The 72,089-nt window shown below is 36.6% G+C and overlaps 2 pseudogenes; one reads left to right on the plus strand and one right to left on the minus strand.

Annotated features, from left to right (window-relative positions):
- Positions 1-27,359: 27,359 nt before the first annotated feature.
- On the minus strand, positions 27,360-34,967 carry LOC140673872 (fatty acyl-CoA reductase 1-like; annotated as a pseudogene).
- A 16,897-nt stretch (positions 34,968-51,864) lies between these two features.
- Positions 51,865-52,795, plus strand: LOC140674235 (uncharacterized; annotated as a pseudogene).
- Positions 52,796-72,089: the final 19,294 nt, after the last annotated feature.

The following is a 72,089-nucleotide window of genomic DNA, read 5'->3' on the forward strand; positions in this document are numbered from 1 at the left end:
TAGAGAAGATATTTATTTAGAGTCTTCTTGCGCACGAATAACTACAAAATTTATAACAAAAAAACATTTAACGTCAAATAAAAATTTAGAAGCACAAAGCAAGTCATTTATCGAAAATGTGAAATATTTTATTATACAATATGGAATTGAAAATGTATATAATTCGGACCAAAGTGGATTTCAATTAGAATTTCATTCCGGTCGTTCAGTGTCACCTATTGGCACTAAAAAAATAGAACGCATAGTACAATCCATATCAGCAACTACACATAGTTATACTATACAACCTATTGTTTCAGCTGATGGTAAATTATTATCGCCTTTTTTTATTGTTTTAAAAGAACCTATTGGAACATTTAGTCCAACGGTAAAAGAAACAATAAAATGTTTAAAAAAGATAATATCTTTGTCATGGCATCAAAATCTGGAAAATTAACATTGCATCATTTTGAGATCTGGATAAAAGAAGTGTTTTTCCAAATATTGGATCAAAATCAGCTTTATTATTAGATTCTTGGCCTGGCCAGTGTCCTGATATAATTCAAAGAAACAAACCAGATTTTATAAAAAATATCAATTTGTTAACTATACCAGCTGGAACAACGAGAAAAATACAACCTTTAGATGTATTCGGTTTTCGTTTATGGAAAAATTTTGTAAAACATTTTTTGAATACCGTCATGCTTTTAGATCTTGAAGTCAAGCTTCATTCAAGAAACAATATTTTAAAATTACAATCATTAACACATAATCAATTTTCATCACCGATTTAAAAATTTATTCAAATATGCATGATATAAAAGTGATTATTTAGAAAAAAGACCAGAAGAATTTGATACACCAGTAGATTTTTGTTTCAAAAATAATTTACACCCACCATGCGATATTTGTGGTAAAGTTGCTGTAATTGCCTGTGCATGGTGTAAAAAGTTCCTTTGTATAAATCATTTCTTTCACGATTATCATCTTTGTAACCGATATGAACCATGAATATTTGTTATTCTTCTATGCAATAATTATGTACGCTATTTTATGTATACTTATGTAATATTTCCATATGATTTATTAAGGCAATGTGTATGACATTTTTCTTTATACTTTAAGAAATTAAATATTATAAAACAGAATATCTGATTAGTAAAATAATCTATTTGTTTTTCATGTATGTAATGTATATGAGCAAAAATGGTATCTTGCTATTTACATTTTCGACACAATAAAGCATATATGTTTTGCTGCACGCAATTGTAAATAAAACTATATTGCACCAACTTATCTCGCAGTTGCGTAAATGCATCTGTTTATTCATAGAACTGAATCATTTAATCTATTAACCTCCGCATCCTATCAAAGGCTTTCGTTGTGCGACTAGTTCTATTTTTAATGTATAAAAACATTATTTTTCTTATGCAAATTATGTATTTATTGTCACATAACATATATATTAATTATTTATATATATATATATATATATATATATATATATATTATATAAATATAATTGCTATAATTTATAAATGTATATTCTCATAAATTATTTATTGATAATTTATGGTTGCCTCTGTGAGTTTGCGAAGAAAAAACCGTCGCTGTGAATAGCGAGTGTCATGAGGCGGATAAAGCGTGCGTATAATGATATATAGAGATATTTTTAGCTTATTTCTGAAAAATGCGACTTCGAAATACAACTTTATCATATATGGTTGAATTTGTCTTTAAATGAGCTATAAGTTTTGCTATAAGACTAATTTTTAAATTTTCAAAAATTGAAAGGGAGGGAGAGAGATTTCGAAAAATATAACATTTTTGAAAAATCTGAATGCACGGTTTTACATGAAAAACCATAAAACTTTTATTTGAAACATTTTTTTTATATTTTATTGTTTCGACAGTATTCGCTCAGAAATGTAAAAATCGATTTTTCTCAAGAGGGTGTTTCACTCCCTTAACAGGCGTATGGGCACTTATAAAAAAATACGTGTCTCCTATTTTGACCTAGACTACAACATAGTCAAAACTCATTAAAATCGAAAGGGAACACTTCCAACCCTTTCCTTGTAAGTCTTAAATAAAAATTTTAGGAAACTCCACCTATAATTAACTGCAGAATATAATTGTTAATCTTTTAATTCTACAGTTTGGTTTACAAAAAACCCGTCTTTTTCAATTGCTTATAACTGGAAAATTATTGATCCCTCGACATTTTTGCTGAAGAAAAAGTTGCTTCTTTTGACACAAACAATCAGCTGTGTACTCCGTGTCCGCGAATTCTGAGACTCCCTGTATATATATATATGCATTATAATACGGAATATATGCATATACATTCCGTAGAATAATTTGTGTATTTTTTAAACTTCTATTTTTCTTTTTATACATATAAAGAATACGAACTAAAGCTATCAATTAAGCCTAATCCTTTTATGTATTAATAAGATTTAATAACTCAAATAAGATACTTTTAATTAAGCGGTTTGTGTATAAATATTACAAAAAAAAAGTAATAAAACTTCTTAAAAATTATAATTAAGAAAAAAACGGAAAAAGTACTAACACGTGCTTGATCGAAAAATTATTATACAAAAAAATGTTAGTTTAATTAAAATAGTTAATTTAATACATTAAAAAAGACCTTATACAAAGAAGCGTTATTTTCTTATGTATTCTTTAAATTTATTTTTAGAAAAAATTATAATATAAAAGGAAATGAACTAAAAAGCTATTTAAACTTATATATCGTCTTCGCAAAAATTATAATATCAAAAAATATGTAAAAATGTAAAAGTTACAAAAATTTTGTACAAAAAACTTGACATTGCTATATTAATTGTATCAAAGTAATATAAATAATGTAATTTTTATTAATAATAAAGTATTTTATTAAATTTTATGAAAATATCTAATATAATATGTGACAATTGTTACAAGTTATACAGTCATTTTATATGGCCATTAAATATATTTTCATTATAAGAAGTTTTTAGGGGAGGGGGTAAAGATGGCGGATGGAGAGGATGGGCGAGGTTTGAGTTCGAGTATTTTTGAGGTTTTTGGAAGGATAGGGAAAGTGTAAAGTGAAAAGTAAGGGCAGATGGAAAAGCAGAAGGGCAGTGAAGTGAGAGAAAGTGGAGTGGAGGAGAAGGTCAAGCAGGGAAGAGAAATGTAAGGACGGGAAAACTGGAACGAGAGAATAGAGAAGGATGAGGTGGAAGAATTGGGAGGCGAAGGAGCGAGAAAAGGAGTAGACGCTAGAAGACGAAGGAAGTTGGTAGGGGAGTAGAGGACGAATTTTTGGGGAGAGGTGAGACAAAGGGAAAAGATAGAAGAAGGAAAAAATGGTCAAGAGTACGAATGGTGGCAAGAGGTGAAGAGGAGAAGAAGGGGATAGCAGAGGCAAATGGAGAGGAGAGAGGAGGGGAAAGGAGAGGATGGTGATGTGGCATGATCGCGGTGATGGTGAGCAGGTGCAAGGCAACGGAGAGAAGGAGTTACAAGGAGACAACGGTTGATAGCAGGAGGAATGTGTCGGAGTGCAAGCACGAGGAGGAAAGATCGAGAGATCAATAGGATGGCAGAAGGCAAGGCGTGATTGATTCGAGACGGGAAGGCAGGCAGATCGAGGTATCGATGTCGAGAGGTGTAAGCGGACGGGATAAGGCACACACGTGGTGACAGATTGAGAGGAGAGTAGAAAGGATAAGGGTGCGAGAGTGGAGTGAAGGAAGAAGAGTGAGAAAGAAAAGAGAAAAAAGTGAAAGGAGAGATGGAGGAGATGAGAGGGATAAGAAGTGATGTAAGAGAGATGAAGGAGAGCATGACGAAGATCCACAGTGAGTGGGAGAGTAGGAAGGAGGGCAAGGGGAGAAAGGCGGAAGATAGAAAGGAGGGAGATAAAGGAGGCTATGATGGAGAGAAGCGTGGGTGATGACAGGTGGAGGTTATGTGCGGACAATGAATGGGCAGGGAGAAGGGAAACGAGTGAGGAGGAATGCGGAGAAAGAGAGAAGGGAAGAGGAGGATAGAGAAAGAAAAGGAAAGAAGAACGGGGGAATGGCAAGAGGGAAGAGGGAAGAGAAAAGAAGGAAAAGGAAAAGAGGAGAGAAGCAGAGGACGGTTAGGAGAGGGATGGGACGAGAGAGAAGGTTATGACAAAGTGAAAGGGTTGAGAAGAGGGTCAAAGGAGGAAGAGGAGAACAGCCCAGCTTGGAGGAGAGGAAAACCGGAAGAGAAAAGAGGAGACAATTAAGGGAGAAGAGAGACAGAGAGAGCAGAGAGAGAGAGGGGGAGAAGAGGCGAGAGAGGAGAGGAAAGGGGGAGCGAGAGTAGCGGAAGAGAGGGAGAGGAGAAAGGGTAGAGAGAACGGGTCGTGAGGGAGAATAAGGGGAAAGAGAGAGAGAGAAAGGGGGAGAGAGAGAGGAAAAGAACGGGTTATGAGAGAGAGAGACGGTTCTTTGAGATGTGGGAAATGAAGGGAGAAGGGGAGGATAGAGGGTAGAAAGGGCGAGAGGAGAGAGAGGGGCGTAGGGGTAGAGAGTGGGATTTTTTAAAATGTGAGGTCGCTCAAGGCCAGGATCGCGTTGGGGGATTTAAAAAATGTATTTGTGTATATGTGAGAGTGACAATGCGAGGAGGAATGAGGTCTGATTAGGTATCTAGGAATTTGTGAACATGTAGAGAAGTTATGGTGTGCGAACCTCGGGGAACGAGGTGGCTGAGGATAGCCACGGGGGCCCCCGGGAGGGGGAGGAGTGATGTAGGAGAATGGTTAAATAAGGAGATAATGTAAAAATTGTAACCCTAAGGGGATCAATTGAATAAATATCTATCTATCTATCTATAGGAAGTTGTTATTAATGACAGAAGTAAATAAAATAAGTACTAAATATAATACGAATAAATCGTTATATACATAGCAGCATAAAGTTTTTTTGCATTAAATTTTTATGATTTTTACGTTTCTTCCCATATTTCTGATATTGTAATTTTTTTAAAAAAAGTATAAATTTAAATAAGTGTATATAAGTTTTTTATTTCTAATTGGCACGCGTCTTTTACATCATAATTTTTTGTAAGAAAGGCAGATTAGAACAATAAAGAATAAAATAATGCTTCTTTATATCTAATATCTCTTTTGATATATTAAACTGATATTTTTAATAAAATAATTAATTTTTAATAAGCGTGCTTAAATTCGGTACCTTTTTTCATGTTTTTTTGAAAAGGAAAATTTCCATTTATATGTATTGACACTTTCATACTATAACCTTGCAGAACTTGTGATTACAACTAATTCAAATGAAATAAATATAATTTTATTGTTAAATTATTGTCATTACATAACTTTATACTGTTTGAAATTTTATACTTTTTTAAGTCAACAGCATTGGTTTTTTATAAGCTTAATGAAATGTTTGAATTTGTTTTATATTACGAAAACATGTCTATTCTTGCTCTACATATATCCTATAGACATAGACGATGTAAAGTTTCAATATGAAAATTTATATTTAAGAAACATTCACGTTATCATCAACCATAATTATTTTAATGCAGAACGATTGAGACATTCGACATAAAATTGAACTAGCGGCTCTGAGAAATTTAACCAAAGAGTGATGGCAAAAGAGGGTGTTAAAAAAGGCCGATTTTTGGCTCCCCTGCGGAACTTTAGTTCACCAAAAAAAAATTGTTGTTTGGGATCTGCATAAATAGGAAAAAATAGTCCTACATCCCAGAAATGCAGGGAACATTGACTTTTTTGAGTTTATACCGAATTTCCTTCTAAAGGCCAAATATTCGGATATTACACTAAAATTATGAATCAAATGTATTGCAAAGGGTTTTTTATTTATAATTAATATCTAAAATACACTGCCAAAATAGGAAAAATTCAAATTGAAAAATAATTGATACAAGATAGCTAGTAAAAATTGTTTCAACCGATGAAATTGAAACCATATTTGACCACCTGTATGAAGTTAACACTCCATTTGTCAAATTTTCAATTTCTAAAAGTTGTTCCAGATTGTTCTAGACTTGTTTTAAATTGTTCCAGAAGTGCGTCTCCGAGAGCGCTTTCTGGTCTCGCGTTCGCGCTCGGTCTCGGGCGCGCGTGGCTCGCTGTGTCAGCGGCTCGCACGATTATCGCTTCCGTCGCGATGCATTCCTACATCATTTCTAGTCGCTTTATATTATCAATAAATAAATAAATAAATATATATATATATATTTAAATAAGAAATGACAAAATTCTGCACACGCTCGTAATTCTAACAACAAATAATCAATAAGAAAGACGGCCAATAATCGAGCAAATTTCAATATATGTCGAAAAATTAAATAAAATTTATTGTTCAAACCTTTGAAAACATATTAAAGTAAACGTTTGTAAACGGCTGTACGCAACCTTTATCAATACTATGTAACCTGTATAAATTGAAACGCAAAAAGCCAAAGTAAAGATAGTTAGCATGTCAACTGGGTCACATTAATATAAAAATTCCGTCAATGTACCAAAAAAGATAAAACACATTACAAATTCAACGCAAATCAAAGTCCATCGCAAAACCGCAAGTCTCACACCAATAATTTTTTGGCCAATACGCAACGATCATCATAACTTTTTTTCTTTTTTTCGTGAGACAATCATTACTTCTTCGGTAGAGGGCGAGAAACAATAATCGTCCACTGTTGACAAATCATGCGTTTTTTCAATAAAGGGCGAGGCTATGCTTTCTATGAAAAAGAGAAAAGGAAGAGTCTCACAATAATGATCGCTCGAAATAGTTGTATTGCAAATGTGGAACTGAATTAAAAAAATTTTTTTTGAGCTTACTCTTCCTGTCCATAATGATTTTCACAAAAACTTAACTTCACACAAAACGCTCTTACAAAAGATAGAGAAACAAACTCATCTCCAGCAAATTCACCAGTAGACTAATAATGTTGATCTAAAGGTCGAGGAGCAACCTTTCTGTTTTTCAGACAAACATCCTGCTCATTCGAAATTATCATCATCTAACAAACAAGTTGTTATGTACTTTTTTAGTTCCTGTAATATGTCAAAATATGATTCATTTAACAAATCTGTATCATTATGTGAATTTAAACCGTTATTCTGATCCCTGATGTGTAACATTTCCGAAATAAGTCTCTTGTGATAGATTCATAATCCAAAATTTTCACATCGTCCCAATTAAATGTATGTTTTTCTTTTAGTATATGTTCCGAAATAACCGAATGTCTGTCCGAACTTAGTTTTATGTTATTAATATGTTCTTTTATGCGTGTCTGTAGTTGTCTTTTTGTTTGTCCCACATATGACGCATTACAACCATTACAATTAATTTTATATATGACATTTGAATTCGTCATGAAAAGATTTTTGTCTTTTTGTACTTTTATAAATTTATCCAATTTATTCAAACATCGATATCCTATTAGATATTCTTTTTCAATCTTTGAAACTATCGTTTCCGAAAGGTTTTTAACATATGGAACAACAAAAATCTTTTTCTTTACCCTGTCATTACAATTATCAGAACAAGTTGTTGGTTCTATTTGGTTGTTTTTGACTAAAATTCTCTTAGAGATGAGGTTGTTGATTCTTCTGTTCACAAATTTGAAAATCATTTCAAGAGGATAACCGTTGTCTATTAATATATTGATAGTTAATATAATGTTCTTTTTATGAAATTGTGGGTGTGACAACAATAATGCTCTATCAATCATATTGTAAATAATTCCGATTTTTTGGCTGAATGAATGATTGGAAAAGAACGATAATAATCTCCCCGAAAAAGTTGTTTTACGAAACCAGTCAATGTAAATAGTACCATTGTTAATCTTAATCAACAAATCCAAAAAACTCAAACAAGGGTCAACCTCGCACTCTAATGTGAATTTCAATCTGTCATGATAACTATTAAATGCGCTCACAATTGCCGATACTAAATTCTTGGATGCAGCCAACACGATATCGTCGACATATCTGTAATATAACGATGGCTTAAAATCCAATGAACTTAGTACAGATGTTTCCAAATCCTGCATGACTAAGTTGGCAATTATGGGTGATAATGGAGATCCCATAGGACACCCATAAGTCTGTTTATAAATTTTATTATTGAATGTAAAATACGTCGACGTCAGTACAAAATTTAATTTTTCAACATATATTGAAATTTGCTCGATTATTGGCCGTCTTTCTTATTGATTATTTGTTATATATATTTATTTATTTATTTATTTATCTAGTATATAGCCTTTTCTGGGGCTTTAACAACTGTCAAATTTAATATTCAATTGATAATCTTCAAGTCTCAATCTCGCGTTTTTCCACTCAAGAGTATTTCAATACCATGTCTAGAATTGTGTGAGACACTTTTACTCGGCCAATTAATTGACAAACTATAGAAATGTTTAGTGCTATAAATTAACGCTACATATTATTGGACTAACTCTAGCATAGTACTTCATTGGTTAAATGGATCTAGTCGGAGTTAGACATTTGTTGCCAATCGCGTAAGTGAAATACAATCATTAACAGTAATTGAAAATTGGCATCACATATCAAGTGAGGACAATCCAGCAGATTCACTTTTGAGAAACGTTATGCCTGAAGCATTATTGCAATTAGAGTCTTGATGGCATGGGCCTGGTTTGAAAATATAGAATCCTACTCCCTATCCTACCCCCCCCCCCCCCCCGCTGTAAGCTTTTTAAACGATGTACCAGAAAGAAGTCCCAATTAAACATGTTCTTATGTTGCATTTTCGGGACTAGAATTTAATATTAAGAGATATTCTAGCTATGAAAAATCTTATTTGAGTTATGGCACTGTGTTTGCGCTTTATCAATGCACTTAAGCATGAACAAGAGAATTTCGATCGTCATCTGCTAAAGGATTAATTGATCAAATCAATTTCATCATGTTTGAATAATGAATTAGAGAATGCAAATTGACTCTCGTTAAAATTCTACAAGGAAAATTTTTCGAAAAGGAAATCTATGATATTTTTAACTTTGATGTTGTAGATAAGAAAAATTTAATATTGAAATTAAATCCTTTTTTAGACACGAATGGTATTCTGAGGATTGATGGTCGATTAAGACATGCGAACATACTACATAATGTGAAACATCCTATATTGTTACCGAGACGTCATATCTTTACTCGATTAATTGTAATGCACGAACATAATCGACTGTTACATGCTAGAAATCAAATGACTCTATCATCAGTTCAACAAAATTTTTAGCCATACGTAGGACGTTGTATGTGATAAGTCATAAGTAAATGTGTAATTTGCTATCGTAATGCTCCAAACTCAACTAATACTTTAATAAGAAATTTATTTGACCTCCCCGAGGGTGCGCCACCTTGTTGTGGTGGGGAGACTCCGCTCTGAAGCCGATCGGGTCCTAGGACCCATGATTGGTGGAAGAGTGGCTAAGAGCGCACCAAAAAACGCTGGCATGAACATGGACAAGGATAAGGAAATCGAACATACCAGCGCAGAGGGACTTCGGAACCCTCAGGGCCGGCATGGCGGAGATATCGTCCTAGTCTCTGCTTCGTCGTTATCGAACGATGGGCTACCTGAAGTGTGCACCGCAGGCACAACAGGCGAAGTTACAACTGCGAAAAGGCAGATGGATTCACCTGATCACACGGCTGGTGCTGACACGGCACATGAAGATGATGGAAAACATCACAGTGATAGTGGTGGCACTGAGAACGAGAACAGGGTGGCTTTTGATATCGCCGCGTTGGAACTTCCGTCTACGTCCGGGTCGGAAATCGGTCGCGCAAGGGCCGATCCCGAGTTATCGCGAGCGAAGACTATGAGTGATGTGCTGGACTCTGTGGTGAACAGTGATTGTGAGAAAGATAGCGGCCAGGATGTGAATGTATGTTCTGAGACGAGCTATGCCAGTGCGGTGATGGGTGTGTCGAGTGCGTGATCAAAGTCCAGGGGCCCGGGACGGGTCCGAGAAAGAAAAAATTACGGGTAAGAGAAAGGCCGCCACCTCCAGCTCCAAACTGGAGTGGCTGACAGCCTGGCGACGATCCCTAAAACGAAGAGAGTTTCTGGACCCCGTACAGAACCTTTAGCAAATACGCTAAAAAACTGAAGATGTCAAGAAAATTGGACACATCTGATGAGCAGTCCCCCAGCCCGCCACGGAGGATGTCCATGAGGAAGGGACATTCGTCGAGAGAAGCACCTGAACAAGGTAAGAAAGCGCCTGGTAGGAAGCCTACCACGGATAAGGAGAAAATTGCGAATAGATTAGTTAATATTCCGGCCGAGCCAGCCGGTGTTAATGAGATTGCAGGCAGCTCGGTGGCTGAACTAGGTGCAATGGCCACAGAATGGCTCGAAGAATTAGATTTCTTAAGAGATAAATGCGGAACCATGAATGGCCGCGTTAGTAACAGAATTAAGAGCAGGACGGTAGCATTTGGAAAGTTTGTTCGCGTAGTTATCGAAAGGTTGCAGGATACTGGGGATACCGCGTACCTTAAGAAACGTAATGACGAACTAGTAGATCAAATTAGCTCGTATGAGAGGGTAGTGAAAACTCTTAGTTTAAAAGTTGAAGAACTCACAAGTAAGCTCGAGAAACTCCAAAGGGAGTTCAATAGGGAAGAGAATAGCAGAAAGTACTTGCTTAAGGCTATGACGACGGAGAGAGGACCTCCCCTATGCCGTAAATACTTGAGGATGTGTGCGACCAATGCTCAAACGTCGGCGATGACGCGAGGGTAGTCCACAAAGGATCAAGAACGGGAGATGGAATTCCTGAGACAGAGGATCGTGTTCGGAAGGCTGTTGAAGAGACCCTTCGGAAGGAACGCAGCCAGGAAAACTCCAGGACATTCAAGGATGACCAAGGAATCATCAAGATCTCTGTCCAAGATGTTGAGGACCAAGAACCCCCTCCCCTCCCTCGACGAGCGCCGAGAATCAGGGTGAAGAGTGATATACAGCTGGTCCCCCCCCCCGGAAGGAAGCCCCATTTTCCCACGCCCCTCAGACTCGACGTACCCCTGGGAGTAAGGGTGTATCCGGAGGGGAGGTGGAGGTTACAAATAGTGAATAGAGCGTGGCCAAGAAGAAACCGCAGAAAAAGGGGAAGAAAGAGGATTCCGTCCTCCTCCTACCCAGAACTCTGCTCCGGAATCAACTGTGAAAGCGGGGAGGGAGATGAACACTTCCAATCCTCGGAGAACGGACCCAGAGAGACGCCCAAGGGAGGCAAGAAAGGTAGGTGAGCGGGGTGCCCCACGTAGGCGAGCGCAGAGGAGTGCCGTGATAGCTATAAGAGGAGTCGTCGAGGGATTCTCATACGCGAAGCGATGCGCATAGCCCGGGATCGTATCAACTTAGCCGACCTCGGAATAATCAACTCGAGGACCAGGAAATCGGCAGGGGGGGGGCCTTTTTTATAGAAATATCAGGCCCTGATAGTGGTAGTAAGGCTGATACCCTCCGAGAGGAACTAGCTAAAGTGCTGGGCAAAAAGGCTGCAGTTACAAGGCCCACGGCAAAGAACGAGATGCGGATCGTCGGCATAGATGAGACAGTCTCCACAGAGGAGGTAATAGAAGCGGTTATCTCCGTAGGTAAATGCCACAGGATGAGGTAAATATCAGTGAAAAAAGATCAATAAAAAATGGTCTGTTTATGGCTTGGACCAAGCTTTCCCTTGCCGCTGCGGTTGAGGTGGCAAGAAATGCCAACTGAGGATAGGATGGACAATAGCTAGAGCGGAACTGTTAAACGCGAAGCCCCTACAGTGTTATAAGTGCTTGGCCTTTGGACACGTTCAGGCCAGATGTGCTTCCAACATAGACTGACAAGGCCTGTGCTTCCAAAATAGACTGACAAGGCCTGTGCTTCCGGTGCGGAACAGATGGACATAAGGCGGCCGAGTGTAAGGAACAATTTAGGTGCGCATTGTGCGAGGCTGCAAGATTGAAAACAGCACATAGGATCGGCACAAGTAACTGCGATCCCTGCCAGTGGGAATACCCTGAGTCGGAGGAGGGCAGACATGAGTGGAAATAAGAAGGACAATGACCCCCAGACTACAGGTAACCTAAATAGGAGTCGTCGGGCGTTTGACTTACTAATGCAACATGCCGCGGAATGGAAGGTGGACTTATGTGTTATTGCGGAACCACCGAGATCCCAAAACGGACGAACTCTGGTGTATAGTGTGGATGATCTTGCCGCCATTTAGTGGTGTTCGCGATCTGCGCTCGGTCCCGTTAGGGTCAAAACGAAGGGCTCTGGATTCGTCGCGATTAAAGTTGGGAGGATGAATATCATTTCGTGTTGTTTGCATCCCAATGAAAACATAACACAGATGTCTGCGCGGCTGGATAATATATTTGATTACGTGAGACAAGTTGACTCCAGAATAATGATTGGTGGAGACTTTAACGCCGCGTCCCCTCTGTGGGGTGCCCGACGAGTCGATAACCGAGGGGACCAGGTTGAGGCCTGGGCCGCGGGATTAGACCTGCGTATAATGAATAATGGTAGGTCGCCCACGTGCGTTCGCCCCCAAGGCTCGTCCTTTGTGGACCTGACATGGATCTCCCCCAATTTAGTGGACAAAGTGCGGGAGTGGTGCATGATGCCGAACGTAGAAACATTATCGGACCATAATTACATCTGGTTTCAAGTGACTCTGCGAAATGAGGCGAAGGGGGCGCCAATCCCGGGCCCTAGGGGTTGGAATTGGAACCGTGCGGATATGGACTGGTTCAGAGCATCTCTCATCTTAGGGAGTTGCGCCACTCGTGAAGTGACAACGGAGGATCCATCAGCGGAAGATCTGGCGGAATGGATCGAGCGGTCCCTAACAAAAGCGAGCAACTGTAGTGCGCCACGTATGAGGAGAGCCCCAACAGGTAAGAACTCTGTATATTGGTAGAATAATGAAATAGCTGAATTGAGAGCAGCATCGATCGCGGCTAGAAGAAGGTGGTGCAGGGCCCTCAAAAGGAACAGGAGCCCGGGTGGGGACCGTACATTTGAGATTTCCTATCGACTAGCGAAAAAAGAACTTAGAGTAGCTATCGCGGAGGCTAAGAACCGCGCGTGGGAGGAACTGATTGGCTTGGTGGACGAGGACCCCTGGGGACTACCATACAAATTAGTGTTGGGTAGGCTGCGCCCCGCGTCACGTTCTTTTACTGAGACTCTTGAACCTGCGATATTAGAGACCGTGATGAACGACCTATTCCCCGCTGGAGAAGTAACGGTTCCCAATACTCTCTGGGCTGACCCTTTTACGTGCGATGACTGCGAGGTAACAGCGGACGAGGTGTCGCGGTTACTCAGAGAGGGCGCGGGCAGTGCGACGCCCGGTTTAGACGGTATTCCCTTGAAAGTGTTAAGAAGTGTTCCATAGGAAATGTTGGATAAAATTGCTGAGTGTTACACTGTGAGTCTGCGGTCCGGAGTTTTCCCACGTGTTTGGAAGCGAGCGCGTTTGGTGCTTATCCCTAAGAATGATATGCCCGTTAGAGATTCAGTACCCAAGCTTCGACCAATTTGTCTTCTTCGGGACGTGGCTAAGCTCTTCGAACGAGCTATTGTATAGAGAATGAAGCGATAGATGAATGAGAGCGAACGTGCGGCCTTGTCTGAAGTCCAATACGGCTTTGTAGATGGAAAATCCACATGCGACGCCTTGCTCCAGCTTAAGACAATAGCGGATGCGGCATTTAGAGGGGATGGGTTTACACTCGCTGTTAGCCTTGATATCCATAATGCATTTAACTCGGGCCCGTGGTTCACAATTAGGGAGGCTATGTTACGAAAGGAATTCCCATCTTACATTAGGCGCATAGTAGATAGTTACCTGTATGTAGATATATTGAGTTCTCAACGGGCAACGGCGTTATGAGCAAATCGATTACGGCCGGAGTTCTGCAGGGTTCTGTGTTAGGATCGTTATTATGGAATATAGCATATGACCGGGTCCTGCAAAGAAGAACGGAATTTGGATGCCAACTCATATGCTATGCGGACGACACGCTAGTGCTTGCGTCTGCGGACACAATTGAGACTGTTACCCGGCGGGCCAATTTTCAAATAGCCAGGACTCTGCTGGACATTAAATGCGTTGGCGTTGAGGTGGCAACTAATAAAACGGAGGCAGTTTTATTAACTCGACAGAGGGGGGGGCCTACGTGAGCTGCCGAGCATCCGAGTGGGTTCCGATAACATTGGCGTCGGGGCGTCTATGAAGTATTTGGGCGTCACTATCGACTCGCGCATGAGATTCGTGGAACACTGCGAAAGAACCGCAGAAAAAGCGAATCAAATAATTAGGACCCTGAGTAAGATAATGCCCAATCTCCGAGGACCGGGAGAAACTAAGCGATGTCTGTATGCGAACGTAGTCCTATCGGTGTTAATGTATGCTGCGCCGGTGTGGGGGGACGCATTCGGCGCATCTGGTAGAGCACAAAGGATGATGAACAGAGTTTTACGAGTGGCGGCGATTAGGGTGATTGCAGCATACAGAACGGTCTCACTTGATGCGGCGTTGATACTGGCGAGGATTCCCCCCCTACCCTTGCTCGTCGAGGAGCGGACCAGAACCCACTTGCGGGTTCTTGCCCTCAGGAGGAAGGGTCAATATGAGACGCGACGTGCGGTTCGAATTAGAAGGCAGGAACGGGAAAGAACGATAAACAAATGGAAGACATACCTTGGAAAACCGGGTCTCTCTGGCGTTAGAACCATCGCGGCTTTGACACCTATTTTAGATCGATGGATAAACAAGAAACATGGTATGAGCTTCTGGATTACCCAACTCCTCACGGGACACGGGTGCTTCGGATCGTACTGGTTTAGGATCCAGAGAGTACCGGAGCCCGAGTGCTTGGCATGCCACATGGATGTGATGGACACTCCGGAACACACGCTCTCCTACTGTATTTGGTGGGAGACGGACAGAGAGCAAATAATGAGAACAGTATGTGCCGCTACCCCTGTAGGCACGACTGCGGTCAGGTTTAGAGTTTCGGATGACCCCCCGAGAGACGCGGAATATGACCCCAACCTGACCGGTCCTGGGAACATGTCGAGCGATCACCACTCATCGGGCGCGGCCCTTGATAGAAGAAGAAAGGTCAGGTCTGTCTCAACGAACAGACCACTACCCATATGTGTGAATGATCCTGATCTGACGGTTGATGACGGTCAGGATCCGGGTATAGATGTGGATAAGTTAGACCTTGTGCGGCAGTCACAGCCAAACCTGACGTTAGCTGGTATGGTGGCAGCCATGCTACGCTCCAAGGGTTCTTGGCTTGCAGTAGCAAATTTCGCGAACAAAGTCATGTTAACGAAGGAACAAGAAAAGAGGGATCGACAGGCTCTGAAGAGGACACCCGAGGCTTCCATCCCAACTTCAACGAGGAGACGAAGACGAAGAAGACCATCCAGAGCAGATGCACAATCGGATTAAGGACAATAGTCCCAATGTAATTTGGAGTAGCCGAATCGATGGACGCTGAATGGCGCAAACTCAACACCTGCAAGGAAGATGTAATGTGATCAACAGTCCAACCAGGATAGAGGCTGAAGAGAATTCTAGGTATAGGTGGGGTGTATTCGTACACCCCCCCGGGGAGAGGTTTTAATGTGGTAGGGATTTGGGCCAACTTCCCAGATTCGAATCCCATAGTACCCCTGAGCCGACCTAGGGGTCTGCGTAAAAAGCATTTCCTCCTCTCGGCCAGCGAAAGAAAAGGGAAATTTACTTGAATTGCGCGTTAACGTTTTTAGCAGACTATTTGAAAAATGCGGAGTCGATTATATTGGCTCAATGTACTATAAGGAAGGAAATCGTAAAAATTCGCGATTGATTAAATGCTTCATAGTCATATTTGTATGTTTTGCGACAAAGGCAGTACACATAGAGTTAGCTGACGATCTTACTACCGAGACGTTTTTAAATGTTCTGAAACGATTTAATTCTAGAAGAGGTCGATTAAGTGATATTTACTCAGATAATGGTTAAATTTTGTGGGTACAAAACAATAACTTAATGAACTGTATGATATTTTTAATGATGATAAATCTAGAAAGAAGATCATAAACCTAACCAGCAGTGAACGTATAAAATGGCATTTTATCTCATCAAAGGCCTTGTACATGGGATAGCTTTGGGAAGCAGCTGTAAAGACTGCAAAATTTCTTACTAAACGCATTATGGTTGAAGCTTCATTACGATATGGAGAATTTATAACATTGCTTATCCAAGTTGAGGCCACCTAATTCGAGACTTATTTCATTATCAATAGATCCTAATGACTTTTCGGTCCTTACAGCAGTACATTTCTTGATAGGCGATCCCATTACTTCATAACCTGAACAAAATCTGGAGGAATCAAACACAAACAGATTAACAAGGTGACAGCGTATTGAACAATTACGTCAGCATTTTTGGAGAAGATAGACTAAAGAATATTTGTATAATTGTCACCAGCGAAGTAAATGGAATACCATTGAATTTCCTTAGAGTAGGACAACTTGTAATACTACGAGAAGATAATCTGCCTCCTTTAGTCTGGTCTTTAGGACGCATTGAAGAAGTCTACCAGGGAATGATAAAATATGTAGTACGAACGGTTCTATTGCGTACCCCCAAAGGCCTTTACAAGCCTAATACTAGACTTTGTTTTCTTCCCATAAACTAATTTATGTTTCATTTCCTTGTTTCTGCGTTTGTGAATATTTGTGTAGTACATAAGCCTTATTCTTAAATTGATTTAAGATCATAAAAGTTTTATATTTTTAAATTTCATTATTTTTTTATCTTATTGTAAGCGTCATTCTGTTGAAAGTACAATCTTTCAAGGCGGGCGGTATATGTAGGCGCTCTACTTTATTTTATTTTTTTTATGTATCACGCGTTATATTTCTAATCGCGCGGAGAAACCTCAAAGCGCTTCTTAGCGACGGCTATGTCTTGTTAAAAAAATAGATGAAGAGGGTTAATTAATATTGAGAGACAATGTATGTACTCGACGAGAAAGGCCGAAATATAAAGCGTCCGCATACGCAATAGATTCTCTCTTTACATAAAAAACTCCAAACATATTACTTTATATACATTACATCTAAATAATATTTATTTATTATAAATAAATTATTTGTATATTTATATTCTAACGTGTGCAGAAAAACTCGTGCACATATTCTTACATAAGTAACATAACTCGTGTAATATATGTAGTTTTATAAAATAATGATTTGTAAAAAACCAGCACAAACTATAGGACATTTATGGAATATTATTAGATTAACAGCAGTAGAAACTATACATAAACAAGATTTATTTGTAGAGTAATTTAGAATATACTTAGCCTTTTAAAAGCAAGGTCTATAGGCAGAATACAGGAGATTAAATAAACTGACTTCTAAACAAATATATTTCATAAGTGAATTCTACGAACAATTCTTTGTTTCTTAATGGATCAAGTTATTATATTTCCTAAATTTGCATATATTATACGAATTTATCTTGCACATGTTAAAACACATGCACTGATATTTATTTATAACAAATAAATAATATAAAATTTTGATGAAAAGTAATATAATTATTTAATCCAATCATTCAAAAATACTATACCGAAGAAAAATAGCTATACTGTTTTTACACACTTTCTGCATTATTTAAATTAACTTAAAAATTTTGTATTTTATATACTGTCATGGCCAGATCAGATATAAAATATTAACAATTCGTAGAAAGGATTAGTGACGGAAGAAGGAATTAAGTAAAAAATTAGGAAGGAATAGGAAGCAACAATGAAAACAGAAACAATACGTGCTCCGATCAGGACCGCCGTCTTTCCCACCTACGAAAAATTAGATATATAAAGACGTCGCAATGATCCTTGCGTCGTCGTCAGTATAAGCATTAAGAGCAACCACTGTATAATTGTATTCGACGAAATATACTCTTTTACGATAGTGTACGGAGTGTTTTCTTTAGTGGGTGGGTTCTAATTCTTTGGGCAGCCAGAATCTCTTCTGCATTCTACTTTAGAGTAGACGGTATAACATAAATTGGTGGCAGCGATGGGATCCTGCCAGCACGAAGAAGACAAAAGAGGTAATAACGTCAAACTACAAACAATAGCAGAAGTCCAGACAGAATAGGCCGACAGCGACGATCGAGGAACAGAGGCCAACACGTGAATCACCCAAGGCGATAACGCAAAGAAAATACTGACCTACCTCACGGAAAACAACTGTCGGCAACAAGACCCCCTCGTGGGCACACCTTGTCGTGGTGAGGGGGCCTAGTAACCGAAAGGTGAAGCCAACGTGCCCAAACAGCATTGCCACGAGTCGGTGTCAGCTTGCTGAACGAATGGCTCTTATGTGGCAAGCGCACTTCGTGCGTTGTTCAGACGGTCTACAGCCGTCCCACCCGTTTTTTTTTTTTTTTTTTTTTTTTTTTTTTTTCCCTCCTAATTTTATGCGGGTGCTCCCGCGGGATGAGGGTGCGGAGCGGTGGGTGCTCCTGCCGTGAAGCGTCCCTCAGTGGGGAAAAGTGGGAGCCGGTCGGGACCCTCGCCCGAAGGACTGGATGGGTGACTCAGTCACCCGCCGGGCCAGAGGCGGGGACCACCCCGATCCCAGTGACTCCCACGTGTGAGTGAGTGTGTGTGTGTGTGCGAGTGAGATTAACATTTTATTTATTTTCAGGATTCTTATTTTCAGGTACTATCGGGTTAACGTCTAAAGACTAAGGTGTTAGGAACCGTGCTTAGGGTCTGCATGATCGCGTAGACGTAAAATGTCGCGGTCGCGAACGGTCCGTCCCGGGATACCTGCCGTCTTCCCGGAGTATCTAGGCTTGGCGGCGTAAAGGTGGCTCTACGTCGCTCGACCACCCCTTCCACCGTACTCGTGGGAATCATAATGAAGTTCGCAAATAAAATCTTTGACGTGGTGAGGAGGAGTGCCCGCCTGGCCGACCGCTTCCGGTCTGGCGCGGCCGCGAGTAGGGAAGCGCGGGGTGTCTCCGTCGTTGAGTCGCGGGTCTGCTCGACCGCGTGCTCGGTGGCGGCCTCCGCCTCCTCGAGAGCGCCTCACCGAGCTGTGCGCGGGCGGGCCCGTGACACAATACGCAATGGCGCACAGCCCCGGGATTGCGGCCTTCCTGCCGCTAGAATCGCGTTAGTGAATCGCGAAGCAACCGGGATTAGAGCCGCGTACGTCGTATTAGAGCGTTGTTTCATTGCTACGATTAGGTCGGCGTCGGTCAATTTAGCGCGAGAATCGGAGACCGGCGTCAAACAAATAGCGCGCGAGATAGATAAGCCCGCGATTAGGCCCGCGATTAGATCCGCGCTTAGATCCGCGAACATTGCGACAACGGTGCGAAAAACGGTTAGATTCGCGGACCCAACCCCACCCCACACAGCGAGTGGCCCGGCGCCACAGGAATTAGGTAGGATAAGCTCTAGGTAGTGCGTCCACGAGTGTTAGGATGCTGCAGCTGAACATGCGACGTTCAGCTGTAGTAACGGGTGAGATACGTCAACTCGTAGTCGAAAAGCGACTTGACGTCTTATTATTGCAGGAACCACACGTCGGGAAGCAGGGTTCGGGTTACACAGTCGTAGGATTAGGCATAGGAATGAAGGTTGCCGCAGTGCGCTCACAACGTCCGTGGGCAGCAGTGGTAATCTGCAATCCCAATTTCGATACGGTTTTTGTCTCGCAGCTTAGCACTACGCATTGTGTCTGCGTGGAAGTGCGGGCCCCCAGCTTCTCCTTCTACGTTGTCTCGTGCTACTTCCAGTACAGCGACGAGATTGAGAAGCACCTCAGCCACCTCGAAACGGTGCTTCGTTCACTGAGGGGGGAGAGACTTATTATAGGTGTAGACGCCAATGCTCGATCGTCACTCTGGGGTCCCCAAGAGACAGATGATAGAGGTGCCAGATTCGAGGACCTCATCAGGGCATTTGGCATGTCAGTGGTCAACGATGCTGGACAGCCGCCCACCTTTTGAACGACAAGGAGTTCGTCATTCATCGACGTAACCCTGACGTCGCCCTCCATGAACAAGTTCATCTGTGACTGGAAGGTAAGGTGTGACTGGACCACCAGTGACCACAGGGCCGTGGACATAAGATTGAGATTGCCGAAAGAGTCAGGTGCCGATCGGGGCGCTGGGAACACGAGGTTCGACACAAGTCGGGCCGACTGGGAACGGTTCTTTGTCACCCTGACAGATCTTTCAAGATCGCAACTGGAGGCTATCGATCTGTGCTCCACAATAGAAGTAGAGAAAATGGCAGAAACGCTCACAGTGGTGCTCACGAAGACCTGTGCTGCGTCAATGCCCAGGAAGCGCAAATTTAGGAAGTCCAACCCGTGGTGGACAAAAAAATTAACTATAGTTAAGAAAAAGGTATATAGGCTGCGCCGTGCCCTTCAGGGAGGGCGAGAGGACCCTACTTACCTCCGGGTGCTGCTGGAGTATCGTTCTTCACAAAGGCAGTACTGTAGGGGGGTGAGGCGGGCGAAACTCGCAAGCTGGCGGAAGTTCGTCACATCGCACGGCAACCGGGAGCCCTGGGGCTTCGTTTACAAGCAACAGGCGAGCAAACTCCAGGTTGAGGGGGTGCTAAGCACTCCGGTGTGGCGAATATTCCACAAAGTCACTAAGGGAGACCGCTAGTTACCTCCTGGATGTGCACATCCTAGATGACCGGGAGATAGAAGACACGCTCGAACAGCGTGAAATTAGAAACGCATGCAGGGTCGCTCCCGATACAGCCGACGCCTCTTTCTTCACGGAGGCGGAAATGGCTCGCGCGGTGAAGACTTTTAAAAACAATAAAGCTCCGGGTTTAGATCTAGTCGAGGTCGCCGTACTCAAGGCGGCCTGTAAAATAATCCCCGGTCAGTTAGTTAGGCTTTTTAACGGGTGTCTCCAGTGGGGCGTCTTTCCTTCTGTCTGGAAGGAGGGTTCACTCCGAATCCTCCTGAAAGGCGAAGACAAGGACGAGAGAGACCCGAAATCCTACAGACCCATTTGTCTCCTCTCCGTAGTAGGAAAACTTTTCGAGAAGCTTATAAAAGCTCGTCTGCTAGACACGTCACTGGCACCGGGGAAGGTCTCCGATCGGCAATTCGGGTTCATGCCCGGAAGGTCGACGGAGGAAGCTGTCGTGGAGTTGCGACGGATGGTCTCTGCCTCCGAAAGGAGGTACGCCATTGCGCTTCTCTTTGATATTTCCTTTTGACAATGTCTGGTGGCCCCTTGTGTTAGATAGTCTTAAGAAACGAAATTGTCCGCGTAATATCTTCGAAGTACTTCGGAGTTACTTCAGCGATCGAAGTGTAAAAATTTCTCTTAGCTCCGCGGAAGTGTCCAAGCGGGCCGAGAGGGGGTGCCCTCAGGGTTCCGTTCTGGGCCCGGCCTGCTGGAACCTCATGTTTGATGGCCTATTGAGAGTACTGGAAGACGTGATTCCAGATAGATTCGCCGCGTACGCGGACGACCTTGTGGTCGTCATAAACGGAAACTCGCGAAGGGAACTCGAGACAGAAGGCCAACGTGTAGTTAACATAATAACAGAATGGTGTAGGTCCGCGAAACTTCAGATTTCCGAGCGTAAAACTGAAGCCATCATTCTGAAATCCGACGCGATCGCGAAAAACCCGATAGGTAGACGGGGAGGAGCACGACCAGATAGGAAGAGAAAAACAAGTAAGAAAACCGTCGACTTTGAGAACAGACCGCCAATCGGTGAAACGAAATTAGGATTTAAGCGAACGGTTAGGTATCTTGGCGTCTATTTGGATAGAAATTTAAAGGTCAGATCGCACTGCGAATATTTAAACAGCAAAGTCGGGCCGCTGTTCGAGAAATTAGGTAAAGTAGCGAGAGCCCAGTGGGGCCTGCGTTTTAGGACACTCTCCACAATCTACCGGGGCGTGTTCGTACCGACAGTGGCTTATGCCGCTGCGGGGTGGGCCGACCTGTGTACGGAGAGAGATATTAGAATTCTGAAAGCCTTGCAGCGTCGAGTCTTAATTTCAATGACTGGCGCATACCGCACGGCCTCGTGGGAATCACTTTGTGTCGTCGGAGGAGCGACTCCAGTAGACATAGTTCTTCGCGAAGGCGCCGCGCGTTATAACGTTAGGTCGGGAAAAGACGCCAAGATCGGTAATATTGAGATCCCCGCCGGAACCGAAAGAAAAACCGCGATTGTAGGGATTAAAAACGAGACGATAAATATGTGGCAGACCCGATGGAACTCTTCAAACAAGGGTCGTACCACGTTCGCCTTCTTTAGGGACGTGCGAGATAGACTAGCTGCGCGTTCGCTAGAAATAAATCATTGGAGCACACAGGTTCTCACTGGACACGGAGATTTTAGGGAAAGACTCGCGTCGTTAGGTCTCGTGGAAAGTGACGTGTGCATTTGCGGAGGTGGAATTGATTCAGTCCAGCACTTCTTGTTGGAATGTCCCCTCTTTGATGCGCAGAGAGAGATACTGCGAAGCGTCGTACCGGAAGGTAAATGGCAGTGGCCGGATGTGGCACGCTTCTTCGTGTCAAACCCAGAGGCCCTTTCCGTATTCACCGATTTTTGCCAGGAATCCCTCTGGCTGAAGGGATACGAATCGTAGATTATATATTAGGTAGGTTCGTTGTTCAACCGAAGAGGTCGGAGCCTTCGGGTATGGGGGTGTGACCCTGTAATCTTCTCGGGACAATCACGCTCTCGAGCAGCGTTCGCGTCGCCTTAGATGAAATTAGGTAGGACTCCATTTACCTTAATACGCCCACCTATCCCACTATTCCCTTCGTCCGACAGGGTCAGAAGCGTTCATCCAGGTCAGGATGCAAATGGACAGGCCTCCCCGTGGTCCCCGTGGGCACGACGGATAAGATAGCGGGGTGAAGGAGTCGAATAGTGGCGAATGCCAGCCGGCGGAGTCTATGTCACCCTAAAGAAGGAAGGATGGGCTTATTCGTCGTGGTCAAACTGTCCATCCTGCACACACAAACCAGCAGGCGCTACTGGATTTTTCCATCGCCCGTCTCGGAGCGGTTCCGATAGACAGTGGATGTAAAAATGTGGCGTATGCCTGAAAGGGCGAGGTAGCACGGGCCTTTCCCACTCGTGGGAACGGCTCACACATTAACTGTCGGCAACAAGAATGCTATTCTTGGTATTAATGTAAGTCAGACAAATTAATAAAATTATATGTCGGACAATTGAGACACGCAAAACAGTAACGCAAACGCATCGTGGCTACATAGCGGATCTGCGGGAAGGGCAATAGCAAATAGTCGCATAAACTCACAGAGAATAACAGAAACCGCGCTTAGAGAGATTAGAAATAGAGTGCGCAGAAACTTAGAAGCGTACTACTCAAGCGATAGTTCGTCTGAAAACGAATACGGCACTAATGTATTAATAGAACGCGAATTTCCATTTGGCGAAATAGATCCGAGTTTAATCGCGAACGACCTAGCGCCAGACGCTGAGTCAGCTGATAGCTCGCTTAGCAGAGTGACACATAGGCGTAATTTCTCACTAACGATCTACGATTCGAGTATCTTTGACTCCGAAGAAATATATTGTGAACGGAGAAACATGATACACACACCCCCAGGTACATCACGAAATACTACCGCCGCTGAAGTAAATAGGGAGATTGATCTGTTACGAGAAGAATTAAATAACGATACCACGAACGCTCAAACACAACAAGAATCGGCACAAGAGACAGACGAGTCACCGGACGACGTCAGACTAATGCTCCGCGACCTGATACAAGAGATTCATAGTATGCGTGCGGAACTCGATGAAATGCGGAATAGGCAAAGTGGACGATACAGAAGTCCGAACTTAGTAGATTATAGACGAGATCTCGGAAGTAGTTTTACTCCGGAAGACGTATGACGCCATCTAAGGCGAGGTTACTTACCATTGAAAGAAGCGCGAGGAATGATACCTGAGTTCGACGGGTCATCAAATAAATTGCAAGAATTCTTAAATGCTACGACATACGCGGTAGAAAATATCGATCTTCTCGATGAAATATTATTACTTGAAGCAGTACTTTGTAAAAATTAAAAGGTCGAGCAAATATGGATTTTCAGACTCGAAAAATTAGAGATTTTTCACAACTAAAACAAGAATTAGAAGCGTGTTATGCTAGTAAAAAGAGCACAACTCATTTGCAGCTAGAATTTAACATATTAAAACAGAAGCCAGGAGAAAGTGCGCGAGCATATGGGCTTCGCACGGATAAATTAGCTATAGAACTTTACGAATTTATGCTCGAGGGTCGACAACACACTATCGATAATAAACGCACAATTCTAGATATTATCCAGCAACAAGCATTGGAAAATTTTCAGATCGGTCTGTACGAAGACATTAAAACAATAGTACGCTCACGAGGGTATACGACCTTACAGGAAGCGATAGCCGCCGCTAGTGCAGAAGAAAAAGTTAAGGGACCAATACTAGCGAGTACATGACCAAAAGCAAACAATTTGCTAAATTTTAACCGTGATGGTAAACTAAGCATACAATGTCTAAAATGCGGAAAAATCGGACATTATGGCAGGCACTGTCGTACTAGTAGGAACGCGACGCGAATTTCACTACCGCAACCAGACAGACAACCACGCGTTAATACAGTCAATAAATATTGTAGCTATTGCAAAAAGGTCAGGCACAATAGGGACGAATGCTGGTGTCTGTGAAGTTGGCACATCATTTTATTAATTTTTAAAAAATAATGGGAGTTCTAGTAGCACTTTTCATAGTTCTATAGTTCCAGATAAAAATTAAAAAAAGTTCCGCATTTTTAATATCAAAAATATCGAAAATAAAAAATGACGTGCTAACTTCACGTTCCAACACGGCACATTCTCCTCTAAAGTACAAGAAAACATCGAAAATCAAGATGTTTATTAAGAGTTTTCGTTAGTTCTGCACCAATTCTATAATTATATATCATTTCAAGGCAAAATTCCAACAAATTACCAAAAAAATCAAAAATAAAGAATGACACGCTAACTTCGCGAATTTAACACGACATTCTCCTCTCTGAAGTATTAAAACGAATTAAAAATTCTTATTTTTTACAAGAGTTCCTGATAGTTCTAATTGAGAGTCACATATATATATATAATTTTAGATCGATATTCCATCAATTAACTTTTAAACAATTTTTGTTTTAATTGCGTATTACGACATTTAGTAAAAATATGTCGTGCTGATTTTCGGTAGTTCTGACGATAGTTCTCGACAGTTCTGCAAGAGTTCTATGCATTAGAATTATTTTTATAAAGAGTTTCCGTTATTATTTATTTTTTAATCAATTTGCAAATTTAACACTCTTCTCGTTAAAGTACTAAAACGAATTGAAAATTATCATTTTTTACAAGAGTTTCCGATAGTTCTAATTGAGATTTAAATATATGTATAATTTCAAATCGATATTCCATCAATTAATTTATAAGCAATTTTTAACAATTTTTAATAAAGAATGCATAGAACTCTTGCAGGACTGTTGAGAACTATCGTCAGAACTGCCGAAAATCAGCAGCACGACACATTTTCACTAAGTGGCGTGCTGGACGTAATTGTTAAAAATTGTTTTAAAAATAAATAATGATCGGAACTCTCTTTAAAACTGATTTTAATGCATAGAACTGTTGCAGAACTGTCGAGAACTATCGTCAGAACTGCCGAAAATCAGCAGCACGACATATTTTTACTAAGTGTCGTAATACGCAATTAAAACAAAAATTGTTTAAAAGTTAATTGGTGGAATATCGATTTAAAATTATATATATATATATATATATATATATATGCGACTCTCAATTAGAACTATCGGGAACTCTTGTAAAAAATAAGAATTTTTAATTTGTTTTAATACTTTAGAGAGGAGAGTGTCCTGCTAAATTCGCGAAGTTGGCGCGTCATTCTTTATTTTTGATTTTTTTTGGTAATTTGTTGGAATTTTGCCTTGAAATAATATATAATTATAGAATTGGTACAGAACTAACGAGAACTCTTAATAAACATCTTGATTTTCGATGTTTTCTTGTATTTTAAAGGAGAATGTGCCGTGCTGGAACGTGAAGTTAGCACGTCATTTTTTATTTTCGATATTTTTGATATTAAAAATGCGGAACTTTTTTTAATTTTTATCAGGAACTACAGAACTATGAAAAGTGCTACTAGAACTCCCATTATTTTTTAAAAATTAATAAAATGACGTGCCAACTTCATAGACACTTTTTCAATACTATTTAGCTTATTTGGTAATTAATCATCATATTCTTAAATTTACAATACTTTGTTAATAAATAATATTATTTTATCATGTTTTATCTGTGGCTGTTTTTTTTGGATGCTCATGCACTGAAAGCATTATTTTACTTTTCTACGAGATGTAATAAGTAACAAAAGTAGACTGATGCTTTCAGTGCGTGCATCTAAAGGGAACACAGCCATTGTGTATAAGTATCTTCCACGTGAATTTTTGCTCTGCACTTATTCATTTTTTAAAATTATTTTCTCTTATAAAAATTATATTAAAATGATATTTAAAAAATGTTCTGCTGTGTACAAATCTTATATAGATCATAATCGTCTTCAATGAAAAATGAAAAGTGTTAATATAAGTTTTAATAATAAGAAACTTTTAGACATACTTACTTAATCCTCTTCTTTTCTTTCATAAGTTGCCTTAATTTTTGTTTTAATTGTTAAACTGTAAAAATTAGATATCTGCTCTATGTACATATACACGCAGTTTAGTGAAACAAATACAATATAGAGATAGAAAGAGTATGAAATAAAAGAGAGTTTGTAGAAAATAAAATTATATATACACACATATCTTTCTGACGCAAAATAAAAAAGAAAGAGCGAAAAAGAGAAAGAGAATAAAATATAATACGTATTCCATTTGTTTATGTCTTTATAGCTTTAATTTTTGTTTTAATTGTTAGAAATTATAATTAAATAATTATACAACAATTGTACAGTTATAGAATTTATTAAACATTTTAGAGAGAGGTAATTACTAATTTATAAAAATTGCACAATATTGAAAAAACATATCCACTTATATATCATCCATAGCAAACCGATAGCAATAATAGTTTTAAAAGTTGCGACGAATCGATCCACTCTGAAATAGATATTTAATAATTTAATAAATTAATCTTATAAATACATTTTACAAATAAATACTTAATATCTAACATGTAAACAACAATGTTCTATTTATATTTAACACTTATCTTTTGCAATGTGTTTTGACTGCATCTAATCGATTCATGTCTTCGTGTAAAAGATATTTTGGTAAATATTTACATAAGGTCACCTCTTTCAGAAGTCAATGACTTTGACATATGTTGTCAAGGTCACTGTCCTGAGTAACGCTTACAAGATTTTAGCCGTCGCTCGTTGTTTACTAAAAAGTTATAAAAATTTTTTTAAATTGACGTTTTTTCCAATTATTTTATCAAATACTAAAAATTGTTGAGAGTGATGATCTTGACAACATATGTCAGGATCATTGACTTCTGAAAGGGATGACCTTATGTAAATATTTACCGATATTTTTTTACACCTATTATTCCATTTCTTTAAATAATAAAATAAATATTTAATACCTTCAAATTTTCTTTATACATAATGTAAACATTAGAGAAAAGATATCAAAATTAAACAATATTATAAATCAATATACTACTATCTTACAGCAATTTAAAACTTTCATTTTATCGTGTAGCTGAAGTAAATCTGACATGCTTATTTAATCAATTTATTGTGCATTTGTTGCTTATTTACACAATATGTTAAATTGACTTATACAGAGATTATTTAAAATTCAAATAATTCTTTATATATTTTTAAAATTAATTATATTTTTATTATATATTTTTAAAATTAATTATATTTTTATTATATATTTTAATTAGCAATAAGTACATTTTATGATAATATGCTATCTGCTTGTGTAAGTTACAAAATTTAATTTATTCTTGTTTTTATTTTTCTTTGTTCTCTCGCAGTGCGATTAGTAGAATTAGAGATTAAAATGTTTCATAAACTAATATGGCTTGTAATTCATACATCAAAATTTTATTTTAATACAGTATCGATTAAAAAATATAAATATATTGACCAATTAATCCAAATTTTCATTTTATAGATGTATAAAAGTCTATTAATTAAAAATTTCAAATTTGCAAGATAGAAAAAGAAAAAAAAAGAATATGTGTTAATTATCAGAAATGTTACTTTTTTAAATACGTTAAATAAAAGAAAAAAATGTAATTTTATACTAAACTGATGTATATAAATTATACATATATATATATATATATATATATATATATATCATTCAATACGTGACAGTACTTTATTATTTATTTATTATTACATTTTTCTATTGTTATCAGTAAAAATTATTTTAAAAATTATTTTCTCAAATTTCAATTTTTGTGTGTTTTACAAAAGAAGCAATTTATTCAAAAATTTAGGACAATATTTTTTAAATTATGATACATAATTTAATAAACAGCAAAATACAGTAAATATTTATGGAAATGAGTTTTTAATTAAAAATGAAAGCCTAAAAAATATGCTCTAAATAATGTGCTGAATCGATTTTAAAATTTAATACTATTTTCTTTTATTTAAAGTTAAGAGAGAATTGAATACTTATCTAATACACTTTTCTATGTCGGCATCAGAAAGATCGATTGAAAACGCTTCTCGGTCATCAAATGGGATTGATGACATTAAAGCTCGACTATTTGTATTATCAAATTTCCATTCGTTAAACGTAAAATGTTCCAGAGCACGATTAGCCACATATATCTTCTTCTGCAATCCCAAGAGCCTAGTACATATAACATGTTTATATAAGACAATTTACATATTCAATGGCATAACTTTAGTTATTATGAGTCCTGGGAAAGTTGAATCCACAAAACCACCACAATAAAAAAAGTATTTGAAAAAATGTGCAATTTTAAAATGGCGTTACAAACTAATATTTTTAAAACACTTTGCCTAAAAAAAATACATGAAAATTAATATTCTGAGTTGATAAAAAAATAAATAATTAGATATATGTTTTGTGTTACATGTAAATGTTTTGCTTATCCTTAATTACTTTTACAGATTAAGAAATCTACCTGTAAGTATAATATCTTGTAGTTATGTGTTTATGTGAATTGTATATATACATATATATATATCAATACGGAATTAGAGGAATGGTATTAAAATGGTTAAAATCGTGTTTAAATAATAGAACACAACAGGTTTGTTTCAATAATAAATAGTCAGAACTAATTGCCACAGAATATGAAGTGCCACAAGGGTCAGTTTTAAGGCTTTTATTATTTATATATAAACGATATAATTAAAATCTGCTTGGAAGAATGTAGTATAAAAATGTTTGCAGATGATACATTAATATATGTAAATGGAGTAAGCAGTGCGGAATTAGAGAATAAAATGGATATGGCATTTAGAATAATAGAAAAATAATTATTGTGATTATATGTTAAAAAAAATATGAAAAAAAAACAAGTTTTACAAATAGCTGAGAAAGTTAATAAAGATCAATCAATCAATCAATTTTTCTCTTTCTCCCCTTTTCCTTCTCCCTCTTTTCCTCTCCCTCACTTACTTTCTCCCTTCCTCCTCCCTCTCACTCTCTCTCTCTCTCTCTCTCTCTCTCTCTCTCTCTCTCTCTCTCTCTCTCTCTCTCTCTCTCTCTCTCTCTCTCTCTCTCTCTCTCTCTCTCTCTCTCTCTCTCTCTCTCTCTCTCTCTCTCTCTCTCTCTCTCTCTCTCTCTCTCTCTCTCATAAATAACCTATATATTTAAAAAGCAATTGATTTGTTCAGTATGTTACGTCCAGGCCCGTAGAAAGGATGGGTCAGAGGAAGGGCGTAACAGGAACTGTTCCAATGTCAAAAGTCTTATCGACGAGTGACTCGGTCAAGCGAGCTGCAGGTTAGCAAACAGGTAAACGACGGGTGTCGTTATTATTCTGTTATGCGAACGCTCTCTCGGTGGTCCCTTTTTGGTAAGAGAATCGAATCTCTTTTACGCGGGACGGGACCAAGTGTGATCTTTCGCGTGGAGAGAGTGAGGGAGTTAAATAAATTTACCGATCATTTAATATTTAATTTAACATTTATTCAATTGATCCTTACCATTATACATATAACTTTATTGATATCAGCCTTAAAATTATTTGTATGAGTGTGTGTGTGTTCGTGTGTGTGGATCGCGGGTGTTACATAAGTACGGAGGTCATCAACCAGAAAAGAGGGGGAACGAGTGCGATTCTAAAGATTTTATCCTGGTTGGTATTTGTTACAATAGTTTATGAAAAAAAAAATATAATAATAAAGATTTGCGTAAAGTGTTATGTATGTTATGGCGCGATGTCGATGTCTTCGAAAACGCTATCTATAATGTTGAGGAGAGCGGAATCGGACATGGATGCAAGCTTTGATTCTAAGGAGGGAAGCGCAGAGGTGTCAGAGTCTGCTGGAGAGTATTCCAAAGAGGAGTCGGGTAATTCTATCGTGTGGTTCGATGAATTATCCGAGAGGATTACGGACGAGGAATCGGAAAATGTTGGGGGAGACGACGGCGGTGAATCATCGGATATATCGATGACCGAAGGTGAAAGAGGTACGGGGGAATATGATGGGGAAGGAAAATCTATTTTAGGGTAACTATGAGTAGATGGGAAAAGCGTCTTTAACGGGGTGGAATAGCGCGGGTACTGTGAAGAAAAGGGGGAATCTAAACTGTTGGTTTCGCTCACGGTCGTATCGTCTGATCTATTGTCTCGATTTGCTCGCGAGAATCGGCGGGTTGGCGCGATTTTAGGCACTTTAAATAAAGAACAGGGTTGAATAAAGGAGAAAGGAAACGATGTAAAAAAAAAAAAACAAAAGAGAAGGAACTTAAACTTACTACTTAGGCAGATTGGTTACGTTTTAGCTGCTGGTGTAGTTGTGGCCCCAGTTGTGGGTCTTGCTCGGCGGGTGGTCGTTGTTGAGTACTGACTCTAATAGGTTTTAAGACGTAATCGGAACTCCCACTGTGTAAAACGAATTGCTTGAGTCAGCGAACGACCGAAAAATCTGTGCCGAATGAATCTGACGCTGTACTATCAACTGATTTTAATTTTGTGGTGTGTCTGTAATGCGCAAGTCTTCCCTTTTTATATTAAATCTTGAGGGCGTCTTAACAATTTGGGCGTATTTTTGAGATCTTGATGTGTAAAAAGCTGTCTGGTGAGATCCTTCTCCTCCTTATTTTTGATTGTTGCTGATTGGTGGGCACTGTACGGCCTCTTAGGAAATTTGGAGATTCTTCATTTGGTTATCTCCTGGGATTATGCAGCTGTTTTTATCCATTTATTTATTTAGGGGATCTCGCTATCGATCCTTTTCGGTCATTTCTTTGAACATCGTTTTCAATGTTTTAAAATATTTTTCGTCGCGCGATCCTTTTTATGATTAGTCGGGCGATTATTGCTTCATTTTCGTGGGAGGAAAAACGTGGAGCCGACAGTGCGTAGCGGCATTATTTGTTTCTTTCTTAAGATTATGCAGCTGTGTTTGTCCGTTTCGTTGTTTAGAGGATTTCGTTATTGATCCCTTCCGGTATTTGTTTAGATATCGTTTTTAGTAAGTCTAAACATTATTTGATAATAACGGTTCTTTTCTATTGCGCGACCCGTTTTTTGTGACCGATCGGACGATTATTGTTCATTTCGTGGGAGGAAAAACGTGGAGCCGACAGGACGTAACAAGTACTTACATAGGTTTATGTCCCGAAAGTTTTAAAACGGAATCTATTATTACAGCTGATAAGATATGCCACAATATTGTCAATGTATAATATATAATTAAATTCTCAACAAATAATGTAAGGGGTCCAGAGAACTCCTTCAAAAGGTATCTCTCCGATAACTTTAGGTTCTATGTTGCAAACTTCTCGAAATAATATACTTTTTTCATTTGGAAGAGTACAGTTTACGACAAAACACGTGGACTGTGGTGTGAAACTAATAGTAATAAATAATATTATAAATAAATGCATTAAATATAAAATTTTATAGAAACTGCATTAAGTTTAAAAAATATCTTACAATTAGACAAATACGAGATAGTAAGAATATTACAAGATATTATTACAGAATATAAAAAAATTTATTTTAACATATCATACATTAACGAATTAAGTTTTAAGAATATAGATAAAAAAAAAATTTGTTTAATTATTTTAAACATCTCTATGTAATTTTATCCGAGAGAAAATCATATATAAATTTAATCGAAAAAAAAATGTGACTTTTTAATTTTTTAAACTCTAATGCAAAAATGAAGCAAATTGAATAGCACTTATATATGTATAACATAAATTAATACGTATAACGTAAATTTAATTTCCGTTAGTAACTTAACGCACATAGAGATGTGCATTAATACATAAATTGATGATCATACGTTGTCAATCCAAGTTTCCAAGTTACGAGAATTATAGTGTTGATAACAGTGTTTACTGGTATGTCATTTTGTGAAATATTGTTACTAGCATAGAAAACTGGTATTAATCCTTTTCCGCCAGCAGCTATCAGTCCCATAGGACCATTAAAATTATCTATCCATTCCAGAATTGGATCCCTCAGCGAATTTAGCACTATCAAACAAAATATACTTTTTTATCATATTATTATTAAATTTTGACATGACTACTATGATATATGTATATAGAACGATATATCTAATCTTTTCTTATAAACCAAAACTGGAAAAAAATAGTAAAAGTGCAAATCCGAAAACTTACTTTCAATTTTTGCTTAATTTAGTAGATATATTGTTGTCTAAAATAATTAAATAAATTGTTTCACAACAACAATAACAATACTTTTAAATAATATTTATATAACTATTATACGCGTGCGCGCAAAGACAGAATAAAAGAGTTAAGATAAATCTCTATTTGTAAGATTTAAAATTTAGATAAAATTTAGAATTTTGGAATATTTTTTTTCGCGCTATTTATATTTATATGTATATTACATCCATACACACACATGCTGTATTTTATTATAACATATCAATACAAATATATCATATTTTAAGATTTTCTGTATACAATTTAAAGAGAAAAAAAGACAGAGAAAGAAAGGAAAGCTTATATTTTATAATGTCCCTAGAATACAGAGTCTGGAAGTTCGACCCAAAGTCCGCAAAATGCAATATATGTATGCATGAATATATACGTGAATGCTTTAGTATGTTCTCGCTACACTTGGATCCGACATTTTGAATAAAATTAAGAACGTGAAATGAAAAGATATCTACGAGTCCAGACTCTGTATTCTAGGGACACAAATTTTGTTTCTTGACTTCTTTTTAATATTCACGAAAAAACCTACGTACCCACAGATGGTCTTACAATCGTAAAAGGGAAAAATGCAGAGTATTCCTCTATTACACCCTCCGCTAAGTTTTTCGAGAATATGTATGTATTGGGAATATTATTCAAACATCTGTACGTAATTTCTATTTACATATTCTATTTACACTAAAATTTACATATGTATATTGCATTTATATTTGTCACACTCACTTAGCTGTAAAAATACTCAAGATATGCTCATCCAATGACTCGGCCACTTTGATCATTTTTCGCCAATCGGCTATAGATGGATACGTCTTTTCCTCTATAAACGGATTATCCAAACGTATATACGCAGTACTAACATATACTTAAGCCTTTAACAGATAAAAACAATTAATATTAAAATTATACCTTGCTCAAAATGCTATAATTAAGAAGTTTATAGTAAAAGATTGAAGAATGTTCACAATTTAAGAAATGAATATGGCTCTCATTTAAAAAGACATCTTTTTAAGATTCTTTGAATATATATAAGTTTGAAAATTATATTTTTCATAGAAAATATTTTTAGAAATAAACATAATATTAATATATATATCGCATAAAATCCTATGTAAGATAATTTACTTAATGAAATACAAAGAAAAAGTTTTTTATACAAATATGCGAATGCAGAATCTCTCTCAATCTGTGTTTACTTACTATTAGATTCTTCATACTTTCGGCTAAGATACATCCCTTGTTGATCTGGTATAGTAAGGATAGCGTACTTTAAGCTGTCGTTAAATTTCACGCTTGCCGCGTTATGAATTATTATAGTCACTCTTTCAATCAGCATTTGTCTATCAATATTTGACAAACCTAAATTTTCTTGACTGGTATCGCCAGAAACTAGAATTAATTTCTTGAAATTTGAAAGTTTCTCCTCTCGTAATTTATTGTATAACTAAAATAAAAGAATTTTAGATATACAGTTATATTTGCCATAATGGTTAAATAATGTTAAAATTTTTGTATGCAAAAATTGTAAAATCTTTGACGTTTCTTACAATTTATTATTAAAAAAAATGTTCCTCGATGTTTTATACTTCTACTTCTCTCTTTCCAATTTTAAAGTTATTAAAGTTAATTTTTTATTAAAATAACATCATAATAAAAATTATTCAAAAATTCTTTTTATTATTACTTTATAACAATTTTTTAAGAAATATTGTGTGTATATTTGTATTTAACTTACGGGTAAGTTTAACATTTTTTTGAGTCTTTCATTAAGGCTTATTCCTTTTTTCGGACGCATTAATATAAATATTTCTCGAACATCCGGACAAGATATTAGTATCTTCTCGATGTATACTTTGCCTAGAAATCCTGTCGCGCCTGTCAAAAGTATACTTTGTCCAGCGTAAAACGCCGGAATCGACCGGCTGGATCAATTGAATTTTTATCCATAATTATCAAAACGAAACAAACAGAAAAGCAATCAAAGCAATAACAACAAATATATACAAATGTATTTAAAAACGTTATTGTCTCCTTTAAGTCAAGATTGTTACTAAACAGTAGTGTTAGACTTTGATTATATATAAGTGGTAGAGTTAAGCATGTGAGTGGAATTATTAATAAACCGGAAATGCTACAAGTCAAACTTGAAACAATAAACTTGCAGAATGAAGTTATACTATCTTTATCAATAGTAAAAAAATCAATAATGAAATAAAATCATAATATGCAATTTATAATATTAGTAATAAAATAGTAATAAAGTAAATAACTTAAGCAAGCTTAAGACATTTGTATAAACTCATTACAATGTTTAAAATTGCATTTGTTGTGCCATTGTATCAAATTATATTATTCTTTGATATGACTTTCACTGACTAAAATATATACACAAATAATTACGACAAAAAAAATCTCTTGCATTAAAGTTTAATTTTAAGAAACAAAAAGGAAGAAAAAAAGAAAGAAAGAGAAAGAAAAAAAAGAGAGAAAAAGTGTGCGTGCGTGCGTGCGTAACTTTAACAATAAGACTTCTAGTTCTTAACTTTTTACATTAAAATTTGCAACTAATGTAGATTGCATATACAATTAATTCAAGGTGTTTGTATCAAAGTTTATCTGATACAGCACAAACTTTGAATTTTTAAAACGGATTAAAATATACATGATAATGGGATTATTCTATTATACGACGCACTTCTATGTTGCAACTTGTAAGTAAATATATTTAAATGAGAAATGCACATTTCTGGTTTTATTTTTTTTCCTTTTTCAAATAAAGCTATCTTTTTTTTATCAGCATTATTTATACTGCAATTTATTATATATTTTGTAATTATATAATATTAATACAAAGATGTTGCAACAAATTTCAATAAATTTATTTTACTGCTACAAATCTAGAGATGGCTAGCCCTTGATATATATATATTGTTACATTTATGAAATTCTGAAAATTTCTAAAAGATTTTAACTGTACTAATTAAAAGATTAACACACAAATTAACTTCTATGCAAATCAAGATTCAAACGTAGACTAATAAAAAAAAAATGCAATTTTTATTACAATTTATGACCATATTGCTATTTTTATCATACAGATATTTATTGTTAGACAAATACTTTTATAAATCTTTATGCAGAATGTTTAAAAATATGTCATAGCTAAGCCAGAGTTTCTTCATGAGAGTATTCACAAGAGAATTAATTTTCTGTCAAAAATTGAATTCACACTTTATATCGCTTAATGTTTTCAATACAAAATGAGGTTTACAAATGTACAAAGTTTATAAATGTACGATTCTATATGAGTTTACAATTTCTCTCGCTTAAAATAGAGTAATCTGTATTGCTTTATGTTTTAAGATCAAAAATAGATAGTAAAAAAAATATCTTTCAAACAGACAATGTTTTAAAAATCGTAGTTTGTACAAAAAGTTACAAAGTATAACAACATTTGATGTAAAACCATATATAATTATGAAACTCGTTTCTCGTACTGAAAGCACGGGACAATGTGAAATAAACCAGACCGTCTTAAGTTTCTTTTTACAGATATGGACTAGACTTTGTTTAGTAAATCTAGTTGAAGTCTTCTCTTCCATTTACATATTTATACTTTAAACTACATCATGATTAACCATTCTTTAATGCATTCGTGACTGAAAAGACGCAAGTAAGCGTCGAAACGTCCCACTTCTGTAATCTATCTTTATTTAATAAATGTGACTTATACAGAAATTAAATACTGACTGTTCATTTACAGTTTAGCTCGTTCCAGGCTATATAATACTTTCTTATTTTTGTAATTTACATTAACGAGTTTTCTCATTATATTTATCAATTATAAATTCATTTTTTAATTTTTGACATTTCTGAAGTATGTAAAGATCTGCATATTTGTTCAATTTTATGTGTGCGTGTGTATGTGTAGTATAGTTACTGCTTCCTCTATATTTTTAAATTATATAAATTAAATTATTTATTTCTTTTCATCATTAGCGATAATTTATTACTTGAAATTACTGTTATAATTTGATATTTATTTTATATTCAAATAATAAACATTGGTGTTTTAATTATTGTTAATATTATATAACAATATACATATAATATTATATAGTCGTATTATATATATATATAAATTTGCTAATATATTTTATAGAATACACATAGGGTCTGGAAATTACATCCGAAATATAATTCGTAGAAATTATTTTGTTTATAACTTTTTAATAAACGACCGATGGGTACAATCTTTTGAACGTTACTCAGGGAACATTACTCATGACTTTGATAACATCAAGATCAAGGAAGTTGGTTCCTTTTTCTTAAGGTTTACCAAAATCCAAATTATTAATTAAGCTTGTTAGGAATTTGATCGATTTTAAGCGTTAGTTATAATGTTGCCAGCGCCGCGCAACTTTTCACTTGCGCAAAGTAAAAGTAATTAAAAGAACTTGTCGTTTGCATATTTTTAATACCAAAATAATCTGTAGATAATGTACTATCAAAAGATATAAGAGATTAAATTTGTTACTTGATTCAAAATGTTGTGAATCGACAATACTTTGTTGCCGCGACTTATGCGCATTATTATTAAGTAAAAACTTTATCACTAGCATGACATACAGCTTAATTTGCGTATGTTTTATCACGAAATAATGAAAAAAATATTATTTATTATAACAGAGAAAACTATTGGGAATGTTATTAATATTGATATTATATTCAAGTGCAAAGTACTCAATCCATTAATATTAATAGCCACTAATATTAATATTCAAGTGCAAAGTACAAAATGTAGTAACCATTTTATCAACAAAATGATTATAGAAACGGTATAATCAATTTAGTGTTTATAAGCAATAGAAGTAATTGTAAAAATTTTTGACGTTCATAGTTAAAAAAGCACATACTGCATACTACATACTTTTTTTATTATAAAAGAAATTTATAATTATTTATTTATAGAACTCTCTGGTAAGTAATTTTATCTTTTTAATCAGGTTAAAACTGTCCTTTATGATGCTAGAAAAGAATGACGAGTATTTGTTATAAATAAATAATTTTTATGTATATTAATAAAAGTTTGTATTGCTTTATACAATTTCCAAGTAAAAGTTAAATTGGTGTCATATTTTTAGTATTTAATAAAAAATTGGGTAATTATTCTCTTATACGGTGCCGCCCCCGATTTCAATGTCCTTCACATATGTTATCAAGGTCATCATCCTGAGTAATATTGTGAAGATTTTAGGCCGCGCTCGGTGTTTATTAAAAAGTTATTAAGATGGAAAATTTTGACGAATTATTTGTTAGAAGCACTTAATGGACATTTCTTCGTGTGGCCACACACACACACACATACACATAGATCATTTGAGATTAAGGGACTTCACCTAAAAAAATTTTCAGAAATATTGCAAAGAGGAAACTATAGAAAATTTATTAATCACAAGTCATGAATGATTAACAATGCAAAGCTACAAGAAATGAACAAGTAAAATGCGTGAGTCATATGTTTATTCCTTTATTGACAAAGTTGGTCTTTCCAAAACCTAATAAATGATATAAATATCAGCAAAAGTTTGATGGCTCAGTAAATTTTAAGAAACTTTAAGATAACCCATCGAAATAATAGCACATTACTATTTTATTTATGTTTACAACATTTAGAAACATCTTGACATTACGGAAATGCTGAAAAAAATAGCTCTCATCAAGTTTCCCGTGACGAATTGAGAGTTCAGGAAAACATTGTAAAAATATTAGGTTGATATAAAAATAATTGCGGTATTTGTTATTTCAATTTTTGATACTTCTTTTGGAATATATTTTTATTTAACTATGTTCATGTAATATACCACTTAAAAACACGAAATTCATTCTACTGATTTATATTGATGGTTTTCTTCTGTTTATTCTTGTTTATTTTAAATTGTCAAATTAAAAATGAAAAAAAACACATTCAAACGATTTTATTGTACGAGTTCAAAATAACATAAAGCAAATGTATCTTTTCGCGTTGTATTAGGTGCAAAAATAAATTTGGTTTTTGATTTTCTATAATTTAAGGCAAATGTCAAACAAATGTTGAATGATCAACATTTTAGGTATTTTGCAATCTCTTGAGTTGTTTTACTTAAGTGGTTTTGAATTCGCTATAATAGTAGCGATCAATTGGTTGCACATGAGTTTTCAAGATATATAAAAAATCACGTAGGAAAATCACGTATAATAAATGAAATTTTTTTTGTTTATAACTTTTTAACAAAGAACGAGCGACGCTTAAAATTCTTTGAAGGATACTTAGAACAGTTATTACTTTTTATCCAATACATATGTATTATAATTATTTTGATATCTTGCTGATATACTGAACACTTGTATTGCACATTTTTTGTTTATCTGTCTACAAAATTAGGTATAGCTTCTTGTGATGATAATATTCCTGCTGCAGATTTTAAATCCAGATTGTCATTCAATATGATTTCATTTCGTTACACTACTATTTCTTGCTTTCATTGAAAGTTTAGTAATATTTCTTTATTTATTTTATGATTTCTGTAAGAAAAGTTGATAAAAATTCAGAATAACAGCACTAGTTCCAATTACGTTGACTTTGACATATGATATTATAATCACTGTCTTAAGTACCCTTCAAAGAGTTTTAAGCTCGTTCTTTATTAAAAAGTTATAAACAAAAAAAGTTTCATTTATTATACGCGATTTTCTCACATCATGTACATTGAAAACTCATGTGCAATTCTATAACGATTTGGGAGAATAGGGGAGCAGTTCCGCTGATGCATTTAAAAAAAACTAATCTAAGTGAATTCTAATATCTAATATATCATAAATCTAACAAGTTTAAGTAACTTTTTATTTGATTTCATACATATACACGGTGGTACTTATGTACGTCATTTCTTCCACTACGTTTGCGTGTTGTTTACCTTTTCATCCTTTTATCTCTGATATTGAATAATCATCTTTGTCACTTTAAAAACATATGTTGATATTTATCGATTTAGTATAAAATAGGATTTATATAGTAGAATAAATTAACAGTAATCTTTGGTTTGCAGTGAAGAATGTAATCGGTAATACTAATCTATGGCCTAGGTTTATTAGAAAAATGTTTTGAGATCAAAATTATATATATATACATTACTCAAAAGAAAATAGGGAACACTTTTCATACGTCAAAAAATAGGCTATTTTCAAACTATTGTAACTCAGTGAAAAATCATCGTACGCAAATTTAAAAAAAAGCATTTTGAAGCTTGAAGTTTCAATTTTAACATGCAATCGATAATTTAAAAAAAAATTTTATCTTTTCAGTGCTACCCCTTAAAAAAGCGCGCACAGTTTTTTTTCTTAAAATTACGTTTTTTTGACGATCTGTAGCTAGATAAGAAAAATTCTCTCGTCAATCTCAAGTCAATTTCCATAAAATACAATGTTTTACCTACAAAATGCTTTTTTAAAAATTTTCTTACGATTTTTTTTGGCCGAGTTACATGACTTTGAAGCTAAACTTGCGTTTTTTAGAAAAATTGACGATACTCGGCGAAAAATCATCATACAAAAATTAAAAAAAAAGTATTTTGAAGCTTGAAGTTTCAGCTTTAACATGCTATCGATAGTTTTAGAAAATTTGTTTATCTTTTCAGTGTACCCTAAGAAAAAGAAACCCTGTTTTTTTCATAAAATTACTTATTTTTGACATTCTGCAGTTTTATAAAAAAATTTTTCTTGAAAAATTCAAATCAATTTCCATAAAATATAACACTTTACCTACAAAATGCTTTTTTAAAAATATTTCGACGATTTTTTTTGGCCGAGTTACATGACTTTAAAGTCAACTTTAAATTTTATTGAAAAGTGACATTCTCCGCCAGCATTAGTATTACCCAATATGCACCACATAGAGATTGCCGGTCGGATTTTGCACATCACATGTGTGTGTGTGTGTGTGTGTGTGTGTGTGTGTGTGTGTGTGTGTGTGTGTGTGTGTGCGTGCGTGCGCGCGCGCGCGTGTGCGTGTGCGTGTGTGTGTGTCACAGCAGAGATAAGGACCCCGCAGTTCGTCACTTTCACAGTATTTAACGACTCCAAACCCTCTCTGCTGTGTGTATATGTGTGTTTGTGTGTGCGTTTAATATTGTGTATTTCCTCCTCTTTGCTCATTTACCCCTTGTAGACGCTCTCGCATATTTATACATCTCTCTATCAAATTCTGCGGAATTTCGTTCCAAATTTGTGTTAACATGTCCGCTAAATCATTTAAATTTTGCGGCTGTTGATCGCGACGTCTTAATCGTCGTTCCATTTCGTCCCATATGTGCTCGATTGGATTTAAGTCCGGGCTATTAGCAGGATGGTCCAGCAATATAATATTGTGTTCTTCAAGAAAACGGCGAGTTATATTCGCTGTATGAGGACGAGCGTTGTCTTGCATAAATATGAAATTGCGATGTAAACAACGGAGAGGCAAAACCTGAAGTCGCAGGATTTCATTTACATATCGCACACTTGTTATTGATGGAGGTGGCAGAATTATCAAGTCCGTCCGTCTTTTCATTGATACACACCCCCATACCATAACCGAACCGCCGTTATGTGCCTGCACATCGGCATAACACAACGCAGATCGTATCGTTCATTTCGACGACACTAATTACGTATACGAGCGTCATTACCGTAAAGGTAATGATAAAACCGAGAGGTGTATAAATATGCGAGAGCGTCTGCAAGCAGTAATTGAGCAAAGAGGAGGAAATACACAATACTAAACGCACACACAAACACACATATACACACAGCAGAGAGGGTTTGGAGTCGTTAAATACTGCGAAAGTGATGAACTGCGGAGTCCTTATCTCTGCTGTGACACACACACACACACACACACACCACACACACACACACACACACACACACACACACACACACACACACACACACACACACACACACACACACACACACACACACACACACACACACACACACACACACACACACACACACACACACACACACACACACACACACACACACACACACACACACACACACACACACACACACACACACACACACACACACACACACACACACACACACACACACACACACACACACACACACACACACACACACACACACACACACACACACACACACACACACACACACACACACACACACACACACACACACACACACACACACACACACACACACACACACACACACACACACACACACACACACACACACACACACACACACACACACACACACACACACACACACACACACACACACACACACACACACACACACACACACACACACACACACACACACACACACACACACACACACACACACACACACACACACACACACACACACACACACACACACACACACACACACACACACACACACACACACACACACACACACACACACACACACACACACACACACACACACACACACACACACACACACACACACACACACACACACACACACACACACACACACACACACACACACACACACACACACACACACACACACACACACACACACACACACACACACACACACACACACACACACACACACACACACACACACACACACACACACACACACACACACACACACACACACACACACACACACACACACACACACACACACACACACACACACACACACACACACACACACACACACACACACACACACACACACACACACACACACACACACACACACACACACACACACACACACACACACACACACACACACACACACACACAGCACACACACACACACACACACACACACACACACACACACACACACACACACACACACACACACACACACACACACACACACACACACACACACACACACACACACACACACACACACACACACACACACACACACACACACACACACACACACACACACACACACACACACACACACATGTGATGTGCAAAATCCGACCGGCAACCTCCACGTGGTGCATATTGAGTAATGCTAATGGCGGCGGAAAATGTCATTTTTCAATAAAATTTAAGGTTGACTTTAAAGTCATGTAACTTGGCCAAAAAACATCGTCGAAATATTTTTAAAAAAGCATTTTGTAGGTAAAGTGTTATATTTTATAGAAATTGATTTGAATTTTTCAAGAAAAATTTTTTTATAAAACTGCAGAATGTCAAAAATAAGTAATTTTATGAAAAAAACAGTGTTTCTTTTTCTTAGGGTATACTGAAAAGATAAACAAATTTTCTAAAACTATCGATAGCATGTTAAAGCTGAAACTTCAAGCTTCAAAATGCTTTTTTTTAAATTTTTGTATGATGATTTTTCACCGAGTATCGTCAATTTTTCTGAAAAACGCAAGTTTAGCTTCAAAGTCATGTAACTCGGCCAAAAAAAATCGTAAGAAAATTTTTAAAAAAGCATTTTGTAAGTAAAACATTGTATTTTATGGAAATTGACTTGAGATTGACGAGAGAATTTTTCTTATCTAGCTACAGATCGTAAAAATACGTAATTTTAAGAAAAAAAAACTGTGCGCGCTTTTTTAAGGGATAGCACTGAGAAGATAAAATTTTTTTTTAAATTATTGATTGCATGTTAAAGTTGAAACTTCAAGCTTCAAAATGCTTTTTTTAAATTTGCGTACGATGATATTTCACTAAGTTACAATAGTTTGAAAATAGTCTATTTTTTGACGTATGAAAAGTGTTCCCTATTTTCTTTTGAGTAGTGTATATACATATATATACATATATATAATATATATATATGTATATATATATATGATCTTTTGAAAGAAAATACCTCCAATATTACGTAAACTTCAGCCATTCTTCCTTATGCAATACACCTGACTGAAAATCATCACTTTCACCTCCTTGTATCTCCGGAAGGGTGCTTATGCTCATCTTGAATTTTTACTGGAATTAATATTTCATCTAATAGTATTGTTTACCATGAAAGAAAGTTTGAAATTCGAGGTCCAAAAAATGAGCAAAATTGGCCATCACTTTATTTATTTATAACAAATCTAGAATATTATAATAATATTTTCCATTACCATTTCTGCATTTTTTTTTAAGTCTACGATACCTAAGAAACAAAAAAATAAGATCAAAGTGTAAAAATTTGATTCCAAAGAGAGAGAGAGATAAAAAAAAAGAGGTGGTCACCTAGATGACCACTGATAATATCTATTTGTATCTATTAAATATTGCGCCTAATGAAGGGTTAATAAAACTTAGTTTCAATTATATAATAAATTTAAAAAATGTCTAAAGAAAGAGTATAAAAGGTAAAAAATATTTTTTGTATTTTATTACATCAATAAGAAATAATTTTATTATATTATTTATTATGATAATAATACATATACATTTTTTCAAATTATGTGAATATAATGATATGTGTATGTATGTACATGTATAAATTCTCGAATCTCCACTAGCCGCTACCGCTAACATCATTCTCGAGACATTAGCTATAGCTCTCGTTCGAGAAAGAGAAAAGGATAGCAGATCGTATGTCTGTCCTTTCCTACTTCTCGAAGTTTGCCGAGCGAGGGGCGACACACGTACACGACTCTTTCGTTGTATGTGCGACCCCATCACGCGGCCCGCTTGTAGGCAATCGGCCGAGAATTGGCATCTCTGGTGCCAATGCGCTGGTCAAGCCGGATATATACCCGGCCAACGCTCGATCGATGTTTTCCACTCGCGCTCGGTAGCCGCAGAGTGGGGTCGCGGTGTTAAGCGACGGCGTCGCCACTAGGCAATGCGGTCGGTATATTGTTAGTAACGGCGTAGCCGTTACAAGTACATAAGTAAATTTTTTACTTGTTCTTACTTACCTCCATACGCTCCAATGTAAATCTGTATAGATAATTAGCTACTGTCAATAATACTATACTATAAAATATTTTGTAGTTAAAATATAAGCTTCCAGAGTTTGAAGGACAGCGTAATTGGATATGTTTGCCATCAACGGAACCTACACAATTAGGAATGTTCCATCTTGTCCAAAATCCATGTGCACATTTTCTCCATTCCTCTTCCGTAGGTGAAGAAAGATACAATGGCTCTACTAAAGTAGAGTCTACTTTAATTAAAACCAGAAAAACTTCTCTTATCACTTCTCTTACTGTAGATTCGCCAGTTCTGAATGCCAAAGCTATGGTAAATGCTAAATCACCTGTAGCAAGATATCTGTAAAAATATTAATAATTATAATATATTTATAATAACATTATCAACTAATCATAAGTATCTAGCCATAAAATATGTAGTTATATAAATACCTTAAAGTTATTAAAAGTCGTAATTCTGAGACAAGAGCACGAGGACTTTTTTTTGTCAAATATGGTTTTGTCATTTCTAATAATTGTTGAAAATGTATCAACGTCATTCGAGTATAACGATAAAATAAATCAGAATTATTTTTATTTCTTTAAATAAGTTGTTATAATCTCCAGCTTAAATTCTCTTTTGGTTAATAGGGTTCACAAGCCATCGTCTATTTAACCACCTCTTGTTTTTTTTTTTTTTTTTTAACGTATTAGCAAAAAACATAAGTTTATCCAATATACAACGAATAAACGCGCGCTTTTCGCGGCTAGACCATGGGCCGTACTCTCTAGGCGTTCCAGCGGCGAGTGTCACGCGGGTTGCACGCCAACAAAAAACAACCATACTTTTCGTTGCCATGCAATCCGTGTGACACTCGCCGCTGGAACGCCTAGAGAGTACGGCCATGGTCTAAGCGCGAAAAGCGCGTGCTCATTCGCCAATCTTTTTTAATTAATACTTTAATAAATATTGCGAAAATTGCAAAATAGTAAAGGACTTTTCTGTTTAATTTAATCCACTTTACCTGCTCACGAACGTTGATTCAATCTTTACGGGACACCCTGTATAATAAAAATTAAAACATTTATTATCATTTTCCATTTTTATTATAAAGTATGCAAAGTACTGCAAATTATATATAAGCGTACACTGAAAAAATAATATGTAAGATTTATTAATTACTTATATATTAAGAGTAAAAAAATATATTTGGTCATAACATGCTGTATTTCGTATCATCATACTTTTAAAGGTATTATTTTAAAATATTTTCGTGTGCAATTGTTTGAAATAGTAAAAAAGATTATTGGTTAACCTAAAATTAAGATTACTATTTTGGCTATTCGGTAAAAAAATAGAGACAAATTATTCCCTTTATATAAATAAAGAAAGTTATTTTTATTTTAGTATATTTATTTATAAATTATTAAGAGAGTAATATTTACTTATAAGTTAATATATGTATATTACTGACTTCGTCCGACGCACTTTTCACGTCTACACAATAGCTTTTCACTACTTACGTATTACGATACGTTTTTCTCTGTCTTACTTTACAACCACGACTACGACAGACGTAAGCACTTACGATCGCTCTCCAATACCCTTTAATTCCTAAGATTTATCTAACAAATTATATTACGTCTCGAGACTAATTTCAGATTAGTTTTTAGAACAGAAACACAACTATAAATTCAAACCCGAACATTCTACCTGATACGCTCTTGAGATGAGATTTGAGTTGTAATGTTCCGCCTTTCCCGACGTCTCGGACAAGCTCGTCGGTTCCAGGATTCGGGAGAAGGACGGGCACGGCTGGTGATAGACTCCTCGCTCTTGTATCGCTTAGTCGAGTTTATTATGCTCGTACATGTATTCGCGGATAACGATATTTACAATTATTTATAATGGCGGGGGCAGATATGTACACGGGGCGGTATGTACCCGTTGGGCCGTCGATGTTAGCCCTGACAACACGGGCTCGGTGATTCGGTCGGTGGCGTGCGTCCCGGTGGTGGACGTCTTGGCGGTTCGGTCGGGGACGTCCTGGTGGCGGACGACTTGACGGTTCGGTTCGTAGCTTCCTGGCGGCAGACGATTTGCTCTCTCTCTCTCTCTCTGGTCGCCCGGAGACGGGCGGGTCGGTGGTTGTCCGGAAACGGACGGATGTCAACGTTATTCGCCCGGAGACGGGCGGTTTGCGTGTTGTCGCCCGGAAACGGACGGTTGCATTCTCGTGCACGGGGCCGGAGGTCGGGGACGCCCGGTCGGTTCAACGAGAACGCTCGTTGTCCGGAGGATAGGTGCCGGAGGCCGGGGACGCCCGGTCGGTTCAACGAGAACGCTCGTTGTCCGGAGGATCGTGGTCGAGAATAGTCGCTGATGTCTGGAGCCTCGAAAGAACTCTCTCGAGAAAGGATCGGGACAGGACTAGATGCCGGATCTCTGGCCGCGTCGGCTTATATACCCGTCGGCCGGCCTTCCACTCTCGGTTACGAGCAGAGTAGGGGAGGCAGTCGAGTGGGGAGACCGGGAGCCCCAACACCGTAATGTTTGGTGGCGCTGATTGTTTTACAGGGGCGGTTGTCCGACCCCTGGTGACTTCGTCACAGAGTAATGACTGTAAATACCGGTTTAGGCATTTTTTTAGTTTGACACATTATTTATAGTTTAAATATTCATACAATATTTGTTAATAAAAAAATGCAAAAATATATTTTTAATGATGAGAATTTAATACTATATAAATTTAATTTTGATTTTACATTTAAATTTTTACATATATTAGACAACACATCATAATACACAAAAATCTATTATAGATAATATGATCTAATATATGTAGATAAAGCTAATCAATGTTAATAGAAAAATAATGCCTTATTTATTTAATTAGTATTGTCAATACGCTATTAATATTTGTTCATTATAAAATAAATTTTATGAAAATTACGTTTATATTTAAAATATCTTAATTATATTACATTTTAAACATCTTAATAATACTTGATAATAAAACATCTGGCATATGACTTCATAAATTTCAAAGATCAAATAAACCTTTTAAATACTTGTAATGTTAGTAATAAATGTTTTACTGCATATTAAATACAGTTGAAAATAATTCCACTGCATATGTTTGCAATTTGCTCATTATTAAAATTCAAGCGTTACTTGGGTATTATCACTTAATCATTGTATGACGTAATTCAAAATTATCAAAAACCAAATACATTTTATTCTTTGTAAGTTTGTCTTCAGCCTAATTATTAAAAAGCTATTGTTTTTATATTTTAAACTTATACTTAACGCTCAATACTTTAGCAATTAAAACTCCGACATTTAAAATTTTCCGTTAAGATATACTGCAAATTAAATAATAAATAATTTTACATAAATTTATTTTTGTTTCTAAAGCTTAATTTATGAAAAAAATTTTCTTTAAAGAAATCTTCTAAAAGAATTATTCTTATTATGATAATTCCATTAAATAATTTAAAAATTTATTCAAAATCTTAATTTTAATTTAATTTTAATTTAATGTTATAATGATACAAAAGACATATAAAAGTCCATGTGTATCACACTATTTAATTATATATAAAATCCTAGCTATGCTCATGCATGCATATATCAAATAAAATAAATAATAAAAAATTTTTTAATTTTAATTAAAAATACTTAGTGCTGCTAAATTTTAAAATTTATATTCATCCATTTAACAAATATTAAATTTAATTTAAAACTATCTTTAAGAATGATAATATTCATTAAACTTTTGTTGTAAAAAACTTTTTAATAAATGACGAGCGACGATTAAAACTTTTTGTACGTTTCTCAGAATAGTGTCCTTGACAACATATATCAAGGTCATTGAAATCGATGAGGTCGCCCTTAAAAGGTTACCCCTTTCTCACTTCTCATGCTTTACCCCTGATTTCTTCTTGTAGCTCTGCGCTGATTGACTGATGACAATAATTAAATGCGGCAAAATTATTCATCGGATCAAAAAATAGTATTAGACATTTTTTCTTAGATTTTTATTCTCTATCGAATGGCACTGAGCATATGCGACACTTTTTTAACATCCTGTACATCACTTTTTACATTTTTATAGTGTTTTACTATTATTTTTACCGGTAAATATTTACATAAGGTCACCCCTTTCAGAAGTCAATTGACATATGTTGTCAAGGTCACTGTCCTGAGTAACGCTTAAAAGGTTTTAGCTGTCGCTCATTGTTTACTAAAAAGTTACATACAAAAATTGTTAAAAATTCACATTTTTTTCAATTATTTTATCAAATACTGGAAATTTAAAAAAATGTTTCAAATAAAACTTGTAGGTCTCTTCAAAATACACATTTTATATCCTATCCTTTTTTATTATACGAGTGATAGTTTTCGAAAAAAAACAAGGATAAAGACTATAAACCTCATACAATATTAATTATAATATCATATATAATATAATATAGTCCCACTGTATCCGCGCATACACTTTTCTATCCACACAACAAATGGGTTAGGTTAGGTTATTCTTCATGATTCAGTCACATGACAGACACTCACCGCGCACTTCGTTCTTTAAATGTTTGTTGTGATTTTCTTCTGTAACGCTCGTAGGAACACATGTAATACTTGTTACAATGTTACTACACGAGTTTATTTATTTAACTCATAATTTTAAAGAACTAGTAAATTATCTTTGCAATAAAAAAGTTATTTGCAAAGAAATTAAATGTCCGCGATGTGACCAAACATTACAATTTCGTGTTAGTAATACAAATTTTATATTTAAATGTACAAACCATTACTATAAGATTATTCGTGGTCGCAAACGTCAAAAGAAGATATGTAATTTTGCAATTAGTACTTTACATGGTACCTGGTTTTCGCATTACCACTTAGGATTTAAAAAAACTTGTCGCTTCATTGCTTACTTTTTAATGTTTCCTCCACCAAGCCAAACATTTTTGGAAAATGAGTTAAATATGAGTTCTAAAAGTGTTGTAGATTGGACAAATTTCTGTAAAGAAGTAAGTAATTCTAATTTATTATTTCTACGTAGTTATGTTATTATTTATGTTTTCTAATTTTGTTATATAAAAAATATATTTATTTTACATTTTTTATTTTTAATAGTTATTGTCGCAATGGTTGGACAAAGACAACACTATATTAGGTGGACAAGGAAAAATTATGGAGATCGATGAAGCTCTAATTGGTAGAAGAAAATATAACCGAGGACGTATTTTGCGCGGTCAATGGGTATTCGGTAGTTACGAGCGTAATACTGGCTGTATATTTATTATTCCCATAAAAGATAGAACTTCCAAAACATTAACAAATGTAATTAAACATCATATTGCTCCTGGAAGCATAATATACAGCGACTGTTGGCGAGGATATAAGAATATCAATAAAAATGAATATGTACATTGTATGGTTAATCATCACCAAAATTTTGTTGATCCAAATACAAATTGTCATACACAAAATATTGAAAGAATTTGGCGTGATATGCGAACTGCTATTTCGCGTTATGGTACATCACCAGAACATTACAAGTTCTATTTAGCTGAATTTTTATTAAAGAACGAAGTGCGCGATGAGTGTCTGTCATGTGACTGAATCATGAAGAATAACCTAACCCAACCCATTTGTTGTGTGGATAGAAAAGTGTATGCGCGGATACAGTGGGACTATAATATATTATATATGATATAATTAATATTGTATGACGTTTATAGTCTTTATCCTTGTTTTTTTCTATCAAAACTATCACTCGTATAATAAAAATGGATAGGATTTAAAATATGTATTTTGAAGAGACCTACAAGTTTTATTTGAAACATTTTTTTAAATTTCCAGTATTTGATAAAATAATTGGAAAAATGTGAATTTTTAACAATTTTTATATGTAACTTTTTAGTAAACAATGAGCGACGGCTAAAACCTTTTAAGCGTTACTCAGGACAGTGACCTTGACAACATATGTCAAGGTCATTGACTTCTGAAAGGGGTGATCTTATGTAAATATTTACCTTTTTACCTTTATACGTAATAATACATATTTTTCAATTTGTAAATGTTTTATTCACGGTGTATATTATATGATAATTTTACAGTGAAATAGTTTTATGAGCAATACAAAAACTATACTTGCAATATTAATAGTTTATTTTTTATGTATTTAATGCAGCAAATTTTTTTCTACTTTTTTTTACTTTGGTCTAAGTTTTAATAGAAGAAATGTGATATTAAGTTAACTCGTTCTTATTTGTGTTTAACGTGCTATTAAACTTATACTTTTGTGCTTTCTATTAAACGAGTTATTTTTATACACGAACATGTAATTTTAGTTTTAGTTTTCTAGTCTGCTAGAAATAGTCTTTAAAAAAAGAATAAAAAATTTGTAAACATATATAATATTTATTAGTTACACAAACTAAAAAAATTAAAAAAAAAGATCTCCTTAAATTCTAAAGACGTTAGTAATAATTGGCGGTTAGAGCATTAAGAATACAATGTTTTTAAAGTAAAGAAATTGTACCAAATTGTAATAATTCTAATCACCAATTATTACTAACGTCTTTAAAAAAATGTACAAAACAAAAATTATATATATACTTATATATATATATATATATATATATATATATATATATATATACACTCCCCAAATTGGTCTCCATTTTGGCATGGTGGAGGGGCTTAAGGTCGCAACCAGGTGCATCCGCTCAGGGGTGCAACTGGGTGCGACCGACGAAGAGAGACCACCCCCTCTCCAATCCAAGATGTTAGCGATCGGATACCGGGCTACCTCCGGGAGTACGTAGCCAAGCTTCGGCATAGGCGGCACTGACCGGGTGAAATCGCTCTTTCGCCCTATTCGTGGGAATAATATGGAAGAGTCAAATTTAAATATAAAATCCGCTTTAGAAAAAGTCCTCCAGGGCGTGGCTTACATGACAAACGAACGACCGAAGGAAAACAATGCGGAGACGGGCTCTAAAGAAGAACGTTTTAAAACCCGCGGTAGATTCAGCGGGACTGCAAAGCGCCGCTATAAAAAGCAACTACAGAGGGAAACGGGGGCTGAAAAAGCTCAAACCACTCTCTTTGTAGCGGCTACCACATCCATGAACCAGGTCATGAGGGCCCCGGTCGGTGCGATCAAACGCTCCCGGCCGGAGCCAAGTACGGCTAGTCTATCTGATATTCGCCAAGGGAAGAAACCCAAGGTCCACGACCAAGGGTCGTATGCCCAGGCGACAAGGGGACTCGTCAGGTTGGCCTTCATTTTAGAGGGCTACCCTGACAGAAAACTAGGAACCAGAGAGATGGTACTGATCAAGAAATTTATCAGAGGGCGTATCCTCGGTTTACTTAAGGGTACAAAAGCTCCCACCTTCACCGGCTCCTGGGAAAGAGACGGGACTTTAGTCTTCTTCAGTCGAACAATTGGCTGAAAAGCCTGGCGACTGACTTGATCATCGGTGAGACTTTCCTACGGGTGCCGCCGCTCGGTGAGTTACCCAAGCGACATCGAGTGGTAGTACACGTAAAGGAACCAGATTTGTCTGCCAGGAAGCTGTAAAACTCCTGGACAGACAAAACACAGGTGGCCTGGCGGCCAGTGAGTGGATCATCACCAGGGGGAGCGAAATAAGGAATGCCTCGAACACCCATTTCGCCTGCCTGGTGAAGGATTCCTCACTGCAAATTCTTAAGATCTGCAATTTTAGGCTCTACTGCAGGTTAGGTCGGGCTACTGTAAGAGTACTCGACAAAGAACGCAGTAGAGAGACTAACGCCACAGTTGCGGGAACCTAAGAGGCTATCTAATTATGGCTAGTCTCAATGTTCCCGTAACTCAAATAAACTTGCATCACAGCAAAAGCGCCTCAGCGATCTTAGCTAGGAGCATGACTGTGAAGTATTCAGGCATAGCCTTAATTTAGGAGCCTTGGCTCCATAATAATGCTATCAGAGGACTGGGAAATTGTAGGCATTTATGTAAACCTCTTTCCACAGATAAACCAAGGACATGCATACTAGTCAAGGGGTTGGATGCAACCCTGGTTACACACCTCAGTTATAGGGACCTCACTGTTGTCTGGACGAAGATCAACTTAAACGGGAGGGCCGTGGAGGTGTTGATGGGATCGGCCTATATGCCTTACGACGCTGCGGACCTTCCGCCTCAACAAGAGATTAAAAACCTTGTCGCTTATGCTAGAGACAGGAGACTCGAGCTCCTCTTCGGCAGTGCTAACTCCCACCATGTTGGCTGGGGGAGCACCAACACTAACCCGAGAGTCTCCATGAATTTATCATGAACGAGGGTCTTTTATCATCCTGAATAGAGGAACAGAACCAATCTTCATGGACTCTAGAAGACATGAGATAATTGATATTTCAATTTGTACGGCAAGGATGGCGGGTCTGATCGCGAACTGGAGGGTCTCCAATGAACCTTTAGGATCAGACCATAGACTCATCATCCACTTTGCACTACATCACAGCCTCGAACCAGTTTGGTCTCAGAATCCTAGAATGTCCAACTGGGAAGAATATAGATCTGATCTGAAGACAAGGCTTACCAAAGCCTCTAACAGATTCCATAACAAGGAAGATTTAGTGATTGCGGCGCAAATCGTTAACGACGCAATCATTGACGCGTATGATTGACGCTAACTGCCCCTCGAAGCGTAAACAACTTGCGACCAAAGTTTCCTGGTGGAACAAAGAGCTATCCAAACTCAGATCAGAGAAGAAAATCCTTCAACATTGCAAGAAGGATTAGTTCACTACGACATTGGGGGATCTTCAGAGACCTCTAACGTAAGTACAGTAAGGTTATTGTCAAAGCCAAACATAAAAGTTAGAAAGTTTTTTGTAAAAACGTCGAGAGCGCCCCAGAGACATCGAGACTTCACAGAATTCTACCTCTACATGATCGTCCACTACTAGGCTGCCTTCGACGCCCAGATGGAAACTACACAGAAAATATGAATGAAGCTCTGAAAGTATTAATGGAAACTCACTTTCCAAGTTTTCAGGAAGAAAGACACCACCCGGCTGCAAGTGGGATGTCCAGGCCTAGGGTTGTATATAACCCTAAGGAATGGTCCCTAGCAGCTAAGGTGATACAGCCTATATCGTTGAATGGGCAATAAAAACCTTTGAGCCCTTCAAATCTCCAGGGCCGGATGGAATATATCCGCCGCTCTTACAAAAGGGTCTTAGCTCTCTGGTGGGTCCTCTTACCAGAGTCTTTAGAGCTAATATTGCTCAGACACATTCCTCAGGTTTGGGGAAAAACCAAAGTGGTTTTCATACCCAAACTGGAAAGGTATGGACACATATCGGCCAAGGATTTTAGACCCATTAGCCTCACCTCCTTCTTATTGAAAAGATGACCTTGGAAAGGCTGATAGACAGGTTCCTTAAAAGCGGATCGTTGGCCCACAATCCTTTTGCCTCCTCACAATATGCCGACAGGGAAGGCAAGTCCATGGACACTGCCCTATATCACCTCGTGAGCAAAGTGGAGACGTAACTAAATGCCAAGGGTTATGCCCTTGGTATTTTTCTAGACATTGAAGGCGCCTTTGATAACACGTCTTATGCGGTTATAAAGGAAGCCATGACTAGACGAGACGTACTGGAGGCTTTGATCGACTGGACACAGAGTATGCTCTCAAACAGAAGACTGTTTGTCAGTCATGGAAGCACAGTTATAAATGGAATCCCGGCTAGAGGCTGCCCACAGAGTGAGCTTCTTTCCCTTTTGTTGTGGTGCCTGGTTGTGGACGAACTCCTGACTAAATTACAAAAAGCTGGATTTCCGAGTTTCGGCTACGCAGACGACGTGGCCGTGCTCGTCAGAGGCAGCTTTCTCACCACACTTAAGGAGCGTATGGACAAAGCACTTAAAATTACTCATTCCTGTTTGGCTAAGGGCCTGACGGTCAATCCATCTAAGACCGAAGCCATGATCTTCACCAGGAAATACAAGCCTGAATCCATCGAGCCATTATCGCTCGGAGGAAAAGAGATTAAATATTTCTCCTCGGTTAAATATTTGGGAGTCTTCCTAGACCCCAAACTAAGTTGGAAAAAACATTTTAACATTAAGAAAACTAAATTCTATACGTTCTTTTGGGCATGTAGAAGAGCAATAGGCAAGACTTGGGGCTTAAAAGCCAGTATTGCCCTCTGCATCTATAAAATAGTTCTTATACCAAGACTAACTTATGCTGCAGTGGTCTGGTGACCCAGGGTGATAAAGGTGAAGTCAAGAAACGTGTTAAGAAGCCTACAAGGTAACTACCTAAGGGCTGCAACAGGAGCCATGAAGATAACCCTTACTGAGACGTTGGAAGTAGCCCTCAGTATTCTTTCCCTGGGCCAACTCACCATTAGCCTGGTTAGGCTCACAGCATATAGACTCTACTGCCAGGGGGAGTGGAGGAACACGGGACTCGGTCATTCCATACTCGATTTCCTCCACAAGCGCCCTTGCAACTTAGAACAAGATCGTATCCACAAGAAATACCAGGTAGACAAACTTTTCCTAACGCACTTCCCTATCAGGGAGGACTGGAGCAAGCCGAACTTTCTCAACCGTCCAGACATGGACATTTGGTTCACGGACGGTTCAGGCAACAACGGCCGCTTTGGAACGGGCATCTATGGTACTAGGACAAACCATAGGGAAAGCATTCCCATGGGCGAGTTGGCCACGGTCTTTCAAGCTGAGGTCCTTGCTATCCTGAAATGTGCACAGAAATTAACCGTTGTTGATAAGAACGATAGTAAAATACTAATATGTTCTGACAGCAGCTCTAAAGACCCTTGCTAAACCTCCACAAAATTTGCTGTGGTATGGGACTGCATGCAAGCTTTAAACAGATTAAGGGAGACGAACAAAGTCACCCTTAGTTGGGTACCATCTCATCAGGGTATCTACGATAACGAGGTGGCGGACGGTCTGGCCAAAAGGGGTACCTTGGAGGACCCGTTGGATCAGGTCGTTGGGGTCCCATCTGCTACTAGCAAGAAAGTCATCAAAAGCTATCTGGAGTGGGAACACTTACGCTCGTGGAACACAACGTGGGGTTGCCGACAGGCCAAACTTATGATAAAACAACCTTTGACTTGCAGGATCAAAGCCCTACTGTTAATGAACAAAAGAAGGTTCCGCATCAGTATAGGCCTCCTCACTGAACATACGGCCCTAAGAGCCCATCTACATAACCTTGGCCCAGCAAAAAAAAATGCCGGCGGGTCGAGACCTACCGGGGATGAGTAATGCATTTCTCCTCCGATAGAAAAAAAAGGATCAATGAGTATGTAGCCTGGCTGAGCAAGCCGGGCTGGGTCTGTAACAACCTCCATAACCAATCACAGAGGATCTCATAGATCTAGGTGACATAATTAGGGACTCTACTAGTCCCACTTACTCCTAAATTACTACTACTATTACTATATATATACAGGGTGTCCATGACCAGCCGTACTACCCTTTTATTTTAGAAACAGAGCGTTTTAGAGAAAAATGTTCCAGACAAAAGTTGCATGGTTTTGAGGGATACATAAGACGGTGTCATTGGTTTGGTTGACCTTAAATTTTTATTTGTAGGTCATGTGAAGGTCACGTTGATTTTTTTCAAATAGAACGGATTGGCTTTAATGTTGCAGTATTTTAACATAAAATACAAGATATCTCTCATAAAATATTCATTTCTCGATTATCTTATCCTAATACTTTTATGCACAGAATAATGAGACAAATCAATTGGCGTAATTAAAACACATAATCATGTTAAAGTAAAAATGTGTAACTGCTAGTTGCAAATTCAGATTTTTTCTTAAAGATAGCTATGTGTTTTCTTTACACCAATTGATTCGTCTCATTATTCTGTGCATAAAAAAGTATTAAGGTAAGATTGCCGAAAACTGAATGTTTTACAAGATATTTTGTATTTTCAAACAAAATGTTGAAACTTTCAAGTCTCATAACTCGAAAAGTATTTAATGAAAAAACATTTTATTATAGTGTTTCAGAAACCTCTCGAGATAAGCTACATGAATATACAATAATATATAGGGTGTTTTATTTAAAAAAATCGACGTGACCTTCACATGATCTTCAAATGAAAATTCAAGGTCAAACCAATGATATCACCTTATGGCCTCCTCAAAACCGTACAACTTTGGTCTGAAACATTTTTCTCTAAACTGCTCTGTTTCCAAAATAAAAGGGTGGTACGGGTGGTCATGGGCACCCTGTATATATAATATATATTTAATGTTCAATGTTTATATATTGTTGATGTTGTAAAAGGTATTAAGTATACATTTATAGATTCCAATAAATTTGTTTATAAAATTGTTATACGTGTTTTATTCAATAAATGTGTTATGTTTTAAACCTTCCTTTAATAAAAATTAGCTATAATAAAAAATATCTGTATTGAATTTCTATATTGCTACGATGTATTTTTGACGTCGATAAACTATCAAATTTTGCAATAAAAAATCATCATATTGACTTTCTCTGCTGTGATGCAGTTTTGACATCAAAATGATATCAAAACTAAATGTTAAAATGACATCAAATTGCATAAAATTTTGATGTTTTCTTGATGTTCACATAATTTTGACATTCTTTTGACTTCAAAGTTATTGATAGAGACATCAAGTTATCGATTATGTAATTGTTTCTTTCAGGTGAAAAGTGAAAAATTTCTTTGTCTTGATTATTTAATTTTTGAAATTATTTCATCTAAGAGAAAAATCTACATGCTCGATACCTTAAGATAGTAATTAATAAATATCATATTTAATTATTTATATATATGATACATTTATTAGCAATATAATAATAGTCTAAATCACAAATAATATATAAATAACATTATAAAAAAAGCATAATAGGAGCTTGAAAATAAGGAATCTTAATTAAAGACAAGTTCTTATTAAAAACATAAATATAATTAAATCGGAACGAAATTAATTGAGTAACATTGTCACAATAATATAGTCTAAATAAGTAATACTGTCATGTTGATGGAAATGAATAAACAAAAATATAAGTAGAAATAATAATAGTGGCGGACGTTTCGACCCAATAATTCAGGTCATCTTCAGCGCAAAAATTAACAAAGTTATCACATGGTTATATAAAAAACGGATGTTATAAAAAGACTGAAAGTTAACTACAATTTCCGCAAAAAAGACATGAAGGACGCATAATGTTGATGATTGGTAATTGCTCATAATATGTCAAGTTAGAGACGCAACGAACATATGTTGACGAGAATGTAAACGTAAACAACATATTTTCTTTCTGATAATGTAATTGGTCTTCCCTAGTTCGATAGTTAGAGAGATCAATTATTCAAAAGAATTGTCACAATTCTGGAAATAAAGTTTTTAAGAGTCAGTCGTTAAAAATGAATTAAGTTAATATTATTGACAGATTAGGCACGATCTTTGAGAATTTTTTGACATTCTAATGATTAATTAAGTCAATCGGTTAGCGTATAAGTATTAGACGATAAAAAATCTTTTTAATCTTACAAGACGCTGCAGTTGAGGTGGCATCACCGTTTTTAATCTGTGTAAAACAAACTCCTTGATATCTTTACAAAAAATTACATGGTGTTGTGTCAAAAACAAAAACAATAATGTTCCTCCGATGCTTCAATCTTCTTATATATAACTCGATCGTTTGGTATTTTCTTAATAATATTATTGTAAATGTCAGGCAGATTATCTGTGTCGGTTTGTAAATTCGAACTATTCTCTTGTTTGTTAATGTGTATCATCTCTGAAATCAAGCGCTTATTATAGTATAATTCTTTATCTAGAATAATGGCGTCATCCCATTTAAAATCGTGGTTGTAATTAAGTTTATGATTAGTGATGACCGATTTTACGGATGTATTTTTATTAATATGTTTACGGTGTTCAGTAATTCTAGTTTTTAATTTCCTCCCCGTTTGCCCTACATAAGATGCACTGCAATCTTTACACTCAATTTTGTAGACTACATTGGTATTGCTAGACTTGGGAATGGTATCTTTGTGAACTTTAATGAATCTGTTGAGTTTATTAGCTATATTGCTATAGAATGAGACAACGGTATTATATCCTCTAATATAATTATTGAAGTTATCTGTTAAACCAGGTAGATAGGGGACGGGAAAGTATGAAGTGTTTAATTTTCCTTTTTTATTTGGATTTATTTTTGATAATGTTCTTTTGTAGAGAAATTTTAATCGTTGGTTTATTGTATCGAATATTAATTTTTTTGGGTAACCATTCTCAAGTAGTGTGTTGATGGTGTTGTGTAAATTTTTTTGGAGAAATTTAGAATGGGATAGTAGGAATGCCTGATCAACTAATCCAATAATTGTTCCCTTTTTTTTGCAAAACGGGTGTTGAGAAAAGAAGTTAAGATATCTACCTAATATTAACTCTTATGATACCAATCTGTAATAATCCCCTCTTTTTTATTATTGATAAGGATGATATCTAAAAAGTTCAATTTGTTATCTTTTTCTAATTCTAATGTGAACTGCAATCTCGGGTGCAATGAATTAAATGTTATAAGTGTGTGGTTACAAATAATATAACTTATAATCCTGCTGCACAGCAAAGATTATATTGCTATTTTTTCATTTACGTTAACTTAAGTATTCAATCAGCGCTTTATAGAATCGTTATCTATCTTCAACGATTGATTTTTAAGACGCTCCATTATGGTACTTAAATAGGAGAAAAAATTTAAAAAAAGTGATATTGTTTTGATAAATTATATATTAATAAGTTATATATTAATAAAATATAGAAGATAGTTTATATATATTGTAACGTGACACTTTCGCGTATCCGTCACAAGGATCGAATGACCTGGCTGGGGAGGTTTTTGTGGTCCTTCGCTCTCCTCACTTGGGGGGTGAGCGACGCGAAATTAGTTTTAAGGAGTGCGAGCGATTGGTGGCCTTGTGGGCATGCCGCGGAGCCGAGCCGATGGACGAAGAAGGTGACGGGACAACATCGAGGGCCCACCGCTCGCAAGGGAGTGCGCCAGGTGAAGTATCACAACAGAGTTTAAAATCCGAATAATAATACAGGGAGCATAGAGGCTGCCGAAATTTAAAATATAATACCCCGCAGGTGACAAGGCACGCGCGAAGGACCAGAAGAGGTCGAGGGGACGGCCACTCCGCTCGCAACTCGCGAGGCGGACCTAACCCCGAAAATGGAGCGGACATCGGCGCCCCCAGAGACGGCAAGCTCGAGATGTCAAACGGAGGGGACGGATGTTCCGCTAACCGGATGCCGCGCGAACATCGTCAAGAAGAAAGTGAGGGGCGACCCAGACCGTAGTTACGGCCATGCGAGGCCGCGAAAGGCCATAAACCACCCCTGTGTGTGTAAGCGCCACAGATGGCCGGTAGGCGCGTTATCGCATCGGCGTATCTCCCGCGGGCCTTCCGGGTCACTGTTCGGCGGACCGGTGAGAGCGAAGGACCCGGAATTATTGATTGCTCGATCGAGACCGACTGTGCAGAAGGAGACGACGTCCTGATCCGTTTAAGGCTGCCGATTTGATAATGTACAGCGATTCGGACGGACAGGCGATTTATCGATTTATTTAGTGTTGCCATAACTCGGCTTTGGTGTTGTGCGTAACTCGTGCGTGCTTCGGTCATGAAATACGAGCCCCGAGAAGTCACGCGTTTTAGTGAGCTCTACGAGCCGTCCGAATCGAGTAATTATACGCTCTCTCCTCCCAGATCGTCGCCGACAGTATATTGTAACTTAGTGTTAATTGTCGTTATAATATTCGCGTGCCGCATAGGCTATATAAGGTGAGCGATTTTGTATCGTGTGCTACGGGGGTATCCCGTTTGACCATGTTAATATTGACCACAGTCCCGATTGACTACATTGATATTGACCACGGTCCCGATTGACCACCGTCCCAATTGACTACAGACCCGATTGACCACGTAAATATTGACCACGGTCCCAATTGACCACCGTCCCGATTGACCACATAAATATTGACCACGTAAATATTGACCACGTAAATTACCCGCGGTCGTGGCCTTATGACATCACGAGCCTATTATCTAATGCATTGCAGTACCGCAGTATTGATAGATAACGCCCGGTAAGCAGATACCCTTGCGCTCGGACGCGATCACGTGTGCTGCCGAACTAAATTTTTGCCTTTTCTCTTTATATTTTGGACAGCTCAACTTTTGTCAAACTATCTTCACTAATATCTGTTATTCTCCACGTATAGCTATCTCTTACTCAGTATTCATTTATTATAATATATTCTTTTTTTTCATATACAGAATTTAACTCGAGTGGTTTTTTTTGCGCCCGTCATTAATCGATTCCTCGCCCCCCGTCTTATCGCCGAATTCCCCTCTCTACCAATCTAAGGTTGACTAGTCAAATTATTGCCGTCGCGATTGCTCATTTCAGATTAATTAGAGAAGTCGATAGCGGATTTTTCGTATGTGTTCGTGTGGCACGATTTTCCGCGCCTGGCGCCCAACATCGTTCGTGTTGTATCTCGCTTTCTGAGCAACGATCGCGCCGAAGGTGTGCCGAGGATCATTCCATCAATCCCTCCGACTTTTGAGATCACGACGTATAAAAATCTCTCGGTCACAATATATATACGTATATATGTATATACAGGGTGTCCCCGAATTGGCGGATCAATTCTCGTGGGTAGATAAAGCGTGTTAAACTGGAGAGAAAAATCTTATATCATTTTGCTAAATTCGCAATAATTAATGAGATATAAATTAATAAAGATCGGCCAATACGTGCCAGGATAAGCGCGCGGCGCGAAGAAGCCTCCTACTTGTTACTTGATACTAGGCGCGCGGCGAGACAGTAGGCGGAGCTCTACAAAGGACGTACAAAAAGCGTACAAAGGGCGTACTGAAAGAGACACGTACAGTGCGTTCTGCGTTTATGTTTTGCCGCGCGCCTAGTATCAAATAACAACTAGGAGGTTTCTTCGTGCCACGCGCTTATACTGGCACGGATTGGCCGATCTTTATTAATTTATATCTCATTAATTATTGCGAATTTAGCAAAATGATATAAGATTTTTCTCTTCAGTTTAACACGCTCTATCTACCCACGAGAGCTGATCCGCCAATTCGGGGACGCCCTGTATATACAGGGTGGAGCAGTAACTCTGTCCAGCTGAAATATCTCTGCTATTTTTAGAGATATGAAAATATTGTAATTACGAAAGTTGTACGGCATTAAGAGAGCTATAATATGCTAGCACTAATCTTTTTTAGATGGAGGCGCTTTGAAGATTTCAAGGTTAGGTGACCTTCATTTTTTTAAATGACATGCTATACTTTTCTATCCTTAGTTCAGTGGTCGATGTTCAAACAATTTCAGCGACCTATAATACAAGATCATTCGACTTTAAATATAGGAATAAAACAATGATTATCACATGATTATGATATTTCTTTTACATTATAAGAGATGCTCAAAGTGATGTTCGTTTGCATCGATGCAATGTTGCAACCGTTGAATTCCTGAAGCACGTACACCTCTTAACACTTCCGGACCGATGGTTGCACATGCTGTAATAATTCGTTGCTTCATATTTTCTGCTGTAGTCGGGATTTCTCGGTACACAATGTCCTTGTCACCAAATCTTAGGAGAGCTAAACTAAATAAATTGATCATCTGAAAGCTCTATTGATACTGATAACTATTGATATTGAAACCTAAGAACTCAATTCTTCTAGAAGACTTTCAGAATTTAAGTAAGAAATGTAAATATTTATAATTTGCTGGACATTTAAACCACACCGGTACCAGCGCGTTAATACGACAAAAACACAAGACGTGCGCGCGGCATAACAATACCGTCGTCCACCTTCCGATTGCTGAAATCATACATTGCGTCGTAAAACTCGGTTTATCTCTTCTACATGCGTGTATTAAATTCATGGAATGCATTCTTTATGTCGCTTAGAATTTATCTTTTAAAAAAGGGTCAGCTATAAAAGGAAATAAAAATTGAAAAAGAAAGAAACAAAAATTCAAAAAGAATTTCAATCCCAAACTGGTCTTAGAATAGATATGGTGCGTCAAGGCTATGGAAATCCTAATGATGGCAACACTTCACGTCGTTTTTTTCCCAGCTAAAGTTAACAGCAGAAATTACAGGAATAAACGAAGATTTAATTACACATTTCTCAGTAATACTGGAAGTCATTTTACATATGGTGCTATTATTGATCTGAAAACGTTTGGCATATATTCTTATGATGTACTGCAAAAATTTTTGATATAATATGAAATGATATACTTGTATGGATGGTATTATATGCCAGTAACTGTTCATAAGATTCTTCTTCATGGCAAAAAAATTATTACTACAGTAATGATTCTCATTGATTTATTATCCAAGGAAGCACAAGAAGCTCGAAACAAAGATTATAAAAAAATATCGAATTTACGAATTACATTCAAGGAAAATTAGTCGTTTAACTACAAACGAAGATGTACTGCATCAATTATTAATCTCATCTGATCCGTATTTAGTTAGTTTGCGAAAGGAAGCAGCAAAAAGTATTTTACCATTAAGTGAAGATGCAAAATCCCTTCTGCAAGACAAACCTGACTAAAATTATCTATTTAAGAAAATTATTCTCGTTATTTTAGCAATAATTATAATTGAGAACTCAATACATTTTAATTAATAAATTATTATTTTTAATTTAAAAAAATAATCATAACTCTATCTATTTAAATTAAAAAGTTATTTAATTTTGTCCGAAAGTGCGCGTTCTGACATCATTGTGCTCCGTACTCGACAGCGTTGCGATATATCACCTTTCTATTTAGCATCAATCGAAATAAATATAGCTATGAGCAGATTACGCGCTAACATAATATTTGACCGACACTGCGAGTTATCGATAGTGCGCCGGATGGAACTATAGCGTCCGCACCTTCGCGCACCTATCTACGCCCACCTTATCATTATAACGAATTACTGTGATCGCTGTGAACTAATACACAACACTATATGTTCTCGCGTTTTTTTTGTATATATATATATATATATATATATATATATATATATATATACACTTTTTTGTATATATATATTTTGTATACGCTCTGTACATAGTCTTGACTTCACTCACTATGTACACATAACTCGATACATAATAAACACGATCATTCATTACAGCATAACTAAATCGTTTTGTGTTTCCAGGTAGAACAGAAAGTTACAATAATGTCAAAAATGAGAAAAAATGATTGAAAAGTAAGTTTTCGTAATCATATTCTCGTCATTTTGACGTCATTTTAATGTCATTTGACGTTATTTTGATATTAGCGTGATTCTCTGTTCTATTGGGGTCTCTACACTCTTTCACGAGTTCTGATGCCGACGAGTTATCCGAAGCCGACTCGCAAAAGAGGGCCGTTATAATTTCAATTTATGTTGAATATTATATTTTTATATTGTTGAATTTTATATTTTTTTGTTAATATAAATATATACACATATATGTACATACATGTATATTTATTTATTTCAATTTATGTTGAATATTATATTTTTATATTTTTAGCAAAATAATTATAAATCTTATTTGATTAAGATTTGTACCCATGTATTAATATACGAATTGAGAAGAAAATTTTCAGCACATTTTACTAAAATAATTTTTCTATTCAACAAGTTAGTATACAAAAAAATTAATTTATTTTAATATGATTTGCGAGAAAAAGAAAAAAATTCATGTGATTTCTTGCTTTTCATAATTTAATATGTGGTAATGACTAAACAGAGACGTTAATTTCTTAAAAATAAGAAAAAGAAACACTAACATACTGTAAAAATACTTACAAAACAGAGCTCCTTAATCCTTAAAATCCATAAAAGGGGATTTTACTCCTCTAGTTCCTTTCTACTTAACTTGTCTTGCAAGTTTATTGTGCAATATGATGGAAAAACCACATTATGATCAACTTCTTTAACATTCACAATATGAGGAGTATGAAGAATTGTTTTATATTTTAGTATATCAGGGCATAACTTGCAACTCTGCTAAAAACTTATCCATTTTTTAAAAATAATACATCTCATAATCTCTCTCATAATCTCATAAACTCATAATCACTTTTCTGTTTCTTGACTTTTATTAGCCAGGTTTAATAATAAAATTATTTAAATTTATTTATTATGTTGTAAAATAATTCAATAAATTAATGTTTTAGTAATACATAGAATAAAAAAGTTAATTTGTTATGTTTATAAAATACGGCTATAATGCTGTCTATTATTTATAATTATATATTGTTATTGTGTAAATTTTAATTACAATTTAAATTGAACATTATATACCGCACATCTTATTTTGTATTAAGATAAAAGAAGAAAGTCTATATTCTGATAAATTTTGTATATAACAATTTGAACAATATAATTCTTTGAAAACTTATTACTAATGCAATAGTTCAGTGTTCTTTTAAAATATACGATAATATTATTTATTTCAATTTCAGATAGCCTACAGCGAGAAAATACTATAACAAGAAGCTTAAGAAAAATGAACAAAAAGTGTCTGAAGGAAATGAATGGAAAAACAAAAAAAGCTTAAACTTTATAGAAATAGGCATTAATTGTATGTTACGTCTCAGGACTAAAAAAATTAAAGGATATTATCCTAATGATATATCAAACGATTATACAATATATTGCAATGTATTTTATGAGTTAGATAACGATATAATGTCAAGAGTTTTGATATTGAAAGATAATATAGAACTTTCTTTCTATATAGATGAAATTAAAAACTTACTGAATCAATTTTCACGGTAGGATTATAAAAAATAAAATACTATTAACTTTATTGGACTAACGTACATATTGCATAGTTAATATGTAAATTTTTCAGAAAACCTGTTTGCAAACAGCTAACGGAAAGATATATGCAACTCTTTGACCGTCTGAGGAAATATAAGCTGATGAAAGAAGTGATAAAATTAGAAATGCAACCTCACAAAGTGCAACTTTTAGAACGATTTGCTACGATTATGGCACAATATTTCCAGCCTGAAAGGAATGTATTTTATTCGACCGTAACATCGTCACTTGATAGTATAACGTTAGAGGTACTGAAAAGTCTCAGACAGAAACATCCTGACCATTCGATATTCTCTACGTCTGCAGAAAATTTTTCCTATTGGCAAAACAACAATATTGACGATAATCATTGGAACGAAGCGGAAGGAACACAGATTATGGATACACTCGAGAAATGTATATTTGGCAAATTAAACTTTTGTCTAAACAAATCGGAAAACACAGAGTGGAACACACAATTAAAGTACAAATGCATTGATAATGTAAGTAATATTGATTAGGATGTATCATAAAAATATTTCAAATTATCCTGTAAACATGTCCGTTGTAATCTTAAAAATACTTTTCCTTTAATTAATTTTTCACATTAGGTCTTAGAACATAAATATGGTCAAGAAATAATAATATATACAATATATCATAGCGTTGCCAGAAGACTTGGTCTACGTTGCGATATAATAATCGGATATCCCGATGAACGTATCTGTCTACTTTGGAAACCAAGATAGTAAGTATAATATTAAATATAAAATTTTTCGAATCTTTGTACATTTTTATTCTTATCATATACACACACGCACACATATATTATTTTTTATTGTTTGCAGTTTCATGAATAGTTCAGAAAATGTAAGATGTTTTAAAATAAATTCTAACAAATTTCCAGATTGTTTTATCAAGCAGCAACAATTTGTAGAATTTGATGTAATAACAGTTACGAAGGTTGGCAATTACTCATGTATAATTTTTCATATTAATAATCATATTTTTTTCATATTAACTTTAATATTAATTAATAAATTGTAATATTCAGCAGAAAGACTGCACAATGCATAATTTTCTCATTTATAATTGAAACTTTATTTACATTTAAACTATTTTTTATTATATACATATAGATGGGTATAATACTCCAGCCATTGGTCCAATTGAATAATAAATATTCATGGGACTCATATTTTCCGATGGCGGAGCGCACACATTTTTTCAACTGGAATCTGAATTTAAAAGATTGGAGTACGAGCTTAAAAGAAGTTGGAGCACACTATACTGTACGTAAACACTACACACATGTCGCATATTAATAATAATAATAAGCAATCTTTCTGCTAATAATAAGGTTTTTCTCTTATACCACACACCATTATATAAAAATTATAATTATCTTTAATTTAAGTAGCTGCAATTTAACTTTCTACAAACGTTTATTTATATAAGATTCACTTGACATGAAATATCAATTAAAGCTTGAATTTACACTTTTTAGTTCACCGTAAAGATAAGAGAATTTAAAATGCCAAATACAAGGCCAAAAGATATAAAATTTGTTTTGGAGTTTTGGTAGCAAATCGCCAAACTGCTGGTGCACCAATGCAGTATGGTGTAAATGATGAGGAGAGGGTTCTCGGAGCAGTGGAGGATAATCCTCAGATTAGTGTGCGCTGTTTGGTTAGGATGCTTGGTCTCTCGCGAAACATAGTGCATCGTATCTTGCGCCAAAATGGATTACATCCATTTCATTTTCAACGAGTACAGCAACTTTTGCCGAGAGACCGAGAACCACGCATCTATTTTTGTGAAGGTATTTTTATTTATTTATTTAATGTATTTTCCTGTTATTTTTAATAAATATTAATAGTCGGCGAAACATGCACAGGGTTTCTTGCACAATGTCGGCGGGATGATTCTTTTCCCGACCGCATTCTATGGACCGATGAGGCCACCTTCACGTCCAACGGTATTTTTAATAGACGTAATTTTTTATTATGGGCGGAAGAAAATCCGCCATTCGAGAACACGCTTTTCAATATCGTTGGGCAATTAATGTATGGGCAGGAATAACGGCGAATGAAATCGTAAGTAATAAATTTATAGAGTAATCTAAAAAAATTTTTTCTTGCAGCTAAATTATTTGCACTAAATTATTTATTTCGGCAATTTTCAGATTGGTCCCTACTTTCTACCACCTCGTTTAAATGGAGAAGCATATACAAATTTCCTCTAAAATCAATTGCCTGTACTTTTGGAAAATATTCCCCTCCGCGTAAGAGCGCAACTAATTTTCCAGCACGACGGGGCATCTGTACATTTTTCGCGACAGGCACGCGAATTTTTAAACGCGCATTATCCGGACAGGTGGATGGGTCGAGGTGGCCCAATCATCTGGCCGCCGCGATCGCCAGATCTAAATGTATTAGATTATTTTGTATGGGGATATATCAAAGATTTGGTCGAACACCGGCGTAATGGTACAGAAACGGAAATGCGAGAAGCAATTCTCGCAGCTTTTAATACCATCACGCCGGATATGGCGTATCGCGCGACGCGCAATATTATTCGAAGGGCTGAACTCTGTGTACAAGAACGAGGAAGGCACTTCGAACAATTTTAGCTTTAAATAATGAGTGGATTAGACCTATTGGGGATACCACTATAAAAAAAATGCGCCTTGCTATCTACCGCAAGGTGGCGAGGAAACGATAGCACATTTTTTATTTATTTATTTAATTTATTTATATTTTTATTAATTTGCTGCGTGCGCGCGTACGAGAGAGAGAGGGGAAGAGAGAGGGGAAGAGAGAGAGAGAGAGAGAGAGAGAGAGAGAGAGAGAGAGAGAGAGAGAGAGAGAGAGAGAGAGAGAGAGAAAATAATTTTTCGATGCAAAACTTCAGCGTTAGTCTCTGAGCACAATAGAGAAAACTAGGAATAAATGTTAAATATTATAATTAAGAATTATTTTATAATAATAATTGGAAAGACTCTGATATACAAATACAAATTCGGGTATAAAGGGCTTTCAAACTTTTATTAATAGCCTTTCATATTTTGAATTTGTATTTGTATAACAAAGTCTTTTCGATTTTATTATTTTAAAATAATTTCTATTGCTCTAATATTCATTATTTCATTATTTATTATTTATTTATTTCTAACATTTTTGCACGCCGCTCGTACATACTGACAACTGAAAAAGTCAGACGCCATTAAACGAAGCGCGCACTATGTGTGTGACTCTTCAGATTGTCAATGCAGAGCGTTCGGCCTCCCGCTTCGCCGGCGCGCCTAGTATCGAGTAACAGTGGGAGGCTTCTTCGTGCCCGCTTCGCCGGCGCGCTCTTGCCGGGCGTCGATTGGCTGATCTCTTATAATTAATATCTTATTAACTATTGCGAAAATTTCAAAATGGCATATAACTTTTTTACTCAGTTTAACCTACTCTACCTGCACGTAACGGGTGGTTCGCGAATTATGGGACACCCTGTATACATATATAGGTCGCGAGCGCTCGACCCCGATAGACGGACTCGTTTCGATACAATTTTGTGTGTGATTTGGTGTGTGATTGCCCGGTGCGAGCGAGCAGAAGATTGACGGACTGCCAGTCCGGAGAGACTAAGGGCGAGAGAAGCGATTGCGAAGGAGAAACCGAATTTCGTGGTTTGACAATCGAGTCAGAGTGACACATTGGTTCTCTCGGTGAGATTACCAACTAAGAAGGGACCATATATTGAGCATTACTTGATCCAGGCCAACAAGAGCAAGCTAAGCTTGGAAACAAGCGAGAATAGATTTGACCATATTCCTTCATTGATAGCTCACTATTCGCAGTGCTAAATTTCGTGGTTCGACAATCGAGTCAGAGTGACACATTGGTCCTCTTAGTGAGATTACCAGCTGGGAAGGGATCATACATTGAGCATTACTTGATCCAGAACAAGGACAAGTTAAGCTTGGGAACAAGCGAGAATGGATTTGACAATATCCCTTCATTTATAGCTCACTATTCGCAATGCTGTTGAAAGGACTTCCGTTTCCGGTGCAAAGTAGAGTGACGCGTGGAGTTTCGGTGGCCGTATAAAAGGTGAGAGAGGTGAAGAATAGAAGGGCGAAGAGAGTGAGAGTGCAAGAGAGTGAGAGTAGCGAATGTAAAGAGTGTGTGAGTGTGTAGGGTGGAAAGAGGAGAGGAGGAATTGGGAGGAAAAAAAGAGGGAAAGGATAGTGGTAACAGGAACGGTTGAACAAGGATTACAAACAGTATAGAAAAGAATAGGGCAGGGATCTAGGTAGAAGTGAACAGGTAGGGAGCGCGACGGGAGAAAAATGGCGGAATTGGGAAGAGACAGGATTGGCGGAAAGGTGAGAAGAGGGAGCTACGAGAATATAGAGAAGTTGATGAAAAGGAAAAGAGATGAGATAGGGGAGGGAGAGGGGTTTGAGATTTTTAGTAAAAGCAGGAAAACACAGAGATCACCTACTGAATAAGAGAAGAGCAATGATATTCGACTCGAACTTGAAGAAAGAAATGTGGAACGAAGCAGTCAGAGTAGCAGCATACATGGTGAATAGAAGTTCAACTGAATCACTGGAATTCACACCTCATTAAATGTAGACGGAGAAGAGCCAGATCTACTTGTCATGTGTTCATACAATCTACGTCAAGGAATTAGGAAATTTGAAAAAACTGAAGAAGATGAGCGGAGCAAACAATTTGTCTTTGTCGGATACAGTTTTGGTGACTATACACTGTGGGACGTCTTAAGAAGAAACATATTCATAAGAAGAGAGATACTGTATTCAATGAGAAAAGAAAAGAAACAGTACAAAGAAAAGAGATGCCTTTGAGAGAATCAGATAGAAAAGATAAAGAAGAGACTGAAGAAGAAGAAAGAAGAGAGTGAAATTGTAGAATCAGAAGATTTGTTAAAAGAAGATGACTTTTTCCGAGATATGCAGGAAACAACTTCATGTGAACTTTTAGAAAAAAAGAAGAAAAACATTTTTTATAATTATTTTTTAATATTTCGATATATTTCGAATTTTTTTATCACTTATTTTTTGTGATATGAAGGTAGAGTTAAAAATGTATTCGAACAAGAAACATCGCAACATCACATTGTCCACTAATCTATAACTTAAAGGAACAAACCTGTGAGTCATATTGTCATAATTTTTAATCTTTATCAATACTCAACAGTAAATCGATATTGAGTTTGTTTCATTGATAATGGATACACTCGAGGAATGTATATTTGGCAAATTGAATTTTCGTCTAGTGTGGGACCTGACCCAAGCAGTAACAGGATGTTGGCGTTGGATGTGGCACAAATGTAGGCGGTGGTCTAGGCGGTACTATAGGCGTTGGAGATGCAAGGAGGTATGCCGTCGGTGGCCGTGCGGCAGGTGACAAAGAACGGTGGTGAGAAAAAAGGAGTGGAGAGTCCGGCAATTTCTGGACGAATCTCAGCGGCGGCATCGATAAGGGCCAATCAACGGTATTCAACGATTGGAATCAAGTGAAGTACACAACCAAATTAATACCTGCATTCCACGGAAAGGACGAAGAGAATGTGGTAAATTGGCTAGAACGTGTGGCATATGTGGCCCGCGCATACAATATTTCCGAGGAGGTGCTGCTGCTTGCTGCGGTTGGACAATTGAAAAGACGAGTCAATGATTGGTATAACAGACAGCCGTTGCACACGATCTCTTCCTGGAACGAGTTCAAGTATCAATTGCGAGCTTACTTTGAACGAAAAAAGTCATATGCAATGAGACATTCCAGGATCAGTAACCGGATCTGGAAACTGCATAATGAAAAGTTCATCGAATACGCTGAATATAAACTTTGATTAATGCAGTTGTTTCCTTTAACGGAAACAGAACAGATCGAACTTTTGGCGGACGGAGTGAAGGAGCCGCAATTGCAAAGACTTGTTCTAAATATCTGAGCAAGGACAGTCCCAGAATTCATCGACCAAGTACGTCGAATGACTGAGGATAAGGTGCAAGTAGGAAGGAGGGATATCAGATCCAAAGTCTCGAACAACGGACTGGCGACGATGAATAATAATAAGAGCTGCTACATCTGTAGAAAACCAGGACATTGGGGAAAGGACTGCAGAACGGCAAAGGCAACCTGCTTTTAGTGTGTACAACAGGGT

The sequence above is a fragment of the Anoplolepis gracilipes genome, chromosome 15 (genome assembly GCF_047496725.1).
Source record: "Anoplolepis gracilipes chromosome 15, ASM4749672v1, whole genome shotgun sequence".
Classification (NCBI taxonomy): domain Eukaryota; kingdom Metazoa; phylum Arthropoda; class Insecta; order Hymenoptera; family Formicidae; genus Anoplolepis; species Anoplolepis gracilipes.